Source organism: Hyaena hyaena, unplaced genomic scaffold (assembly GCF_003009895.1).
Source record: "Hyaena hyaena isolate Hyena2069 unplaced genomic scaffold, ASM300989v1 scaffold_383, whole genome shotgun sequence".
Classification (NCBI taxonomy): Eukaryota; Metazoa; Chordata; class Mammalia; order Carnivora; family Hyaenidae; genus Hyaena; species Hyaena hyaena.
In genome coordinates, this window is record NW_024081014.1 from 1225407 (window position 1) to 1281158 (window position 55752).

The 55752-nt window shown below is 42.2% G+C and overlaps 2 protein-coding genes across 3 annotated transcripts; both read right to left on the bottom strand.

Annotated features, from left to right (window-relative positions):
• Positions 1 to 7772: 7772 nt before the first annotated feature.
• On the bottom strand, positions 7773 to 26852 carry UTP14A (UTP14A small subunit processome component). 2 transcript variants are annotated; one of them, XM_039250794.1, is made up of 15 exons: positions 26766 to 26852; positions 25638 to 25713; positions 24351 to 24421; positions 23339 to 23403; positions 21856 to 21998; positions 21406 to 21561; positions 16183 to 16302; positions 15990 to 16084; positions 15285 to 15408; positions 15125 to 15202; positions 14253 to 14643; positions 11633 to 12036; positions 10685 to 10878; positions 10456 to 10555; positions 7773 to 8210 (listed from the first exon to the last, which is right to left on the bottom strand). In XM_039250794.1, exons 1-15 carry the CDS (start codon positions 26789 to 26791, stop codon positions 7938 to 7940), a joined length of 2316 nt encoding a protein of 771 aa, XP_039106725.1. In that variant the 5' UTR covers positions 26792 to 26852; the 3' UTR covers positions 7773 to 7937. The 2 variants fall into 2 exon arrangements, with proteins under 2 accessions (XP_039106725.1, XP_039106726.1); XM_039250795.1 differs by lacking the exon at positions 7773 to 8210 and having other exon boundaries at positions 10459 to 10555; positions 10777 to 10878.
• A 24051-nt stretch (positions 26853 to 50903) lies between these two features.
• Positions 50904 to 51659, bottom strand: LOC120244351 (coiled-coil domain-containing protein 169-like). The gene has a single exon (XM_039250802.1). The coding sequence runs from the start codon at positions 51622 to 51624 to the stop codon at positions 50980 to 50982; it is 645 nt and encodes a 214-aa protein (XP_039106733.1). The 5' UTR covers positions 51625 to 51659; the 3' UTR covers positions 50904 to 50979.
• Positions 51660 to 55752: the final 4093 nt, after the last annotated feature.

The window sequence follows — 55752 nt, forward strand, 5'->3', positions numbered from 1 at the left end:
ACCCTTTGAGGCAGGCTGCATGGCACAGTTAGAATGGCACATCGTGGCCAGATAGGCACAGGACTTGGATTCAAATCCCAGCTCTGTCACTGCCCATTTGGGGGACGCTTCACCTCTCTGAGCCTCATTTCCTTGTCTGTAAAATGGGGATAGCAGTACCTCCCCCCTAAGGTGGTGGAAAGGGTGAAATGAGATAAACGGTACAGCACCTGGCTCATAATGGGTACTGGAGGATGGACAGCTTTTTATATTCGTTGCCCACTCCCCCAGTCCATGTCATCCCCAAGAGCAGGCCCTGCAAGCCTGAATCTCCATCTCTCTACACGTCCCAGCTCCTTTGATGAAAGTGCTGTTCAAGGCAGTGCTAGGCACTGTTTGGATGGGAGGGGGACACAGACATGAAGCAGAAACAAATGTAGCAAAAGCTTCACAGCTGTGGAATCCAGGTGATGGGGTTCATTGGAGGACCCATTTCTTCCTGTAGTCTGAAATCCAAATAAACTATTAAAGGCAGAAGAAATACTTCTTGTCTACGAGAATGTTACATTTATCTCATAGGAGAGAAGCAAGCCAGCACCTAATTTTTAGGTCAGACAGAATGTGCAAGGAGGCCCTCAAAGAGCACTCCGAAATGCCATAAACCCAGTCTGGAGGGAAAGGTGACCTCACCTGCAGCACTGTGGGCCATTTCCTGGAGGCAGGGGCAGTGCAGCCGGTACTCTGAGACAGAGAACTGGATTTGCTGAGAACAGGGTGGGGGCCTGGTTACAGTGGTCCAGGCTCAGAGAACAGTTGCCAATAGCACAGACTCTGGAACAGAACGGGACTCGCGTGCTTTGAGAAATGCGGTCCAGTTGGGTGTGGCAGAGGGAGAACACGTTTAACCCCTTAGTTAAATAAGCAGTTGTGGAGAGGGCTTAACTGATCAAGTTAACCTGCTCTTTGCTAGTTAAGTGGAGAGCAGGGAAGGGGACTCTATCGGGGCTCAGCTGGGAGTTGTGGATGATGGAGCATGGAGCTGGAAAACTAACCTTGTTACTGGGGTTGGGGGAGGGTGCTCCGGGTGTAGAACTGGGGAGGAGAGTACCTGGTGGGGTCTGGCTAGTCTGCTCAGTGTCCTGAGTTCAAGGTATAACATAACAAGCAGGCGGGGGGGGAAGGGGGTGCCGGGGGGGGTAGCTCAGTCAGGTAAGTGTCAGACTCTTGATTTCTGCTAGCCATGGTCACAAAGGTTTGTGGGTTCAAGCCCCACATCGGGCTCTGCACTGACAGCGCAAAGCCTGCTTGGGATTCTCTGTATCCCTCTCTGTCTACCCCTCCCTTGCTGAGGCAAGTGGTCTCTCAAAAATAAATAAACGTAAAAAAATAAAATTTAAATTTAAAAAATCTTAAAAAAAAAAAAAGACCATACAAGCAGGCAAAACAGCATGATGGACAATGAAGGGTGAAAGTTTTCTCCTGCCCATTCTACCTCAGCCTGTTGAAGGCCTAGAAATCCCCTGTGATCTGTTTTCATTTTGTCTAGGCACCTTGAGGACTTTTTTTTTTTTTTAAGTTAAAGAGGCCACTATGTAACTCCAGGACCTGGGAAGGAGGTGGCATGTTAGGCATGTTAAGTCACTGTTAGCTTAACTCTTTACCTGTGCAGAGAGAATTACCTAAACTAGTACTTAACCAATCTTTCAGATGGAGAGCAAGACTTTCTGAAAGAAAGAAACTGTAAGGGATGAGGGAAGAGGGGAGCATCAGTGAAGAGGAAAACTCCACTTAGCTGAGCACAGACCTTCTTGGCAGATGACAGGGAAGACAATGGATTTCAAAAGCAGAGGGAGGGGCAAGGAAGCAATACCAACATCTTTTCTAGGTCACAGTTATTTCTCTTGGTGATCCTCTGTACCCCTTTCCACCCTCCTTCCTCCTCACTCTGGCCCCTGTCAATTCTGTGATTCCCACCTGTCCCCACACGCAACAGGAAAGAGACAAGCAAGAACAATCAAGAATACTCTTTACAGGACAGGTCTGGCTGGCTGGGGAAGGATGCCCAGGATGCTGCCAAGGTGGTCTTCACCTGCAAGGGCCAGCCTAAGTCAGGCTTCTTAGACAGATGTCAGGAGAGAAGGTCCCAGAATCCAGCAACCCTGGGAGAAGACACTGATCCTTAAGGCTGAGGCTAATTCCAGGTTAAAGGGATGGCCTTGAAAGTTGGAATTAACCAACCAAAAGCAGCATCCCTTTGCCAGTTATGTTTGGGAGAGTGTGGGGACAGACACCAGGGTTCCCACAGGAGATCCTCATTCGCCTTTTATGGCTAATATCTAGCGACCGTAAGTCATTTCTTTTTCATCTTTATTGCTGACATTTGTTTTGAATGTCTACCATTTGCTAGGTACTTTATTATTATCAATAATAGCTAACAGGTATTGGACACTTACAATGTGGCAGGCTCAGTACCAAGAACTTAGATTGTTAGTATCTCAGTTCATCCCCACAACAGCCCTATGATGTAGGTACTTCTATGGTCCCCACTGTACAGAATAAGAAACAAAAGGCCACAGAGCTAACAACTGGTGGAGGCAGGATTCAAACTCGGGTCTCATTGGCTCAAAAAGCCACATGCTGTGTGTTTCAGCTGCCCACTCCACAGTCTCCAGCATGCTTTGCTGCCTCACTCCTCACTAGCTCACAATTAGTAGATTAGTCATGTGTTGACACTTCTAGGCTCAGTCTAATGGCTTGTTTATTTAACTGATGGATGCTGCTCCCCATTTGAGGCCATTAGCATTTAAACAAAACAAAACAAAACAAAACTGTTGAGCCTGGCAAAGTGACACTGTGTTTACTGTTTTTTTCCCCAGTGTTAATTGTGAGCATTTTCCAAATATGTATTTTGATGTGCTAACGGTCCCTAAAGAGAGCCACAGAGATTCTAGTAATCTTCTCAGGCAGCTCCAGTCCCACTCCCCTTAATCTCTTTGGTGAGGGGGACAAATGACCCAGGGAGCCAGCCTTGGCTAGGATGAGGAAGAGCAATGGTGACAGTCCTATTCTGAATAATTAGGAGGCAGAGAGGCCGGGCTGGGGCCATCAACTCTGTTCTTGGGGACTAAGCCCTGGAGCATCCCCCTTTCCACACTTGGGGAGGGAATTTCCTATTTCTTTACAGGACAATAAGAACATCTGTGCCAAGGCAGAGGAGGAGGCTGGGCGCTCAGAGGCATCTCTGCCGGAGTCTCTTGACACTGTCCAATTGTTACTGTTTTGGTTTCTGCTTGGATCACTGACCATGTCCATTCAGGGCAGGCTGGCTTGGATGAAGACAGTGTAGGGCTGAGGAAAGAGAGGACCTGTCCCGCTGGGGACAGGGTGTGAGGTGGACAGGGAGCTGTACTGACTGAAGTGACCAGGTTACAAATGAGTCACTGCAAAGTACAGGCTGGATCTTGCATCTATAAATGGGAGGAAGGAGCGCTTCCACTGTCCATCTTCCCCTGCGGTGAACTGCTGTTGATCATGTCCAGTTGTTTGTAGCCTTCTTCTAGCAGATTGGGATACAGCTTGACCTTGGGGTAAATGGATGAAGAGGTACAGGTTTGATCCTTATATGAAACAGCTTCACCCTGAGAAAAAAAACTGGCTACTTCCTTCCTCCCAGATCCAGTGGCAAACTGATGGGAGTTAAAGTGGAGACTTTATGGCTCCCTGCAAACCCATTCGTAGTACTGGAAAGTCACATCACCTAGCGTGTTCTGATGGTGAGTGCAACCCGATCTGGCCCCAGCAAATCAGTCTCAGACTGGGAAAGAGTTAAGGAAGTTCCTTAGTTTCTTCCCCACTCAGGACATCCAGCTCTGGAACTGGGAGTTCTGGGGACCAGGAGCAAGTAAGCATCTGCCTCCTGTATAATTAGCTCCATCAGTCAAAAAGCATTCATGACCCAAAAAACATTCATGACCCATCTCTTTGGGCATCATGCTGTGCCTGGCACGAGCTAGTAATCCCTACCCCGTCCTGGCCCTCCCAAGTTTACAACCTTAAGAAACACAATAATGACACAGATCCCAAAGGCGGGAGGGTTAACAAATACATACACTTGTGCGCTACTCACAAGGGATCGATTGATTGAGCCACAGCCACTAACAGGGCCCCCTTCAAAGAGCTTCTAGTCTGGTGGGTAAATAGGTAAGAATGTGAGGGCTTGGGAGAAGAAGTTCAGGAGAGGAAACATGGTCAACTAGGGCATCATCGAACAGACATTTTTAAAAAGTGCCTATCGGCATAAGGCTGGGTTTTCTGTGCACTTGAGCCGTGTCCCCGACCCCGGATTGAGGGTTTATTCCAGTCTTCCACGCACAGGTCAGTACAAAGGGCCACAGGCAACCTTGCTCTGTGCGTCGTGGTGGGGAAATCCGGACCAGGGGGCGAGGGCCGAGGCGCTCAGCCTGGGCTCGCCCTTTCTGCGTGGGTGGCCGGGCGTGTCACTGGCCCTTGCCCTGCCGGGCCTCACAGCCCACAGCTTGGATACCTCGTGGAATTTTCGGGGTGGCTCCCCCACCTCCGTCTCTTTAGCCTCAAGTCCCAGGTGCGCGCGCGGCGTGTGCGTGACACAGGTTTGGGGAAGGAGCCGGGAGCAGGCTCAGGTAAGGCCATCCCAGGCGGTCCAGAGGCGGTGTCGCCCCGGGCTCTCTAGCCAGGCTTGGGCTGCGGGAGGCGCAGCGGCCCGCACGTTGCCCGAACACTTCCGACGGGCGCCTGCGTTCCGGGCGGCTTCTGAGGGCTGGGTTTGGCAGGGGCGACCCGGCCCGGGTCCGCACTCCCGGGTCGTGCGCCCGCCCTTGAGGTGCTCCTGGCCCTGAGACGCCGAGGCTCCCTCGAGGGCGGGCTGCGTGCAGCTCCGGGCCGGGGCCGCTTCAGGGCCTGGGCGGGCGAGCGAGCGAAAGAGTGAGCAAGGCGGGGCGGGGCGGAGGGAGCGCGTGTGCGGGGGTGGGGGGGGGAGCGCGCGGGAGCGCGAGCCGCCGGCCGGGAAGGGTGGGTCGGGGAGCGGCGGCGGCGGCGGGAGGAGCGAGCCGGGAACCCAGGCCGGGCAGGCGGGCCGGAGCCGCGGGGGGGAGGGCGGAGCACGGAGGGCGGAGATGGGGCCGCGGGAGGGAGGTGGCCGGCGGGGCGCGGCCAGGGGGCGGGGCTCTGGGACCTGGGGAAGATAAGAGCGTGCTCGCGGGGAGCGAGGGCGGGAGTGAGGGAGGGGCGGGGGACTTAGAGACCAAAGAGGAGACAAAAGGACGGGGTGGGTGGGAGGGGCATAGACTAGCGGGGATAGGGGAGGGGCGCCGGGGGGACGCCTCGCAGGGAGGGGTACGAGTGGGGGGGCATGGTGTGGGAGGGACTTAGGGACGTGAAGGGACAACATAAGAAGGGAGTGCAGGGGTACGGAGAATGGGGGGTGGGCCGGGAGTGCTCCACCACGCTGGTCACGAAGGGGAGGGAAGCCACGAACGAGAGGGGAGGCCACGAAAGGGAGGCCGTTGGGAGGAACGGCCACACACATGGAGGGGGATCCTGGGGATGGACAGTCCTCGAGGAAGGGGGGCCAGGGCTTCGGCAGGCTTGGGAGGGGAAGGGTGAGCAAACGCGGGGAAACGGAGTGCTGGAGGCGGATGGGCGTGTGTGGAGCGCAGAGGGCAGGGATTTAACGCTGTTGATTGGGATGACCAAAAGACTGTGGTGGGGGCCCGCACAGACGGGACGGGGCTCCCACGGCAGGACGAAAACTGCCCAGGGTAAAGCGGGACCTACGAGGGCAGAAGAAGGGTGGCGGGGGCGGCCTCGGGCTCGGCAGGAAGGCGCCACCACCGCCCTCTGCCCGTCCCCAGCGTGCCCCGCCCCGTCCGGGGGCCCTAAGGGCAGCGGCCTGGGCCGCGGGGGAGCCGAGCCAGGGCGGTACCATTCGGAACAGAGAGGGGGGCTTGGAGGGGGAGGGAGGAGCCAGGGGTCAGAACCCTGTTGGGGGCGGGGGGGGGCGCCACACCCTGGGAAAAAGGCTTGGGCACATCCAGAACGGACCAATCAGCGAACAAGGCCAGGGTGGCGTCAAGGGGCAGCTTTGGCCAATGGGAAGGGAGAACACTTCGGAGGTTCGGAGGAAGAAAAGAAAAAAAAAAGCCCCACGAAACAACAATCGAATCCGTTTGGGGGCTTCAAAGGCTGGAAGTGGGCGTCGTTTGTAGCACGTTCCAGCGCCTGCCGTCCCCTTTCAAGGATGGGGTCGCTTGCATCACTCCCGGGCCGCGGGCAGCACACGGAGCTGAGGAGGGTCCCGGGAAAGTAGATGAGGATTGGCCGTTTACCGGGGGCACTTGATTGGGCGCTTCAATTTGGGGGGTGGGGGTGGGACAGAGGTGGTAGCTTTGTGTGCAAAAGAGTGAACGTAGCGTTATGGTCTTGTAAACGGTGGCAGGAATGGGCACTTGTCCCTCATCCCCTCCCACTGGCTACCTGTCAACCAGCAAGTGGATCACAAATAATCTCAAATCAATGGATAACTTAAAAAATACCCCCTGGGCTCTAAACCTGATCGACTTATTCATTTCCCTTCCCAGCCCCAGGCTGGCTCTTGAGGGGATAAGCAATGATAGTGAGGGCCCACAGTTACACCTGGAAATTTCATAGAAATGTATGGTGTGGCTTTTGGCTTCAAAGTTAGTCTAGATTCCTACTGTCTACTTAGTCATTAATGTGAAACATTGGATATTCTGCATTCTTTCACACTATAAAATAAAGGAATTGGGATTAGTTACCTTTGAGGTCTAAACATTTTGGAACTGATCTGGAGAGTTGTGTGCTTGGACAACAGGGTCGTGTCAGTTTGCGGGAGGACTTTAAAGAAAATTTGTGCAGTTGCAGAGCTATTGGCCCAGGGATTCCAAATGTCTGTAAAGTCCCTCAGACTGTAGGTAAAGTGGTATATGTGTTTGTGCATACTTCTGAGGAGGGTTCATAACTCCTATCAAATTCTCGGAGGGGTCTGTAGACATGCAAAAATTAACCCCCATCTTGGTCTAAAAGAGCTGGGAGACCAACATCCAAGTAGTAGGTGTAGCGCAGTAGGGGCTATATCCTTTTGGAATCAGAGAAACACTTTCTCCAATTCCTTGTTAGCAAGCTCACTTGCAGGGGCTCTTGCCATCTATATTTTTGTCAACCAAAGACAGGCAGCTTCCTCAGAGCTCAGAAGCCTGTGTGAATTGCCTTGTAGCACTTGCAGTGACAGATTGGCCTTAGGAAATGAAAAGAGTAGAGCTTTACTTCTGGAAGTTCATCTACCTCATCTGTAAGGTAAAAGTAAAAACTCACCATCTTAAGAATTGGAAAATAGTACCAACTACTTTAGACAGCAACTCCTACAAGCCTGGAGGCTCTCTCATGGAAAGAAAACAATAGTAGTGACTAAAGTTGAAGACAGCTTCAGCACCACTCTAGGGCCAGTCCAGGGCGCGATCCTATCCCACGGTTTATTCATGCTGGTTTTAGGTTCAGAAGTTAAGAGTATGCAGTAACTACCATACCTGACTCTTCTAATTGGTTATTTATAGTGGATCGTGTCTGATATATATTTAAGATCATAGGCTATGGTAACTTCTCTCCACTTTGTTTTAGGACTAACTACGTAATTCTTTGTGAGAAAATGAGGCTTCCTTGATATGTGTGACTGGACAAATGCAATGGAACGCATCCAAATGTGTTTTGTCTGACTTGTGACAACATAGAATACACTCCAGTTAAATAGATAAAAATGCATTTATTTTTAAAATGAGGCTCAACTACACTCACAGTGTGCTAAGCCAGTCTTAGAATTGATCCTGCAGCTTCGAGTAAAAGTGGGTTAATGGAGAAGCAGTTGGGGCTCCTAGCTCTGGGCACCAAGACATCATTCCTCCGGGAACTCAATCTACAGAGTTTTTCTTCAGCTGCTTTTTGTGACGTATGGAGAGTTGTTTTGGATTCCTCTGTACAACAGAGAGGTCCGACCTTGAGGAAGACCGGTAGCCCACATCCTCTGGTTTTATAGGCTTAATGATGTGCCCTGGCTTGGTGACAATCTTGGGTGTAGTCAGCTTTTGAAAGGCCCTCTGGGTGTTCCATGTAGATCCTATAGGGGTCTGGATGGTCCTTTCAAATTGCTGATGGTGGGTAAATGGATATGGAAGCACCCGCACCTGGAAAGGAAGGAAGAGTGACTTGTCACAAGCCAGACCTGGGGTGCAGTTGGTAAACTATAATAATAGCAGGTAGTTTGGCATACAGGCCACAGTTCTACATGGCTTCAGTGAGTGAGGCTCCTGAGATGTCAAGGCATCCCAATGCCCCCAATTTAACCTTAGAAGTCCCAATCTGCTTGAGGACATCTGGGAGTCGAGGGGACTAATCGCGATTAGATACCCCCCAAGGCTTACACAATAATATAGGAATTAAATAACTGCCCTGACCCCTTCCCTGTAGCATAGGAACACTGCACTAGCTCTAGGGCTACTGTTCCTAAGTGGGCTTTCTTACACAATGCTGACTGCAAGAAACATCTGGGCATCTGTGGGTCCCTGGGAATGTTGTTGCCCTCCTACCCTCTTTAAGCTCTCAATCCCTTTCTTCCTTCTCCTTGATACACAGGATTGATGTTTTAAGGTTTACTATGAATCCTGAACCATACCAGGCTGTGATGCTTAGTTGGCTTCATCCTCTTTTGGCATCACAGAACGTCAGAGCTGGAAGGCCCTACATAATGGCAAAGGTCATTTAGTCCCAGAATTTGGCTTAGAGAGGGGAAGTGATGTACCTAAGTAAATTATGAGCAGTGAAGGAGAACAGAACCCAGGGTTCCTTTCCTTGCCTAGTACTATCCTCCATTCCAAACAGTAATACTTTAGACATTTAAATAATCTTTAAACACTACCTCTGAGGGTGAGAGAAGAGGAAAAAAAAAAAACAGAAGCAGAAAAATCAGGAAGTTACAATCAGTAGTCTCTGGAGATATTCAGTGGAACACTCAGGAGAAATTGAGTACTGCCAGGGGGTCCTGATGGTAGTGAAGGACACAGATGGTCTCTAGGTTAACGGAATGTCTTATTGAGGTGGATGGCTAGATCTGTGCATGCCATGTAAATCAAGAGAAAAAAACACCTGGGCAAAATATTCAGTTTTGGGAGGCTTTTCTTTTTTCCTTCAGCTTGAAGCACACTTTATTCTACTGCATGTTGGGACCTGCATTCTATAGCTTATTCAAAAGATGGGGAAAATCAGAGAGATTCTTGGAAAACTGTCAGTTTGCTGTGAGTGTATTTTTGTTTTTAAAGGCAAGGCTCCTGGAAGGGAAGGGTGATTTTACTGAGGTCCGCACTGCCCTTCCTGGCCTGGTGAAGCACCCTTTTTCCTCTCTCTTTTATCCCATAATTGCCTGTTCATTGCCTATTTTCTGCTTATGGATCTTCAATGGGATTACAGCAGTTACAATTCCATTTCTGCAGGGATTGGTTCACAAAACAAGATCAGCAGAGTATTACTGAAATGATAATTTCTTACCTCTCTTTTGTACTTATTAGACAGTTCCCCCTCTTTCTCAGAAGAAAAACTACAACTCATTTCAAGATTATCCTGGCTGGGACAGATCTCAGGGTCAAAGACTTTCAGAATTGAAGGAAACATAAAAGTCCTGGAGTCTGGTCGCATTCCTGAGTCCTTCTACATATGCTTATATCCCCAGAGCAACCCATTCTCCCTCTGGACCAGCAGAAAGTTTTTTCCTTTTTTTCAAAGTAGGTTTCTCACCCAACATGGGGCTCAAACTCACGACCCTGAGATCAAGAGCTGCATGCTCTACTGACTGAGCCAGCCAGGCGCCCCAGACAGTTTCTCCTTGAACCGAACTCACTGCTTTTCCTCTAACTGCTACCTTATGTGACTGCACTCCACATGACAGCCTTCAATGTACTTGCAGACCATGATCATGCTCAAATTTCCTTCTCTCTTCAGTAAATATCCCTGGTTTGTCATAGGACACAATTTTAATTCCACTCACTGTCCTGAACAAGTACCAGTTTGTCTTCTTTTTCTTAAGATACAGCTCAAACCTATAGCTTCTCAGCATTATCCTGACTATAAAGTGTCAAAAGCAGTAATTCTTAGTTTGGTGAGACCCGCCTGCATCAGAATTATCTGGGGTACTAGCTGAAAACTGTGATTTGGGGGCCTCACCATTGCTGCAAAGATTACCCTTTAAGCCTCAACCTCTTCCCAGTCAGAAATTAAAACAGCAGAAATCGATATGGAATTATTCATCTTGGAGCCAGTCAGTGAAAAAGAGAACAGCTTTGATTCTGTGGTCAAGATCACATATCGCTCACCACAGAGCACTAGAATATTCCTCCCAAGCAAGAGAGCAAGGCAGCAAAGAGTTTCTCTCTCCCTCACCTGATGAGCTGCTGCATGAACATTTCGTTTCTCATTGATAATCACATTTGGCAAATTCTTGTCTTTTCTTGGAGGACCCTCAGGGGTTTTAATGAGAAACCTGGAAAGCAGAACAGCGGGATGTCTGACTAAGAGCATTAAGGACTTAGTCAAAAGGGCAGGGAGGACGCAGGAGGGTGAAGTAGGAGAACCTGGTGCACTTCTGACAGGCTTTCTTCCCTGTTCTTACCGGCGTTTCTTCTTGGTACTGGGCTTCAGGCCCATACCACCCCACTCGCCCCAGCCAGGCAGAGTCAGGTCCACGTCCTTTGGCTTACTCGCCTCCACAGCTTCCCTCTTCTCTTTTAAGAAGTCTCTGATGACATCATCCCCAGCAAAAGCTTCCTTTATCATCTGCTTTTGATCTCTCTCCTCTTCATCTTCCTGGGAAGAAACAAGAATGAGAGCTATAGCTTGCCTGAAGAGCCGTGGTTCGTGGCAAGAACGCTTGAATTTTGGGTTGTGAAATTCTAGCGCCCCCTAGGGGAAAAGTGATGAACAATGATGGTCTTGCAATATAAGTGAAATGGTAGCCAATCATACTTTGATCTTCTCTCTAGGAAAAATCTCCCTAACTCATTATCATAGGATATAATTTTAAACTTACAGTAAGGAAGCTGCAGCGTGGAGGAAGGAATGGGCTGTGTTAGGAGGAGGAGCTCTGAGTGGCCTGGCCAGAACATGGGTGTCCTCCAGCTCACATCCCTGAAAAGATGACACCAGGGACCAGGACTCCTCATTCAAGCGGTTTCAATTACTTAACGGGGAGTCCTGGGCCATTCCAGACCCCAATGAATAAGAGCAAAACCTTGGCAATAGCTCAACGACTCTACCTTTGAGTCGTCCTGCCTGGGATCTGGTCAGAGCTTTGAGTGCCTGAAGGCAGTTTTATAGTCACGCCAATGAGGGTTTGGTGGCTCAGGATTTAAGAAGTCTCAGGAGTCTCAGCAGCACTCACATATTTGCATCTATTAAACTGTCACTGGGACCAGCCTGGTCCTACACTATTCTGGACCTTTCAACTACTGAAATGTGCCACTAGCACAACACAACTTCACTGATTCTAGTCCTCGTACAAGGACACTTCCTGCTACAGCGCTGATCCCCCACAATGGCCCACACCCCTGGCTCTGCTCACCAGCTCCTCTACTGTTGTGGGCACTGCCAAAGACTTCACAGAAGGAGATTTTGTGGTTAGGAGGTTCTGTAGATCAATCATTTGCTCCTTCTTTTTCTTTTCCTTGGGAGCACCAGGCTGATTATTTGGGTTCCTTTCCAGCTGCTGCCCTTCTAACATAGACCTGGGAACCTCCTTATTTGGAAAACACCCTTCTTTGCCCAGCTCTTCTAGCTCTTCCACAGTCTGTGCTCTCTCTGGCCTCTGCAGCAACAGGGGCTCCTCTTCTTCCTCAGTAGGGTCCTTTCTCTGGACTGCCGAAACTGTCCTCGCTGAACTCAGTTTCTGCTTCCCCGACTGGTTTTCCTTGCTGAGTTTCTGAGACAGTGCCCTCAATTCAGACAGCACTTCCTGGCTGCTAGAATCTGAGGGAAGAAATGAAAGCTGTTAGAAAAGGAGGCTGGAAGTTGCCTTGTCAATGAGCATTTAGGTGCCCCCATTCATGGGGCTACACATGATTCACTAGATCTCTTCACTAATCATTGCCTGTCAAGTAGCAGGCAATAGAGTTTAGTAGTTAAAGGTGGCACGTTGGGAAGCGTATGTCCTGGGTCCTATTCCCAGCTATGCCAGTGACTCACTGCATAACTGGAAATGTGGCTCCATTTCCCCACACAGTAAACCCTGCTTGGAGAGACGGCACCCAAGTTCGAAATTTTAAAAAAGCCATTTTAACAGGTAGCCTTGGAAAGCAACTTCATTGTAATTTTTAAAATGTGATGATTTACTATTTGTAATTTACACTGCCATTTCCTATTTGTAAAAGCAAATCCAGCATTGTTTTATCTTTTCTTTTTTTACTTTAGAGAAAGAGATAGTGAGCACAGGAGTGGAGGGAAAGGGGCAGAAGAGAAAGAATCCCAAGCAGGCTCCACACTCAGTGCAGAGCCCAACGTGGGGCTCGATCTAACAACCATGAGATCATGATCTGAGCTGAAACCGAGTCAGACCTTTAACTGACTAAGCCACCCAGGCGGCCCCAGCATTGTTTATCTTAAAGCAGCATTTTACAATCTGCTGTGGCCAAGTCAAGTCGCTCGGCATTTTCTAGTCACAAGCAACATGTAAGCAAATACCACTAGTCTCTGAGAGCCCTGAGGGAAATATGGCAGTGATACACTTCTAAACTCTTTTTTGCACTGACTTAAGTTACTTCAGTTCCCAAGTTCATCATGCTCTGTAGCTTTGGCTTAAAGCCACTCTAAGAAACTACTTAAATACGGGGTGCCTGGGTGGCTCAGTCAGTTAAGGTCATGATCTCATATCTTGTGAGTTTGAGCCCCGCATTGGGCTCTGTGCTGACAGCTCAGAGTCTGGAGCCTGCTTCAGATTCTGTGTCTGCCTCTCAAATATAAATAAATATTAAGCTTAAAAAAGAAGCTACTTAAATATGGCCTTTGGACACACGTATGTTTATTCCTCAAGGAGCAAGTGTCCTTGCTCATTTTATTTGGGGTCCACAACTTCCTACTATTTTAGGACACGGTTTCCCTGAACCTGAAGGTTTGGGAACGTTCTATTTATCTATCATCCAAGGAAACCGAAATCCACCTTTCATACCACAAACAAGCACTCTATACATTTAGCTAGATGACCAGCTTTTGAGGCTCAGGACAACACAGCTGGTGTTCTGTGGTCTGATGAGGACTGCCCCCACAATGTTAGCCTGCAGTGTGGTCTTCCAAAGTCCTCTTGGAAGTGACTGCTTGCCACTATTAATCCCAGAACTCTCCAGCCAAGAACCCAAAGTAAAGGGCCTGCAATATACTCTAAATGACAGCTCTTTAAAAACAATTTTTTTTCATGGAAAAACATTCTTGCCATCATCTGAATGCATTATTCTTACAGGAAATAAAATCAGACTCAATAATCTGTCCAGAAAGCAAGTGATTTCTGAATGCAGTTTCCTAAGCAGACTTTCTCCCCAAGATGGGAGCTTTCTGACCTGTCTCAAGGGTGTTAAGATTGTTAATATAAAATCTCCTTAAGATAACAGAAAATACACAAACAGAATCTCAGCATTGGGGGACAATTCTAATTTACCATGTATCTTGTGGAGTCATTTGTTCTTGTCAAGAAAGTCTCACTCCATATCGGCACATACCAACCAACATTTGAGGTGCTAAAAATGACGCTCCTACTTTACAAAGAAAACAGAAAACTGTGGCAGTAATTTGAAGAAATTTCATAATGCCTCAAAATCCGCCTGTGTCTGTGGGAACGAACGGTCTCTCAGACTTGCCACCCCACGACAGGCAGCACGGGTTTGCAGCACCAGCAATTTTAACTCCTGCCCTTCAAGGATGGGGTAGTTCTGTCTTTCTGATGACTGGAGGCTCTCAAGAGCAGAGAACGTGTCCGAACACACATTGTACAGCCATGCAGATGACCATGTGTTAGATGCCTTTGAAGAAAAAGAGTTACTACGTATTTATCTTCTCTTCAGGGACCCATGGCATTCTCTGGAAAGTACCCATAGCCTAATCACTGTGTAGCATGTGTGCGTGGACACTTTTCTTCTCGCAGCCCGCCCATGGCACTGGCACTGGGCAGTTCTCCATTCTAGTCCATCACAACTCACCTTTTGGCTCTTGTCTGCTCATGGGCTCGGCGTCCTGGTTGAGCCCAGAATTTTTCCTAAGTGATCGCCTTTCCTCAAATTCATTTAGCAAAATTTCTTCCTCTGCCCCTGGTCTTTCTTCTTCCTCACTTTCAGGAGTCTCGTGGGCCACAGGCTCTGGAAGTTGCTCAGGGTCCTGGATTTCAGCCTCTTTTGTGCTGGTGGAGTGATTCCTCAGCATCCAGGGGTTCGGTCCATCTGCATCCATCTGGATCTCATTCACTGAATCAGGGACAAGGAGTTCACCCTCTTCCTCCACACCTCCCTCCTCTTCCTCACTCTCAGAGGCTGCCTGGAGTTTCTGCGTCAGTTCTTTGTTCCTGGCCAATTGTTCCTGCATAGCCTGGCGAGCCTGGAGGAAGGAGTCACAGCACGAGCGCCTTGTCATTAGTGACTGGAACAACACCTCTCCTGGTCCATTTCTTAAAGCTGCCTCTTCTCAATTTGACTGAAGTGTTTCTTACCGATGCCTACTGTTTAAACTGCACATATACCACTGTGTTAATGGCTATGGAATCAAATGGGAGACAAATTCTTTGTCCTCAAGGAAATCAACATGTGAAACAAGGTTAAAGAAAAAAAACAAAAAGCTTCTCTCCCCCTTTAACTGGACTTGCCTTCAATGCTGTTTCCCTTTCATCTCTCCTTTTCCACCTTGTTTCTGGTTCTTTTCCTCTCTGCCTTAGAGATTTTCTGATGCTTTTTTAGAATCCTGGTTTTCCATTCTTCCTTTGGGCTCTTCCCCAACTCTGCTTCTGCTAGCATCCTTATGGACTGATTTTCCTTTCTGTCCTCCAATTCCATCTCTTCTTTTCACCCTGATGGTCTCTTACCTCCAGGTCATATTTGGCCATAATTGCCTTTGATTTTGCCCATTTCCCACTGTTCTGGTGCTTAAGGCTCATTCGCTCCTGGAAAGAAAGGGCAGAGTGAGATCCTAACCACTTTTTGTGGAAAGCTGGTTCAAGGGGTGGGGGCGAGAAGCAGCCTCACCATCATTCTGGCCTTCTCGATTTTTTCCAGTTCTTCCAGTGCTGCAGTAGGATTGTCCTTCTGCAGCTTCTCAAATTCTTTTAGGGCTTTCTTGGCCTTTCCTTTCTTTAGAACCTTATGATACCTATAGGGTAAAAGGGCAGAGAATCAGCTGAAACACTGATGCAACACACAAAGGTGTCCCCGCTCCCCAAGGAGTTTCCCTATGCAGGGGCTAGAATGGACATCACAGAGCTGGCTGACTGTAGGGAACCAGTTTGGGACCTGAGAGGACTGGCAAGCCTCTCAGTCCCTGCAGCCCCCAGGGGCACACCTCTGCAGAGCAAAGAGTCCCCTCTGCTTCTAGAGTGCAAGGCAAGAGTAGAAGAAGTTCCAAAGAGGCAAAAAGGCAGGAAGGAAGCCCTACTGGCCTCAACAGCTGTAGAATTCAGAGCTCATTCTGCAGAACCACTCCGTGATGTCCTGGAAGGGAGAGAAAGTAATTGAACAGTCCTCTTTTTAGCAAAACCAAGACTGAAAGGCAAAGCCAGAGGAGAGGGCACTACCAAAGCAGGCAAAACTAGGAGGTTCGACTGAGAAAAAACAAAACAAAACTCTTCTACATGATCCCAGTTACTAGGTCAAAGGTTCTTTCCAGAGGACTCATGATTGGCCACTTTACTTTTTCCAGGGAATCCACGGCCAGTTCAATAGGGGCCTCCTTACTTTTTGCTCTTGATTTTCTTTTCTCTTCGAGCCCTGGCCTCATAGTAGGACTGCAGGGCCCGGGCCCTCTGAAGCTCTGCTCGGCGCATCTTAGCCTATAATGAATGACATTTACAGTGACTCCTGAGCTTGAGGGCAAATGCTGGAAGGAACAAAGCATGTCTGGGCATGTACTAGGGCCTATGACACTTACCTCTTCCAGGCTCATAGCTTTGAGAGAGGCCTTTTCCACGGGAGTCAGTAAAGGGTCTGTCACTGGCTGCTTGTTCTTATGGAGGAGGTTAAAAATTTCCTGCTCCAGGGGAGTTCTTGCCTTAAGGAGGTAACAGAACATTCGAAGTCTTAAACCATGATCCTAGTCTCTCTGTTTACAATCTTACAACCATCCCACAAGCCAACACATTAATATAATGGGAATCACTAACTGGAAAGCACTGGCTGTTACAGCAAGAGAAGGGGTTCCAGTCTCACTGTTCAGCTGTGTAGGATAAAGTCTTGTTTTCTTCCAATTTAAGACAACTTCAGCAACTGAATTCTGAGGCTACTCTATATTACTGAGGGGATCACTCTGTTCAGATTACCAAAATACGGAAAACAGAATACCATTCTCTTAAGCATCAAAGCAGGATGCCCTTAAAGTAAATGCTGGTAGGACAGAGGAACAGCAGTACCAAATTGTCAGTTTTGATAGTGGCAAAACAAAGTGGTCCCTGTATTATGTATATTTGAAGCATGTGCACAGATTACTAAATAGTTAGGAATTTAATACTCCAATAAGCCTCCCTTAAAGAATATTTCTAGAAAAAAGGGGAGGTTAGGTCTTAACTTCCGGACAGTTCAAATTTAACTCTAGCCATTTTCTAACTTTGGTTTTAATTCCTTAGTTTATGGTTAACTTTGCATGCTAGGTAGTCTCTACATATGAATGAATGGACTCTAAACCAGTTACTCCACATGTCAACAAAAGACGTTGTTTACTGCTTGACTGATACCATGTAGGTGGCTAAAATAATCAGGCCAACTGTGCCTTGGTCCACTTTGGCAAGGCATAAAGATAGCCATAGGCAACAGAGCCAGTTTCGAACCTCACGCATATATTATATGTGGTTTTCTTCAATAGCCATATGCATCATGGTCAGCATTAAACTTACAAATTTCTGGACAAATGCATAAACACACATCATCACACGTTACACAGCACTATTGATTTAACCATAAACCTATTCTACTGAATAGTAAAGGTGCATGTTCTTCCATTTTTAGTATTTGCCAGTAGTGATCAATCACAGGCTACAAAGTGATTTATATTACAATGTTGTAATCTCCCCCCAATTCAATTTATAAACATTTATTGACTGCAGCTACATCCCGGGCACTTGTACAGGGTGCTAGGAATACATAAATAAGATTGTTCCTGTCCTCATAGAGCTCACAGCCTTTCAGAGGGAAGAGAGGCATGTACCACTAGCAATGTAATGAGTTACATATTAGTTCACAGGAGTAATCACAAAGGAAGTGAACAATTTATTTTGATTAGGTGGGTTAGGCTTGGGGAAAGACTTTTTGAATTAGGCTTTGAGGCATTAAGTACAACTCTGTAAGGGTGGGGGGACCAAACATAGATGAAGGTAAATAAAAACAGATCTATGGAAAGGAGAGATATGTAAGGGAAAATGTGTAGTCCAGGGAAGCCAAGATGCTAGGTGCTTCTGTCTTGTTCTATGAGTGGAGAGCCTTTTGAAGGACTTTAAGTGGGAAAGTGACAATCAGTTTTGTGTTTCGGAAAGAAAATCCTGGTGACTGTGTAAGGGGTTATGTGTGAAGTGCCCAATGATGGGCGAAAATGAAAATCAGAGGAGGAACCAGGGGTCTGAGAGCCACTGTGGACAGAGTTTGCAGGAACAGCACACCATGTGGGCTGGGGAGGGGCAGCAGTTAAGGGGAGGAGGAGGAGGAATCAAACAGCTGAGGTTTCCAACCCAAGGCACTGGAGTTATGCCACTGACTGACTTACAGAATGAAGGTCGTGGCTCAGGGTTTGGGAGTCTGGGGAAGGAAAATGCCAAGATGACTTTGTTGTGTGTGAAGTTTAAGGTGCATATGGGAGACCCAGGAAAGGGCTACTGGTCACATGGACTATGGGACTGGAGCTCAGAAGGTGTTGAAAGTGACCTGTAGCATACACAGGTGACAGCCAAAAACCATGGAATTTACAGAGCAATAATAAGAACTTAAGAAGAGTTAGATACATAAAAAATAATCAGGAGTATGTCACCACAGAAGCCAAGGGGAAGAGAGGTTTTTTTGTTTTTTTGTTTTTTTTTTTGCCAATGTGATGTGTCAACAGTGTCAGATAAGCTCAAGACTCAGAGGGCTTGGGATCTGGTGGTTCGGAGGCCTCTCACTAATGCCCGCTGAGAGAAGAATCAGTAGGGCAGTAGGGAAAAAGGTGAGAGAACGGAGGAAGCAGTAGAGACCAGCTCTTCCCAAAGCATGTTCCTCACCAGCTAACAAGATTCACTTTATTTTTTTTAAGGTGTAAAATGAAATTTATTTGATTTTTGTTTGTACACTCTGGACTAGAGTAGGTCAGAGAGGTTTCTTTAGTGTCTTCTCATAGCCTTTAAAAGGCTAGTGGAGGGCCACCTGGGTGGCTCAGTCGGTTAAGTGTCTGACTTTGGTTCAGGTCATGATCTCACGGTTCGTGGGTTCGAGCCCCGTGTGGCTCTGTGCTGACAGCTAGCTCAGAGCCTGGAGCCTGTTTCAGATTCTGTGTCTCCCTCTCTCTGACCCTCCCCTGCTTACGCTGTCTCTCTCACTCTCTCTCAGAAATAAATAAAACCATTAAAAAAAAAAAAGGCTAGTGTATATTATGAACTGCCAATCTCCAGCAGGGGCATGCAACATTTTCTAGCAATGGAACCCCACCTTTTTGAGGGCATATTGAAAAACTAAGGTTTTGAGAATACTTTGGGTAATGCTATTATAGACTGCTAGAGGGTGGGAAGTAACCTTACATCATTTCTAGCACTTCACAGTTTACAAATGCTTTCCCATGCATGATCCCATTTAAATCTTCTTGGAGTAAAATGATATTTTAGGAAGCTGGGCCAAAATGACAGTGCAGACTTTTTGGATTTTTAATCCACAGTTCTTGGTACTCTGCACTCTAAGATGTAAGAAGAGAACTCAGCTGCTAGCTAGAAAGTACCCCCTGACCGAAGCGTTTCCTTATTGCTCTGTGCCATTCTGGCCTAATTTCTCCAAAGTGAATCTTCCAATAAATGGTATAGTAGATTTATGTACAGCATCTGGGGGCGCTCCACTCAGCCTTGCACAAGGAGTTTCTGCAGAGCAAAGGCTGTACCATTCTTAGTGCAAGCTACTCCTCCACCATCTCATATTTAATAAGCAGCTAGGCATTGTCCAGCTATCTCCAAGATCACACTGTCATTGTCATTTGCAGAACAATGCATAGTAGCGCACTACTACTTTTGTGATTAAAACAAAAATAATAAGGTGGGGCGCGTGGGTGGCTCAGTTGGTTAAGTGTCTGACTTCATTTCAACTCAGGTCATGATCTCGTGGTTCATGGGACTGAGCCCTGCATCGGGCTCTGTGCTGACAGTGTGGAGCCTGCTTGGGATCCTCTCTCTCTGCCCCTCCCCTGCTTACACATGTGCTCCCTCTCAAAACAAATTTAACATTAAAATATATACATATTTCATATATATGTAAAAAAATATTATATATATATATATATATATATATCTTAAAAAACAAGGTAAATACGAATATAGAAAACTCTCAGGTTAATAACAACAAGAAACTTTCTCCCTTCTATCCCACAACCACACTATAAACCTGATCTCTTTTTCACGTGGAGAAGGAATCATCCAAGAAAGAGAATAGTAGTGACTTCAACAACAATATGAGACACAGAGCTTATCCCCGTAATAAGCAATGACTTGTTCAATGCTGAGCTATGGCAGCTAGCCATGTTTACTTTGATTAGCTTTAATTAGCTCAACATGCCGACACGTAGAACACTATTATTTCTGGATTCTTAGAAAGCAGAGAAGAAACATAAACAGGGCATCTATCCATAGTTTGGGCACTGCTATTTGCTTTTGACTATTCCTATGTAAGACAGAAATATCCATATTATAGACTCCATAACCAATAGTGTATTGGAAAAGAAAGTCCAATTGTTCTGAAGTTGTGCACAGACTAAAACTTGAGACTTTGGGGACCAACATAGGATAAGCAACAAGGCCATAACTACTGTTACTTCCACCCCCAGTCCCATCATTTACTACTGCCATCATTTCATAAAAGAAAAGCTATTTCAACACTATTAAAATGGAAAGGATAAGCTCATAATAAAGAAGAGCTGCTAACCTTATATCCGCTATACTATTATCCTTTTGCTTCAGACAGATAAAAACACTTCCCAGGGATCAGTGTTTGGACAACCCGGCTCTAAGATATCTTTTTTTTTATTTTCTGCAGCTCAGTCATAATGAGTTATTTGCTAAGATTTTTGTCATTATTCACAATATGTTATATTTTAATGTGGGATTCCTTTACAAGCAAACTTTGGTTCTACTCCTCATATATAGTCCTACCAAGGCTTATTAATACTGCTGAGTTCCTGATTTTTCCCAGATCAGAATGTGGCTTTAAAAGCTTTCGAGGAGGGGTGCCTGGGTGGCTCACTCAGTTAAGCGTCTGACTTCGGCTCAGGTCATGATCTTATGGTCTGTGGGTTTGAGCCCCACGTCGGGCTCTGTGCTGACAGCCTGGAACCTGTCTTTGGATTCTGTGTCTCCCTCTCTCTCTGACCTTCCCCTGCTCATGCTGTCTCTCTCTCTCTCAAAAATAAATAAAACATAAAAAAAAAAGCTTTCTAGGGGCACCTGGGTGGCTCAGTTGGTTAAACATCTGTCTCTTGATCTTGGCTCAGGTCATGGTCTCATGGTTCACGAGTTCAAGCCCCGCATCAGGCTCTGCACTGACAGTGTAGAGCCTGCTTGGGATTCTCGCTCTCCCCCCCTCTCTGCCCCTCCCATGCATGTGTGCTTGCTCTCCCTAATTCTCTCTCTCAGAATAAATAAATAAACTTAAAAGCTTTTTAAAAACTGGGGTGTTAAAAAGAAAACATGTTCTCTCTCTACTGGCAATCATGTTTTCACACAAAAACACAAAAATAACCATGTGCTGTGTGCTACAAATGGCTGTAGGGCAACTCCAGAGCTAGTGTGGCAATTGCATAACTAACAGTGAGTCTTGCTACCCCCTATCCCCTTCCTTGCGTGCTACAAGAAAAGACCTCAGCTGGGATTTTGGCCCAGTCACATTGATGGCAAGCACTGCACCCTCACCCACCCAGGTGCAATTCTTTGTGTGCACTCACCTTCCAGCTGCTGAGCACATGTTCGATGGGAGCGAAGGCTGACTGCTCTTTCTTCAGGGGAAAAACCAGCTGCTCTGCTTGCCGGTTCTTCAGAACGATGGGATCCCATTTGGAGAGGGCTTGGGAGGTTTTATTGAATGCCACTTCTCTGTGGATCTGAAGCGGGCAAAGTAAATGAAAGGAAAGAGCCACGAAATTAAACGCTGAACTCAAAGGACCAGCAGGGAGTTAGGGGACAATGTTTTTTAGCCTAAGAAATAGTCAGCATGCTAGAGAGTAGCTCTTGCTTACTTCTCAGGATGCATTTTCCCCTGAGATCTTTTCTGTGGCAATCACAATTTGCTCTCCCCCCGCCATTTGTCAGGGTTTCCCTCTCCTTCCCTTCTTACCCTATTTTTCCTTGTCAGTCCGATTTCTTCCCCTTAATGGACCACTTTCTCTATAACTCACCCGTTCAACCTCTTCTTTGTTAAGGGGTAACTCCACAGTCTTCTTTGATTTGACTCTATTCAGTTGTTTTTTCACAGCAGCCAATGAGGATGAAGTTTTAACAGGCCCAAGTAGATCTGAAAGGACTAGCTTTTCTCCTGATCCTGTAGAAAGGCCAAACTTTCTGGTCAGACCAAGAAAGGAAGCAAAATCTCAATATAACATAGGGAGATGCCTCTGTAGAAAACGTTGGTAGGCAGGCAGATGTGCAGGAAGAATTCTCTTTAACTGCCAGCCGTAGTGACACCATCACTCTCCTACATTCCCAAACATGTTAGAGGATGGAAGAGAGGAGAAAATGATTTAAAGCCATTTGCTTTTCTCTTGGTCATTCTGCTTCCACTTCTGCCTCACTGCACTTCATTCTTCACACAGCAGCCAGTTAGATTTTCAAACTGTAAATCATGGCAGGTCAGGATCCTTCTGAAAATCCTCCAGTAGCTCCCCTCGATATTTGGAATTACATCATTCTAAATGACACAGCCCAGCCAAACTAAAGCAGCCAGTCAGTCATGTCACAGTCTCCCCACTTGCTCTCCCCCTAGCATGGTAAAACCCCGTGAAGCGGGTCTCCTGTCTTATTCTTCATAGTAGCCCCAGTATCTATACTGTCTTGAAACTAATACATAGTAGAAATATAATAAGATTGAAGAATACATTGTTATTTGTTCTGACAGGTTACATTAATGATTACTAGAAGCACACAACTCATTAGAGCTGCCTAAACTGTGGATACAGTGATAAGGCATCTAGACTTGGTATCCTGTTAAAATCCCAACTCCGCAATTTATCAGATCACTCATTCCCATTAGTGGCAGCATCACTCACCCACTCAAGGGATGAAAACTGGTTCTGGTAGCAGGGGAGTGGTGAAAAAAATCTTAGATATTTGCAAGGTTTGTATTCCTCCGAAGCTCAACACTACTCACCAAAATCTTACTCTTTAGTATTTTATTTCCTGGCTGTGGGGGTGGGGGTGGGAGTGGGAGTGGGGAGGGAGGAAGGGAGACAATGAAAAACAAATGTCCAAAAAGGCTTCTCAGGGAACAATAAAGGAAATGGGTTGAGAAACACTGCAGTAGATGAAGGCCCTTGAGTAAGTGATTTGACTTCTCTGAGCTCCAGCAGATTATCTGTCTGTCCCAACTCAAAGTGCTGTAAGAACTGAAATGAAAACAAAACCATGAGGCAGCTGTCTTCATTCATGTCCCTGTTCCCTAGAAGTAGCTCATCAGTGGGAGACCTTGACTGTGGCCTTTAGGGCTTTCTTCTAGAAATGCAAGAAACTCAAGGGCATCTGACTACCTTTCTTCACCCACTCACAGGTAAGTATTTATGGTATGATCCATTAACCACACCAAACAGTTCTAGGAGTGGGGGTGAAGTGACCATGATGCTTTTATAACTCTACAAGCTCTATACACAGATTACTTCGTTAACTTACCTTCAGAAGTGACATTGAACTCTGAAACCTTCAGACTAGCCTCAGATCTCTCAGCCAATTTCCACCTGAAATTAGACAAAGCAGAATATAGTAGAAATGGACATATTTTTCTGGAAAACAAATACGTCTCTTTTCAAAGAAAGCTTTGTTTTCATGTATTTCTCTTCTAGAATCAGGTTTTGTCATAAAGACACCAGGAAATCTGTTCCTAACCTGGGCTACGTAGTCTAGCCACCTGTTTTTAAGTAGGCTCCACGCCGAATGTGGGGCTTGAACTCATGACCCTGGGATCAAAATTCAGATGCTCTACTGACTGAGCCAGCCAGGTGCCCCTAGCCATCTCTTAAGGTAGACTCAGCCCCTCAAAAACACAAGGCAATGAGATAGGCATAATGGAAAAGGTACTGGACTTGGAGTCAAACATACCTGGATCTGAATCCTGGACCTGTCACTTATGATGAGAGTGACTCTGTGGCAATTCAATTAACTTCTCTAATGGGGATAAGTAGTGCCTAGTCAATGCTTCAAAAGACTCTAAGTATGGATTAAGAATTCAAATGCACCAAGGCCTAACACAATGACTGCTAATAATTACATCATGCTTACTATATGCTGGGCATTGGCTTAAGATCTTTACATTTATTAACCCATTTAAATGTCATGGTGACCCTCTGATGTATTATTAATCTTATTTTCTAGTTGAAGTTGAGGTGTAGAGAGGATAAAAATTTGCCTACACAGTCTGTCTCCAAAGTACGTGCTCTTAATAATGACACTTACACTTGTATCTTTATTGTCTTAGGCACTCAATGAATGTTTTTTTAAGGTTTTATTTTTTAAGTAATCTCTATGCCCAACCAACATGGGGCTCAAACCTACAGCCTTGAGATCAAGATTCACATGCTCTACCGACTGAGCCAGCGAGGCACCTCAGCACACAATAAATGTTAGTTGCAGATCTATCTCATGGAATTAGCTAGTTATAACCTGTCCAAACAGATGAGAATGTTACCTATTTTTTCCATCAAGGGAACTGATTGCTTCCAGAAGCTTTTGATGCTTTCTCTCTCCATCAATGTCCCCCTAGACACAGGAAAGGAAAAACCATTAGAACAATAAGGGAAAGGAAGAGACAGCATGGAATTTGAGGACCATGTAAAAATCTCTTGCTATTTTGGTCAGTGGAAACTGGGGAATCAGCTGAGATCTAGTGTGCAAGCATTCAAACTCAAACAAAGAACTGCTTCAAAAGCCAGACTGCCTCATTATGAGGACTACGGTGCCTAGTGATCTGTAGCTACTGTCATGCCTCTGTCTTAATCAGTCTTGAGAAGAAAAGTGCTATGAGAATGTTTCTGCACATAATATATAGTATGATCTGCACAGAAACATTGATGTCAAAAACCCCACAATGTAAGTAGTCTGGTCAAGAGAATAGAGTTGGAATGCCTATAGCATCTATTGGAGAGTCAGCTTAATTATGTATATTTCAGTCAGAAACAAGACAGTCTGTTACTTATGATGGTTTGAACTATGATTTTTTTACTTTATGATGGTGAGAAAATGACACACATTCATTTGAAACTCTATTTCAAACTTAAATTTTGATCTTTTCCCAGGCTAGCAATATGGGATATGATTCTTGTGATGCTGGCCAGTGGCAGTGAGCTGCAGTTCCTGGTCAACTACATAATCATACAGGTAAATAACTAATACACTTAGAACCATTCTGTACCCATACAAGCATTCTTTTTATTTTCAGTAGTCAAAAAATTACATAAGATATTCCAAACTTTATTATAAAATAGACTGTGTTAGAAGATTTTGCCCAATTGTAGGCTAATGTAAGAGTTCAGAACAAGTTTAAGGTAGACTAAACTAAGCAATGATGTTCAGTAGTTAGGTGCATTAAATGCATTTTTCACTTAATGATATTTTCAATTTATGATGGGTTTATCAGGATATAATCCCATTTTAAGTTGAGAAAGATTTGTAATTATGTAACTCTATAAAAATCCAACCTTGGGAAATAGGGAAACCATATACGGGAGACCATGTGTTTTTTTCTTATATACTTAGCTACATGTAGGCAACTTGGAAACAATATATCTTATGGTCCTCAAATTTCCATAGCACTTAATACAGTATCTCATACATGAGACAATATATAACTCTTTGTAATTTATTTGTAACACCAGAACAAATATAAACAATGTTGCCACAATTTTTCTTTCCAGGAATGTGCTCTCCTAAGGCTGAAAGGGGAACCAGAGAAGGCAGTATAGCAGTTGTCACCCACCTCATCTTCACTAGGGCTCAAGGGGTAGTCTTTGGGCAAATCCTCTAGTTCTTCCTGTTGGCTTAAAGCCAGAAGGCTGTTAAAGGAGACAAAAGAGAAATTATCAATTGAAATAACTTGTATTAAAACAATCTCCAAAACTTAACTCCAGTTTTTAAGCACAGAATAGCCCTATCCCCTGGAAGAGGCACAAACCAAGCAGCATGGGCATCTTTGGAAATTTGCCAAGACATTAAATTTAGACTGAAGTCAAGCTTCAACCCCAAGGGGTGAGTGCTGGGTGGTGATACCCCTATAGAACTGCATGAAATGAAAGAGAGCTAACCCTCTTCAGTGACTGGCACTGCATTGTCCACGGGGACATCCATGAGGCTGTAAAAATGTCAGACTCTAGGTAAGGTGACAGAAGCCACTGTTGCTGGCCCTTGAGGCAAGGCAGTTTCACCATTAATATTTCTAAGCATCCTCCACACGGAAGACACCTTTATAGGTACAGCTTATTCAAAAGTGACATGTTGATCACTTGTTCCCACAAATGGGGAAAGAGGGAATTGGACAAAAGCAGCCAGATAAGCTATTTTTCCTGGGGCTTGCTTCCTCGGCAAAGTAGGTGCTTAACTAAGGAGATTTGTACCCTGAAGCAAATTACAGATTGTATTACTACCTATGTATCAATCTTTACAAGGCAACCTTTACTAAACGGATTATACTTAGTTACACTATGGGTGAGGGGGGGGAATGAAACATCAGAGAAGAAAATGTCACGAATGACTCCTATCAGCAAAGGTTTCCAGAATAAGGGGTATTTATAACACAGGCACTACCCGCGTCCCGGCAGCGGCAGGAAAAGGAGTCACGTGACGAGGAAACTCACAAATTACTCTACAGGGACAGGCCCCATCAGGACCAACAGAGATAAGGCTAAAAAGCTGGGGAGCGGAGGGAGCGAATGAAATTAAATTAAAATGACTTTTCAAGGATGTTATCACAGAAATCGTAATGAATGGTGGTGAGGTCTTGGAAGAGGTACAACTGTGGTCTGTTAGAAGACAGCTTCCACTTCGCAAAAGCCGGGGAACCAGGCCCCGAACGAGACCCACACCCCCCGCTCCGGTCTTCACCCCTCACCTTTGCGCGGCCCGGGCCGCAGTCATCACGGCAGCCTGTGTCTCTCACATGGGCAAGGAGCGGAAGCCGAAAGGAAAGCAATTTCCGTGCCGGCCGCAAAGCAATTTCTGCTTCCGCCAATCACGCGCTGCACGGTGCGTCACTTCCGCTCCGCCCCATGGCGTGCGAGGAACCGGAGATGCTTCGGGAGGAGCCTGCGGGAACCGGGGAGGCTGGAGAGCAGAGCTTGTCAGCGGGCGGAGCTTTGCTTCCCCCCTTCCCGCCCCCGCTTACCGTCCTCTCTGGGTAGAGGCGGTGTCCGCGTTCCGGTTCCTGCTTCCCGCGCGTCCAAGGTGGATGAGCGTAGGGCGAGGGCGCTGCGATGCCGGGGACCCGCTGAGCCGTGGCTGTCGCTGCCTGATCCGAAAGGAAAGGCTCCACCGCCCATCCGTGTTCCGCAGCGTCCCGCGAGGCCGCCGCCGGCCAGTTCGAGGCTTTATCGAGGGCCCGTGAGGTGGCCAGCACGTGCTAGGCCCCGGAGATTCAGTGGTGGACGGAGCAAGATTCCTCCCCTCCTAGGGAAAAACCCCCTTTCGTCTTGTTCCCCGTTGTAATCGCAGCTCCAGGTTCCTCCCGCCCGGCGGAACAAAGGTTCGTCCAAGAATGGGCTGGACCGGTGGCTGCAACTTCCTCATCTCCTGCCAACTATTAAGAATGTTTTTAAATTAAAAAGTAGAGAAGTTGTATACAAAACCATTCTTGACGTCAATGTAAAGCCACTTCCATTTTCCTTTCGCCCCACCAGTCCACTGAAACTGCTCTGAACAAAACCATCGCACCCTAGGTTGCTGAATAAAATGGTGACTTCTAAGTCTTTGTCTTCCCAGAACTTTGTGTGGTATTGGATACTGTAGGTTTGTTTTCTTATCCATATTCAGTTCATGTTTTTGACCACGTACTATGTGCCAGGTCTCTAGGCATGAGAGTACGTTGGTGCACAAAACAGACATGTTCCAGGGCTTCACAGGACTGACTTTCTAGAGTGGGATTAAAGATAAATTTGTCGTCGTTGACATTTCTTCCTGGGCTTGCACGACACCACTCTCTCCTAGCATCTTAGCTTCATGGCCACTCCCTCAGTCTTCTCTGCAGGATACTTTTTCTGTACTCATTACCTAAATGATGATGTTCCCCAGGCTCTATTCTCAGCCTGTTAATCTATTCGACATGCTCTCCTTAAGCCTTTAACACTTGTATACGAACTCCAAAATCTCTATCTCTAGCTAAGACCTTGTTCTTGAACTTCAGACTAGTATCTCTGATTGCTTCCTGGCAGCCTTTTGTCCCACAGGCACATCAAACATGAAGTGTCCAATAATTCTATCTTTTCCACCAGAGTTCCATATTTGGCACCATCAACTACAGGTAAAGTCAGAAGTTAGAGTCATCTTCCATTCCTTTCTACCTTCTACTTCACAACTGCTCCTCACATTGTTGGATTTATATTCCAAATCTCTCTCTCGAATATCTCCCCACCTTTCCATCATCATCCATTAGACCCTTGCAATTTCAAGCCCGTGGTACTGCTGTAAACTGTTAAAGGGGAGCATTATAGCATATTGATGAAGAGCATGAGCTATGAACTGGACTCTCTGGGTTTTCTTCTTTTTTAAGTTTGTTTGAGAGAGACACAGCATGAATGGGGAAGGGAGAGAGAGAGAGAGAGATTCCCAAGCAGAATCCCAAGCAGATTCTGTGCTGCCAGTACAGAGCTCAATCCCAGGAACCACAAGACCATGACCTGAGTCAAAACCAAGAGCCAGATGCCTAACTGACTGAGCCATCTAGGTGTCCTTGGACTCTCTGGGTTTTAATCTTATCTCTACCACTTACTAACGTTATAATCCTTAATTGAGTCACTTAATTTCTCTGTGGCTTTGTTTCCTCATCTTTAAAGTGGGTATGACAGTACATTGGATAGTTGTGAGGACTAAATGAATTAATATACATAAAGCACTAGAATAATGGAAAGCCCTTAGAATAATATCCGTCTCACATTAAATATTCAATAAGTGTTAGCTATAAAAATTATTTTGTATTGACTTTTCAGTCTTTAGTTTCTCCTCATCTAATCCTATAAGTCTGATCATGTCAACAGCCCTACTGAAAAGATGCAGATAGACCCTCATCACCTCAAAGATAAAATTTTAAAAATCTCTAGTCCTTGTCTACCTCTCCAGTCTCTTTGGAATTGTTTGCCGCTTCCCTCAAGGCACTCCAAATTATATATAATTATAATATAATATATATAATTCATAAATATATAAATATAAATGTATATATATTTAATGTATATTTATTTTTGAGAGAGACAGAGAGCAATTGGGGAGGGGCAGAGAGAGGGAGACACAGAATCTGAAGCAGGCTCCAGGTTCTGAGCTGTCAGCACAGAGCCTGACATGGGGCTTACTCACAAACCATGGGATCATGACCTGACCTGAAGTCAGACACTTAACTGACTGAGCCACCCAGGTGCCCCTCCAAATTATAATTTTATGGACAGATGATGTTCTCTTAATCTTATAAAAAGTATGAATAAGAGCATTTTAAGAAAACATTGACTTTTTTTATTGATCTATACTTAATCTAAGTAAAGACAGTGTGTTTGCTATGCAAATGCAGCTTTGAGGCAAGTTCCCTAGGTATTCCCCTTCTCCAGCTCTAACCAGATTGCTGCCCCCTTTCCCTCTTAGGTAGAATTATGAATCAACAGTACAATGTTTCAGCTGAGGAGGAGAAGGAGCCAGCACTTCCCAAGAAACTGGGAAGAGTATTCTGGTCAATGGAAACAATGTATACTCAGGCCCTTTGGGCCGGGAAGAGTTTGTTAAATTTTAGCAATTGAAAGGCGAGTGTGGCTGAACGGTGGTGAACAAGAAGGTAAAATAATAACAGAGAAGGATGGAAAGACGGACAGGATTCACGTTTTGTAGGGTCTCATAGGCCATGGTAGAATGTGGATTTTACTCCACATAAAATGGGCCACGATGTATTTGCTGTGTACAGGTTATGTAGGAGAGTGATGTAATGTAAATTTTACTAAAATCATTTTGTCCATTGTTCAGGGAATGGATTGGTGGGGATAGGGAGTGGGCACAAGTGGAAGCAGAGAAATCAGTAGGGAAGCTATTGTGTAGTTCAGCAGGAGCTGGTGATGACTTGCAAGAGGGTGGGCTTTGGAGATGGATAGAGTCATTGATGGACTCACCGGAAGAATGTGGGAGGTAAGGGAAAGAGAAAAATTATGCTCATATTACTGACTTGAACAAGGAAAGTAGATTATTTATTCAGATGTAGAACGTTAATAATGGAGGAAGCAAATTTGGGGAGACCAAAAGTTCAGTTTAGTACTTTTGAAGTTTGAAAGCAAGGTACCTAAGTGGAGATATCAAGTATGTAGTTAGCTATAGGAGTTGTGAAAGAGAATTAGTTAAGAGCCTTTGATCTCAATTACAGCTATTAGTGATTATCAGTAAATAAAAATATGTTTTCTCCCCACAAATATGTTTATTTATCAACTGACTTACATTTCACAAAAAAGACCCAAGCTCAGGCAAAACTTGCAACATGGCAACAATTGTGATTTTACCATAAATTCATGATGTTGTATGCCTTGTAGCATCTAACCTAGTCCTTGAACAATAATAAGGGACTCAATAAGTATTTTTATTTTGTATTTTATTTTTTTAATGTTTTATTTATTTCTGAGAGAGAGAGTGCGCGTGAGCAGGGGAGGGTCAGAAAGAGAGGGAGACACAGAATCCGAAACAGGCCCCAGGCTCTGAGCTAGCTGTCAGCACAGAGCCTGACGCAGAGCTTGAACCCAAGAACCGTGAGATCATGACCTGAGCTGAAGTCAGACGCTTAACCGACTGAGCCACCCAGGCGCTCCTCAATAAGTATTTTTAAAATTAATGATTGAATAAAGCCATAATAGTTCCATGTTATTTATTCTCATCAGAGATGCTTGGTAATAATTATTTGTACAGGTAGAGATATTGCAGGTTCAGTTCTTGACTACTGCAGTAAGGTGAATATTGCAATAAAGTGAGTCAAATAATTTTTTTGGTTTCTCAGTGCATATAAGAGTTAGGTTTACCCTATTAAGTGTACAAATAGCATTATGCCTAAAAATGTAAATACCTTAATTAAAAAACACTTTCTGCTAAAACATGCTAACCAGCATGTGAGCTTTCAGTGAGTCATAATCTTTTTGCTGGTGGAGGGTCTTGCCTCAATGTTGATGGTTGCTGACTGATCAGGGTGGCAGTTGCTGAAGGTTGTGGTGGCTATGGCAGTTTCTCAGAATAAGACAGCAATGAAGTTTGCTGCATGGATTGACTTTTTCACAGATGATTTCTCTAGCATTTGATGTTGTTTGATAGCATTTTACCTACAGCAGAACTTTCAAAATTGGAATCCATCCCCTCAAACCCTGCCCCTGCTTCATCAACTAAGTTGATGTGATATTCTAAATCATTGGTTGTCATATCAACAATCTTCACAGCATCTTCACCAGGAATAGTTTCTAGCTCAAGAAACTATTGATCACTGACACCATAATAAATATAAATTAAAAAGTTTGAAATATTGCAAGAATTACCAAAATGTGACACAGAGATACCAAGTGAGCAACTGCTAGTGGGAAAAAAAAGCGCCGATGGACTTGCTCAACACAGGGCTGCCTGGACCTTTCAGTTTGTGAAAAACACAATATTTACCAAGCACAACAAAGTGAAGTGCAATGAAATAAAGTATGCCTGTGCCTAGTTTTAGAATTTGGAGGGTACTTGCTATGGTTTGAATTCATATGTTGAAATTCTAATCCCCACGGTGGTGGTATTAGGAGGTGGCCATTTTGGAGGTAATTAGGTCATGAGGGTGGAGCTTTCATGCCTTTAGAAAAGAGACCTCAGAGAGTTCCCTTGCCCCTCCTGCAAGAAGGCACCTGCTGCGCATCAGGAAGTGGGCTCTCACTCAGCCAGGCTGGCATCTTGATCTTGGACTATCAGCCTCCAGAACTGTGAGAAATAAAATTTCTGTTGTTTATAAGCTATCCTGTCTGTGTGGTATTTTGTTATAGTGGCCTGAATGGACTAAGTGTTTTTACATCTCCTGCGCACTTTAATTAAACATTTAATTAAACTTTTTATTTTGAGGTGATTGTAGATTCACATACAAATTGTAAGAAAAAATACAGAGATGCTGTGGATATTTTACCTAGTTAACCCTAATGGTAACATCTTGTAAAACTTCTTGTAACATCTTGTAAAACTCTAATTCAATATTACAACCAGGATATTGATTTTTTTATTTAAAAAATTTTAACAGTCATTTATTTTTGAGAGGTGGGGGAGAGTCAGAGAGAGGGAGACAGAGGATCCAAAGGAGGCTCTGCACTGACAGCAGAGAACCTGATTCAGGGCTCGAACTCACATGATCACAAGATCATGACCTGAGCTGAAGTCGGACGCCCAACTGACTGAGCTACCCAGGTAGCCTCAGGATATTGATTTTGAGATATAGTCAAGATACAGAAAAATTCTGACTGGGCAAGGATCAGTCATGTTGCCCTTTTATAGTGCACCCACTCACACCACTGCATCCTTAACTCCTGGAAACCACTAATCTCTCCATTTCCATAATTCTGTCATTTCAAGGATGATCTATAAATAGAATCATACAGATGCAACTTCTTAGGATGGGATTTTCTCACTGGAGATTCATTCAGACTATTGTGTATATAGGTAGCTTCTTCTTTTTTGTTTTCTTAAACATTTTTTTAATGTTTTATTTATTTCTAGGAGAGAGAGAGAGAGAGAGAGACAGCGTGAGCAGGGGAGGGTCAGAGAGAGAGGGAGTCACAGACTGAAACAGGCTCCAGGCTCTGAGCTGGCAGTCAGCACAGAGCCCGACGCGGGGCTCGAACCCACGAACCGCGAGATCATGACCTAAGCGAAAGTCGGACGCTTAACCGACTAAGCCACCCAGGCGCCCCTCTTTTTTGTTTTCTAAGTGTACAATTGCTTTTAGTATATTCACACAGTTGTGCCACCACCACAATACATTTTGGAAGGTTTCCTTACCCCAAGAACAAACCTTGTACCCTCTTTAGCCATCACCCCCTGTGATAGAATAGGAAATATATTTAGTCTTTGTCCCTGGGTCCTGGAAATAAGCTCCCAACACCCTCGGAATTTTCTTTCTTTCTTTCTTTTTTTCTTAAATAGACCCAAAAGAGTGATTTGCAACCCTCGGAATTTTCTCAGTGATAGGAGTGACTTTCATCATTCTTAAGGAGCCCTTTTCATCACACCTGAGTTTATATTAATGAGGTGACTTCTGGAAAGCCTCTAAGTACCCTAAGGGAGGGGGCTAGTTGCCAGGGAACCAACCATGATTAATAGCTTGCAAGTCTCAGGCCCCTGCCCCCACCTCTAGGGAGGAGAGAGGGGCTTGAGATCTGAGTCCACTGATTGGAAATCTTTCTTCTTTTCTAATATGGACATTTAGTGCTATAAATCCCCTTCAAGTGCTGCTTTCTCAACATCTCACAAATTTTCATATATGGTTTTTAAATTTTCTTTCAGTTAAAAAATTTTTTTAATAATTTTCCATTTGATTTCTTCTTTGATTTCATGGGTTATTTAGCAACGTGTTATTTGGTTTCCAAATAGTCTTTCTGTTATTGACTTCTAATTTAATTTTGATTAGAGAACATACTTCTTATAATGTAAATCCTTTACAGTACATTGATTTTGTTTTATGGCTCAAAATATGGTATACACAGGTAAATGTTCTATGTGTGTTTGAAATATACATGTATTCTGCCATTGTTGGTTGGAGTGTTCTTTAAATGTCAATTTGGTTGAATTTGATAGGTCAAATTGGTATGGCCCTCAGTCAACCAGCAACAGGGAAATAAATCCCAAAGTCACAAAGACTTTTTTCTGTGTTTACTTCTGAAAGTTTTTATAGTTTTGGCTTTTACTTTAGCTCTGATCCATTTCGAGTTCATTTTTTTAAATTTTATTTATTTGTTTGCTTGTTTACTATTTATTTATTATTAAAATTTTTTTAATGTTTTATTTATTTCTGAGAGAGAGAGCATGAACAGGGGAGAGTCAGAGAGAGAGAGGGAGATACAGAATCTGAAACAGGCTCCAGGCTTTGAGCTAGCTGTCAGTACAGAGCCCGATGTGGGGCTCGAACCCATGAACCATGAGATCATGACCTGAGCTGAAGTCGGATGCCCAACCGACTGAGCCACCCAGGCGCCCCTATTTATTTGTGTGTGTGTGACAGAGAGCTTGAGCAGGGGAGAGGGACAGAGGGAGAGAGAGAGAAAATCTTAAGCAGGCTCTGTGCTCAGTGTGGAGCTTGACATTGGGCTCGATCTCCCAAACCTGGAATCATGACCTGAGCCCAAATCAAGAGTCAGACACTCAACTGACTGCACTAGGTGCTCTTCAAGTTCATTTTTTTGTGTATGGTGTGAGATAAAGGTCTAAATGTATCATTTTGCTTACGGATATTCAATTGCCCTAGCACTACTTATTGAAAGAACTGTCATTTCAACATTGAATTGGCTTGGCACCTTGTCAGAATTCCATTGACCATGATATAATGGTTTACTTTGGACTCTCCATTCTGTTCCATTGATCTATATTTCTCTCTTCATGTTAGTATCACACTGTCTCGATAACTGACTTTATATTAAGTTTTGAAATATGGAAGCAAAAATTCTATGGACTCTCTTTCAAAGTGATGTCTGTTTTTCTGGGTCCTTTGAATTTTCATAATATATTTGGGATCAGCTTGTTAATTTATGCAAAAAAACCTGCTGGAAATTTTATAGGGATGTCATTCAATTTACAAATAATTTGGTGAGAGTTGCCATCTTAACCATACCAAGTCTTTCAATTCATGATATGGACTTTCTCTCAATTATGTAGATCTTTAATTTCCCTCACAATGTTTTTATTGTTTTTGTGTGTATTTTATACTTTTTTTGCTAAATTTATTTTTAAGTATTTTATTCTCTTTGATGCTATTGTGAATAGAATTATCTTCATTTTCACATTTTTCATTGCTAGTTTATAGAAATAGAATTCATTTTCCTATTTATCTTTTATCTCACATTCTTGCTAAACTCACTTATTAGTCTAGTAGCTTTTTTGTGGGTTTCATTTGACTATATTGACGATTGTTATCTGTCACAAAAGCCACTTTTACTTCCTCCTTCCAATCTGGATGTTTTTCATTTCTTTTCCTTTCCTGGTTGCACTGGCTTAGTAATCTCCAGTATGGTGTTTAGTTCAAGTGGAAGAGTGAACATCGTTGACCTGTTCCCAAAGTGGGAGAACTTCACTCTTTCACCACTGATACTATGATGATGTGAGGTAGAGACTTTTCTCATGTCCATTATCAGTTTGAGAAATTTACCTTTTATTATGACTTTGCTTAGAATTTTTTAATTGTAGTAAAATACACATAATGTAAATTTTACCCTTTTAACCACTTTTAAGTGTACATTTCAGTGGCATAAATTACATTTAAATTGTTGTGCAATCATTACCACCATCTATCTCCAGAGCCTTTTCATCTTCCCAAACTGAAACTCTGTACCCATTAAACAGTAATCCCTGCTTTCCTTCCTCCCAACCCCAAACAACCACTATTGTAGTTGCTGTCTCTATGACTTTGACTCGTCTAGGTACCTCATATAAGAGGAATCATATATTGTCCTTTCACGACTGGCTTGTTTCCACTTAGCCTAATGTCTTCAAGGTTATTCCATATTGTGGCATGTGTCAGAATTTCTTTCTTTAGGGGCACCTGAGTGGCTCAGTTGGTTAAGCATCTGACTTCAGCTCAGGTCATGATCTCATGGTTCATTGGTTTGAGCCCCGCATCAGGCTCAGAGTCTGGAGCCCATTTCGGATTCTGTGTCTCCCTTTCTCTCTCTGCTCCTCTACTACTCACACTCTGTTTGTCTCTCTCTCTCAAAAATAAACATTAAAAAATTAAAAAAAAAAAGAATTTCCTTCTTTATAACACTGAATAAAAATGGCCCTAACATTCAAAGGGAAACCTATCCAAGTGGTTACAGACCTATCTACTGAAACTTGGAAGGCCAGAAAAGAATGGCAGGAAATCTTCAATGTGATGAACAGAAAAGATATGCAGCCAAGAATCCTCTATCCAGCAAGCCTGTCATTCAGAATAGAAGGAGAGATAAAAGTCTTTCCAAATAAACAAAAATTGAAAGAATTCGTCACCACTAAACCAGCCCTACAAGAAATCCTGAGGGGGACTCTATGAGGGAAATGTTGCAAGGAACGCAAGATACTAGAGACACCACCACAAGCATGCATCCCACAAAGGACATAATGACTCTAAACCCATATATTTCAATAATAGCACTGAATGTAAATGGGCTGAATGCTCAAATCAAAAGACATAGGGTAGCAGAATGGATTAAAAAAAAACCATCTATTTTCTGTCTACAAGAAACTCATTTTAGACTGGAGGACACCTTCAGATTGAAAGTAAGGGGATGGAGAAATATATATCATGCTACTGGAAGTCAAAGGAAAGCTGGAGTAGCTATACTTATATCAGACAAACTGGACTTTAAATTAAAAATAGTAACAAGGGATGAAGAGAGCATTATATAATAATTACAGGGTCTATCCATCAGGAAGAACTAACAATTATTAATGTCTGCTCACCCAATATGGAAGCACCTAAATATATAAAGCAATCAGGAACAGAAACAATCTTATGGATAAGAATGTGCTAATAGCAGGGGACTTTAATACTCCACTTACAGCAATGAATAGATCAACTAGACAGAGCATCACTAAAGAAACAATGGACTTGAATGACACATTGGACCAGATGGATCTGACGGATTTATTTAGAACTTTACATCCTGAGGCCAGGGAATTTACTTTCTTCTCAAGTGCGCATGGCACATTCTCCAAGATAGATCACATACTGGGTCATAAAGGAGAGCTCAGTAAATATAAAAGAATTGAGATCATACCATGCACACTTTCAGATCACGATTCTATGAAACTTGAATTCAATCACAGGAAGAAGTCTGGAAAACCTCTAAAAACATGAGGTTAAAGAACACCCTACTGAAGAATGAATGGGCCAATCAGGCAATTAGAGAAGAAATTAAAAAATATATGGAAACAAAAGAAAAAGAAAATACAAAAAACCAAACTCTATGGGATGAAGCAAAGGCAGTCCTAAGAGGAAAGTACATTGCACTCCAGGCCTATTTCAAGAAATTAGAGAAAGCGCAAGTGCAAAATCTAACAGCGCACCTAAAGGAACTAGACGGAGAGCAACAGGAGCACCCCAAACCCAGTAGGAGAAGAGAAATAATAAAAATCAGGGCAGAAATAAACAGTATAGAAACCAAAAGAGCAGTTGAACAGATCAATGAAACAAAGAGTTGGTTTTTGAAAAAATAAACAAAATTGACAAACCTCTAGCTAGGCTTCTCAAAAAGAAAAGAGAGAGCACTCAGACAAAATCATGAATGAAAAATGACTTATTACAACCAACCCCTCAGAAATACAAGCAATTATCAGGGAATACCATTAAAAATTATATGCCAACAAACTAGACAACTTAGAAGAAATGGACAAATTTCCTGAACACACACTCACTACCAAAATTCACATGGGAAGAGATAGAAAGTCTGAACAGACCCATAACTAGTGAAGAAATCGAATCAGTTATCAAAAATCTCCCAACAAATAAGAGCCCTGGGCCAGATGGCTTCCCTGGGGAATTCTACCAGACATTTAAAACAGAATTAATACCCATTTTTCTCAAGCTATTCCAAAAAATAGAAATCGGAGGAAAACTTCCAGACTCATTTTACAAAGCCCACATCACTTTGATTCCCAAGCCAGACAGAGACCCAGCAAAAAAAGAGAACTACAGGCCAATATCTTTGATGAATGCAGATGCGAAAATCTTCAACAAGACACTAGCAAATCGAATTCAACAACACATAAAAAGAATTATCCACCATGATCAAGTGGGAGTCTTTCCTGGGTTATTGGGCTGGCTCAATATTCGCAAATCAATCAATATGATACATCACATTAACAAAAGAAAAAATAAAAACCCTATGATCCTGTCGATAGATGCAGAAAAAGCATTAAACAAGATACAGCATCCCTTCTTAATAAAGACCCTCGAGAAAGTCGGGATAGAAGGAACTTACCTAAATATCATAAAAGCCATCTAGGAGAAGCCCTCAGCTAACATGATCCTCAACGGGGAAAAATGGAGAGCTTTTCCCCTGAGATCAGGAACACGACAGGGATGGCCACTCTCACCACTGTTGTTAAACATACTGCTGGAAGTTCTACCATCAGCCATCAGACAACAAAAGGAAATCAAAGGCATCAGAATTGGCAAAGAAGTCAAATTTTCACTTTTCGCAGACAACATGATACTCTACATAGAAAACCCGACAGACTCCACCAGAAGCCTACTAGAACCGATCCATGAATTCAGCAAAGTTGCAGGGTACAAAATCAACGTACAGAAATCGGTTGCATTTTTATACACCAACAATGAAGCAACAGAAAGAGAAATCAAGAAACTGATCCCATTCACAGTTGCACAAAAAACCATAAAATACCTAGGAATAAACTTAACCAAAGATATAGGAGATCCGTATGATGAAAACTATAGAAAACTTAGGAAGGAAATTGAAGAAAACACAAAGAAATGGAAAAACATTCCATGCTCATGGGTCAGAAGAATAAATATTGTTAAAATGTCATTACTACCCAAAGCAATCTACACATTCAATGCAATCCCAATCAAAATGGCACCAGCACACTTCTCAAAACCAGAACAAACTATCCTAAAATTTGTATGGAACCACAAAAGACCCCGAATAGCCAAAGTAATATTGAAGAAGAAAACCAAAATGGGAGGCATCTTCATCCCAGACTTTAGCCTCTACTACAAAGCCATAATCATCAAGACAGTATGGTATTGGCACAAAAACAGATACATAGACCAATGGAATAGAATAGAGTACTCAAAATTGGACCCACAAATGTATGGCCAACTAATCTTTGGCAAAGCGGGGAAGAGCATCCAATGGAAAAAAAGACAGCCACTTTAAGAGATGGTGCTGGGAGAACTGGACAGCAACATGCAGAAGAATGAAACTAGATCATTTTCTCACACCATACACAAAAATAAGCTCAAAATGGATAAAGGACTTGAATGTAAGACAGGAAACCATCAAAATCCTAGAAGAGAAAGCAGGAAAAAAATTCCTTGACCTCAACCGCAGCAATTTCTTACTTAACACATCCCCAATGGCAAGGGAATCAAGAGCGAAAATGAACTACAGGGACCTCATCAAGATAAAAAGCTTCTGCACAGCAAAGGAAACAATCCATAAAACTAATAGGCAACCAACAAAATGGGAAAAGATAGTTGCAAATGACGTATCAGATAAAGGGTTAATACCCAAAATCTATAAGGAACTCACCAAACTCCACACCCAAAAAACAAACAATCCAGTGAAGAAATGGGCAGAAGATATGAACAGACACTTCTCCAAAGAGGACACCCAGATGGCCCACAGACACATGAAATGATGCTCAGCGTCCCTCATCATCAGAGAAATACAAATCAAAACCACACTGAGATACCACCTCACACCAGTCAGAGTGGCTAAAACGAACAAATCAGGAAACTCTAGATGCTGGTGAGGTTATAGAGAAACGGGCACCCTCCTACACTGCTGGTGGGAATGTAAGCTGGTGCAACCCCTCTGGAAAACAGTATGGAGATTCCTCAAAAAATTAACAGTAGAACTCCCCTAGGACCCAGCAATAGCACTGCTAGGAATTTACCCATGGGATATAGGAGTGCTGATGCATAGGGGCACATGTACCCCAATATTCAGAGCAGCACTTTCAACAATAGCCAAAACATGGAAAGAGCCTAAGTGTCCATCAACTGACGAATGGATCAAGAAGATGTGGTTTATCTATACAATGGAATACTACATGGCAATGAGGAAGAATGAAATCTAGTCATTTGTAGCAACATGGATGGACCTTGAGGGTGTTATGCTGGGCGAAATAAGTCAGGCAGAGAAGGACAGATACCATATATTTGCACGTATAGGAGGATTAGGAGGCACTTAACGGAGGACCAAGGGGGAGAAGAAGGGGAGAAATAGTGGGGGAGAGGGAGAGAGGCAAACCATGAAAGACTCTTGAATGCTGAGAACAAACTGAGGGCTGAGGGGAGGGGTGGGGTGATGGGCATGGAGGGGGGCACTTGTTGGGATGAGCACTGGGTGTTATATGTAAACCAACTTTACAATAAACTATAAAAAAAAGTAACACAGGAATAGCTGTAACAAAATACTCCAAGCTGAATTCAATATCCGCAAACATTTGGGCATACAAGAAATCATCTTGAATCAAAAATTCAAATTTGTAACTGTGTTATCGAAATGGACAGAATTAAACTTATCGTGATACATTTCCCAATTAAAAAAAATAAAGGATCAGATTTCAAATTGCAAAAAAAAATTTAAAAAAGAATTTGCCTCTTTATAAGACTGAATAATATTCCATGGCATATAATATTTCGTTTATCCATTCATCTATCATTGGGCTCTTGGGTTGCCTGCCACGTGTCTTAGTCCATTTGTGCTACCACAGACTAGGTAGCCTATAAACAATAGAAATTTATTTCTCACATTTCTACAGGCTAGAAATCCAAGATCAAGATACCAGTGTGGTCAAATGAAAGCCTTCCTCCTGGTTCATAACCAATGCCTTTTCTCTGTTCTCACAAGGTGGAAGAGGTTAGGGAGCACTGTGGGATCAGTTTTATAGAAACACTGATCCCATTCATGAGGGCTCTACCTTCATAAACTAATCATCTCCCAAAGACCCCACTTACTAACAGAAAGGTGGGGCTTATCACCTTTGGGAATTTGGATTTCCACATATGGATTTTGGGGGACATAAACATTCAGACCATGACACCACTTTTGGCTATTTTGAATAAAGCTGCCTTGAATATAGGTGTATAAATATCTGTTTGAGTCTCTGCTTTTGATTGTTTTTGGTCTATATACAGAAGTGGAATTACTGGATTATACAGTAACTCTGTTTAATTTTAAATATTTTCAGGAATTCCATATCATTTTCTTTTTAAAAATGTTTATTTTTTTTGACAGAGGGAGAGAGCATGAGAGCAAGGCAGGGACAGAGAGAGGGGGGCACAGAGGATCGAGGGAGGGCTCAAACTCATGAACCATGAGATCATGACCTGGGCCAAGGTCGGACTCTCAACCAACTGAGCCACCCAGGTGTCCAGTATCATTTTCTACAGTAGCTGCACCAGTTTACATTCTCAGCAGAATGCATTCCAATTTCTCCACATCTTTGTTAATACTCCTTGTTTTCTCTTTTTCTTCCTTCCTTCCTTTCCTTCCTTCCTTCCTTCCTTCCTTCCTTCCTTCCTTCCTTCCTTCCTTCCTTTCTTTCTTTCTTTCTTTCTTTCTTTCTTTCTTTCTTTCTTTCTTTCTTTCTTTCTTTCAATGACCATCCTAATGGGTGTGAAACTGTTCTGTCACTGGGTCTTAATTTATAAAGGTGACTGAGTGGCAATTTGGAGAGATCAATACATTGAAAGAAAAGTTTAATGTTATTTACACCCCCTCTAGAAACAAGAGGCAATATTCCTCTGCCTTAATCATTTCAGGGCCAGGTACCAGGCAACTAGAAACCGCCCTTGTAGTTTAGAGCCTGCCAAAAGTATTCAAACTAGCTACTCATAAACCATTTACCTTGCCCCGTCTCGTCTTTCTGACAGAAATGCCAATTAAGGCAGTGGCCTAAACCTATCCTTCCTTTATCACACAGTCACTCTTATAAATTAAGACCTGGGCATAGAACAATTGGCACAGTGAATATGGTGACTCAGTGTTTAATGGAGGGGGCTTGCTTCTAGACTGCTCTCGGCTTACTGACTGGCTTTACGAAACAGCGAGTGTTACCAGGAAAGGGATGGCTGGCTGTTGGTATGCTGGCATTCTGGATGCCACTGCTTCATGATGTCTCTGCTGAATACTGATGTGGTTTTTAAACTAAATCAAGGAGGACCTCAAAGGCATGAGCCTTCATGGCTCTCCTCATTTAGTGTCAGGTGCTAAAGTCTTGTGTGGAAGTTGCCCCAATTCACTAGTTATCAACTTACCTTGGACAGCTTGGTCCACCAGGCCAAACCTAATTTCCCTGACACACCTGGGTTCTAAAAGAAAAAAAAGGGTGGGGGGTAAGAAGGTTAGCTACCTAGAAATACAGACCATTTTAGAAGAAAAAAAAAGCTTAATGGGGATAGGGATGATCCCAGTGAAACGTTGTTAAGAGGCATGCAGTCCCTTTTCTCTCCCCTCTTTCCTTCTTATCAGCTGGAGACAAAAACTAAAGACTACGGCTTCAGGTGGCTACAAACCTAATATAGAGAAAAAAAATCCTGCTGTTTCAGGCAGATACAAGGCCAACTGGGGGAAAAAAAGGGAATTTTAAACCTTATGTACTGAGCAAATGCCAGTTGTAAGAAACATAATCCTAGCCCTAAATTACTTATTGATTTTTAAAACAAGCTTCTAGATACAGGGTGAGAAAATAAAACATAATTAAGTAATAATGTATACATGTGTAATATTTTAATATAAAATATACAATAGATGAATTGTATATATATGCATATATGTAGTGTATATATAAATTAAAACAAAACCACAAATTTGATCCAGCTGGAAATCCAAAATTTATATACCAAGGGATTTATATAATTAAATGATAAAAATACTACTGATTGGCTATTATGCCTCTACAACCTTTTTTCTAAACTTTAACATTTGCTGAAATACATTAATTGATAAGACCTTTACGGACTTAATCAAGTTCAAATTATAGTTGTTTCTGGGAATCCTAGTAAACCTAAGCATTGTGTTTCATAGAATTTTAAGAAGATAACTAAATATAAAGTGAAGAAAAAAAACTAGGCTTGCCTCACTCTAATTATAGCCTTGCCTAAATTTCCAAAATTGTAATACCCATCGACCTAAAATATTCCATTTAGACATACATGCTCTGACACAATAAATGATAAATTAAAATTAAAGTAGATCTTTGACATTTACAAACTGGCTTAATGAAATGGAACCCCATAGACCCCCAGATAAAATAGTTAACCTGGCCCAATATAAGTTAAAACGGGGGGATCAAGGATTAAAACTCACTATATATAAAACCTAATTAATAAAGGGGTGATTATCTTCACCACTTCTCCATTTGACAAGCCCAATTTTCCCTGTTCTTAAATCTAAAGAAAAGACAAAAGTTGTGTGTGGGAAGGTATTCCTCATAGTGGATTACTACAATCTTTGTGTTGTGGTCCCATCCAACAAGGCCCTCACACCAGACATTCAATATTATTAAAATTACTGTTTCTAGGGGTGCCTGGGTGGCTCAGTTGGTTAAGCCTCCGACTTCAGCTCAGGTCATGACTCATGGTTCGTGGGTTTGAGCCCTGCGTCGGGCTCTGTGCTGACAGCTAGCTCAGAGCCTGGAGCCTGCTTCAGATTCTGTGTCTCCCTCTCTCTCTGACACTCCCCTGCTCACACTGTCTCTCTCTCTCTCAGAAATAAATAAAACATTTAAAAATTTAAAAAATTACTGATTCTATTAAATGAACAACTGGTAAATACATTTTCTCTTAAAGATTTGGCTATCATTTTCTGTTCAGAATCTATTTCAACAGCCTCTAAACTGTAGTTTGCTTTTACCCCTGAAGGGACACAATACACCTCCAGCCTACCCATGGTGCACCTCAACAGATGTGCCATCACACACAATCTTTACAGACAAGATTTTAACTACATCCACCTTCCTATAGGAGCACAGGTATGATATTACACTAATAACCCTCCTCCAAAGAGATTCATTAGGCACACTCATTAAGGACATATGAATCCAACATCTTTTAATCCATCTTCAGTTCTTTTTTTTTATTTTATTTTATTATTTTTTTTTACAAATAGTTTATTGTCAAATTAGTTTCTACATAACACTCAGTGCTCATCCCCAAAGTGCCCTCCTTCATGCCCATCCCCCCCTCCCCCCCACATCCATCAGTCCTCAGTTTTTGTCAGCATTCAAGAGTCTCTCATGGTTTGCCTCTCTCCCTTTCCCCCACCATTTCCGCCCTTCTTCTCCCCCTTGGTCCTCCGTCAAGTTCCTCCTAATCCTCCTATACGTGCAAACATATGGTATTTGTCCTTCTCTGCCTGACTTATTTCGCTCAGCATAACACCCTCAAGGTCCATCCATGTTGCTACACATGGCCAGATTTCATTGTTTCTCATTGCCATGTAGTATTCCATGGTATAGATAAACCACATCTTCTTGATCCATTCGTCTGTTGATGGACACAATCCATCTTCAGTTCTGATGACAACATATTCATTTACAAATTAAAAATTTTTTATGTTTATTTATTTTTGAGTGAGAGAGACAGAGAGTGTTAGTGGGGGAGCATCAGAGAGAATACAAAGAATCTGAAGCAGGCTCCAGGCTCTGAGCTATCAGCAAAGAGTCTGACGCAGGGCTCGAACTTACAAACGGTGAGATCAGAACTGAGCCAAAGTTGGACGCTTAATGGTCTGTGCCACCCAGGCGCCTCTCATTTACAAATTTTATTCCCAAATTAAAATCAACAGGCACTCTTGTTAGTTCACCCCTGCCCCCGCCGACACCAAGCTCCTTCACCAAAGACACTATGGAGCCTGCTTGGATTCTTTTTTTCCCTCTCTCTTTGCCCCTCCCCCACTCGCTCTCACCCTATCTCTAAAATAAATAAATAAACTTAAAAAAATAAAAATTAAAAGTAATGGAGATTATTGTTTTCCTCAGGTGACACTTGCTTCATATCAGTCAACCCCTTGACCTCTTGGGGAGAGGACCACCCACTCCCCAGTGCCTCTTACTACTCTTCTCCAGCTATCCATCACTATCTCCTGCCTTGCATCTCTGACCATGACCACCACAACTTCTTTTTCCCTTTAATTACACACAAATACCACATATCTTTACAGAGACTTATCAGTTCATACCCTCCAATAACATAACTGCCAGACCTGCCAACTTAACGTGAGCATATTTCTAACACATTACAGTTCCACCAAGATATTGTTTTAGAGTCCTCCAAAGTTTCAAATCCACTTTCTTAATAAGAAATTATTAAGAAACCTAGTTCTTAATAAGAAACCTAGTTATGGTTTGACCTACAGGGATTCATACCTTTACTTGTGTTCCTCCTTTCTTACTCCTATAATAAAATGTCTATGCTGTTTGGGACAACTTAAACCCTACTACTGAAAACCTCTATTATCAGCACCCCAAAGTTTTCTTAATATGATTTCAAAACATAAAAGGGCCAACTGTATTAGTCATGTTTAAAAGTTGTTTTTGTGTATTATGATGTTTTGACATTTAAAAAATTTTTTCCTGGCTGTGGAGCGACTGCCCCTCCCAGGGCTAGCTAATTCTTAGAGATAGCAAAAAACTCAGCCTTTGATCTGCAAACCAACCAATCCAGAGCTGTACCTCCTCCATCTGGCCAGTGCACCCCAAGAGACAATATTCCTCTGCCTTAGTCCCATGGCCAGTACTAGGCAACTAAAGACCACCCCTTAAGATTTTGGATGTTAAACCAATTGTGCATTCCTGGGGTGGGGGGAATCCTATTTAGTCGTGGTGTATAATATTTTTATACGTTGCTGGATTCAGTTGTTAATTTTTTATTGTTTATTTATTTAAAAGTTATTATTGAAGTATAATTAACATTCTGTCTCTCCTTCTCTCTGCCCCTCCACTGCTTGTGTGCGCGCCTGCACATTCTCTCTCTCTCTCTCAAAATAAATAAACTTAAAAAAATTCTAAAGTGTGCCTGGGAGTGCCTGGGGACACCTGGGTGATTTTGGCTCAGATCATGGTCTCATGGTTCATGGGATCAAGCACCACATCGTGCTCCATGCTGACACTGTGAGGCTTGCTTGGAATTCTCTCTTTTCCTCTCTCTCTACTCCCCAAAATAAAAAAATAAACATTAAGAAAATAAAAATAAAGTGTGCCTGTTCTAGACAGCATACAGTTAGATCACATTTTCAAAAAATGTTTATTTATTTTTGAGAGAGAGAGAGTGTGCAAGCAGGGGAGGGGCAGAGAGAGAGAGAGGGAGACACAGAATCAGAAGCAGGCTCCAGGCCCTGAGCTGTCAGCCCAGAGCCTGACGCAGGGCTCGAACCTATGAAACATGAGATCATGACCTGAGCTGAAGTTGGACGCCCAACCGAGTCACCAAAGCACTAATGAGTTAGATCTCATTTTTAAATCTAATCTGGTCAACTGTTTTTATTTTAATGCTTATTTCATTTACATTTAATGTAATTATTGATTATAATATAAATGTAATTATTTATAACTGCCTTTTTGCTATTTTCTATGTCTTATGTATTTTTTGTCCTCTATTTCTTCTTTATTGCCTACTTTTGCACTAAATAGATATTTTCTAGTGTGCCATTTTAATTTCCTTTATTTACTCTATTTGTTGAATTACTTTCTTAGTGGTAGGTCTGGGGATTACAATATACATCTTAACTGAAAACAATATACTTCACATATATCCTAACTTATTTCTGGTAGTGTACAAAAACTGCTCTCATATTACTCCCTTTCCTCTCCCCTCCTTTGTGCTATTATCATCTGCATTACATCTTTATGTATTCTAAATCTACCAATGTTTTAATAATATTGTTTTATGTAGATGCCCTTTAAATCAGTAGGGAGAAGGAAAGAAAAATATGTTTACATTGTATTTTATGTTTTCCTATGTAATTACCTTTACTGGTGCTCTATTTCTTTGTGTGGATTTGAGTTACAATTTCTCTTCAGCCTGACAAACTTCGTTTTCTTCATTTCTTATAAGGCGGGTCTGATAGCAATTAGTTCTCCTAAGCTTTTTTTCCCCTTGAGAATGTCTTTTTTTGTGGAGCCTTCATTTTTTTAAGGGTTATTTTGCTAGGTATAAGATTATTTTTCAATAACAGTATTATTGAGATATAAATCATATAACATATGATTAACTCATTTAGTGTTCAGCAGTTTTTAGTGTTTTCAGAGTTGTGCAACCATCACCGCTATCAATTTTAGAACATTTTCATTGCCCCCAAAAGAAACCCTGTACCCTTTGCAGTCACTCGCCATCACCCACCCTCCCTCTGGCCCCACCAGCCTCAGGCAACTACTAATCTATTTTATGTCTCTATGGATTTGCCTGTTCTGGACATTTTATATAAATAAAGTTATGCCATAGGTGCTATTTAGTGACTGCTTTCTTTCACTTATTATGTTCAAGATTCATCCACATTGTAGCATGTATCAGTACTTCATTTCTTTTTATTGCTGAATAACATTCCTTGTTTGGATATACTATGCTTTGTTTATCCATTTATCAGTTGATGAGCATTTGGGTTGTTTCTACTTTTAGGCTAGAATAATAGTGTTATAATGAGTCAGGTACAAGTTTTTATGTTGACACAGACTTTCACTTCTCTTGGGTATATATGTAGGAGTGGAATTGCTGAGTCATATGATAACTTTTTTAGGAACTGCCAAGCTGTTTTCCAAAGCGGATGCACCATTGTACATCCCCACCAGCAGTGTATGAGGGTTCCTATTTCTCCACATCCTCACCAATACTTGTTATTATATGTCTTTTTTTAATTATAGCAACAGCCATGTTTATAAATGGTATTTCTTGATATTTTGTAATACATTTAGACATTTAAAAACTTGAAATATACTATTGTTTTACTGATTTTTGTTTTCTGAATTCTGAACTTAAAAAATACTGATATTAATACATATTCCAGTAAAACAAAGAAGGATCCCAAATTCTTTTTGCTCTGATTATTGCAATAAATAATTGCAGTTTCTTATAAGACCTCACATGACAAATTATCTTCAGAGGTTAGAACTAGGGAACTAAGTAAAACTTTTTCACTACTTGTGTTATTCTGTCCACAAAAATAATGAGAGCTGTGTAATTCCCTCCTTCTTTGTACTGACTGTTGGAAAGATGAAAGCCAGAGTTTTTCTTAGTCATGAACTCTTGCAAAACTGTTTAACTTTTATTTTCACCTTGTATTTTGTGGATGTTGCTGTTTTGCCTGTAAATTTAGTTGCACCCTTTCAAAAGGAAATAAGGTATAAAAACAGTATATAGATAAATGTTTAGTTAAGTACCCTTGATCTGCACAGCAATCCCAAGGCAGTAGTTAGGGTAAATATTTCCAACCCTATACATAATGAAAGTGAGGCAACGAAAAGTGATTTACTTATAGTCAGAAGTTTAGAAGTGGCAGAGCTAATGTCAGAACACTGACCTTCGAAAGTCTCCCATTTCAGTTCCTTACACTATACCATCAACATTCCATCACTGTGGGTTTTTCAAATGTTTATTTATTTATTTTTTTAATTTTTTTTTTAGTGTTTTTATTTATTTTTAGGAGAGAGAGAGAGACAGCGTGAGCAGGGGAGGGTCAGAGAGAGAGGGAGGCACAGACTGAAACAGGCTCCAGGCTCTGAGCTGTCAGTCAGCACAGAGCCCGACGCGGGGCCCGAACCCACGAACCGCGAGATCATGACCTAAGCGAAAGTCGGACACTTAACCGACTAAGCCACCCAGGCGCCCCAAATGTTTATTTATTTTTGAGAGAGAGAGAGAGAGGGAGTGTGAGGGGGCAGAGGGAGAGGGGGACAAAGAATCTGAAGCAGGCTCTGGGCCGACACCCCAGTGCAGGGCTGGAACTCAAGAACCGAACCGTGAGATCATGACCTGAGCTGAAGTTGGACGCCCAACCGACTGAGCCACCAAGGTGCCCCTCCATCACTGTGTTTAAGAGACACTTTCAGACATTTGGAAAGTATTCCAAAGAAGCTCCTGCAGAATTAACAATTAAATGTGATGGATACCCATGATAAGATGTCCAACTAATATACCATCACAATGATTGAGATAATTTTAAATGTTCCTGAATTCAATCCCTACAATGGCCTTCCTCTTTATGATAGAAAAAACTTTTTAATCATTTAGTGATGATTTATGATTATATTTATTACCAAATTGAGATGGTTAATTTGTTGCTAATGTTAAGAGAAAGATAGTGTAAAATATAAAAATCTAGTATTTGTTTTAAAATATGGGTCATGGTATCTGATATCTGTAGTTAGCTTTATTAAGAACAGGGGAAAATATTTCCAAACAGCTCCAATGTAGAGTAATTTATAGACAGTTACTTTATATTTCACTGCATTATATTTTATAGTCATATAAAAGAATTATTTGGCTCTATGAAATTTATGCGTTCTTAAGGAAAGAAAATGAATAATTACAGAGATAATAGAAATGTATTTGGTATTCATTGCTGGTAATATTGACTAGAATTTAAGTTTTAGTGTCAGATACAAGGTGAGAACACCATTAGCTAAAAATTATACTGATCATTGGGTGATTTCTGGAAATTTAAATTCATTAAGTTGAGCAAATAAATTGTACGTGTATTCCAGACCTATGTGACAGTTACAAAAACAGTCTAACCATGAATAGAGGAATATAATAAATTTTCTAAATGCTTTAAAAGAACTTTCTCCCATCCTCACTCTGTCTCCACTTCTAGGCTTAAATATTGTGGACACTTGCCAAGTTTGGTCCAAAAAATAAGGTCATCACTATGAATTAATAAGCATCACAAAAATGACTGAATTTTCCATCTGCTACATGGCAGGATCCTGTAGTTAAATAAGTGTTGGTTTTCTAGAATGGTAAGAAACCTTAGAAGTTGTAGAGTTTGCCTTAGTCTTTTTCAGGTGCAAGAAATAAAGATGAGGCAAAGGGACTTTCCCCAAATCTCATAAGTTCATGGCAGAGTGGGGACTATACCAAGCTGATTCTTGATTGACGGCTATTTCCACAATACCATGATACTTCAAGGCAAAGTTTAAAATGTGCTTGATTTGCAACTTTGTTTAAACTTTGGGCTAAAAAAGTGAGCATTATGTAACCTAAAATAGCAAAAAGTTTTGGTGAACTCACATTATTAGATTATAGCTGACTAGAAATGCAATACAATAACAATGCTACCATCAAAGCATATTATGGACAGATTATTAAAAGCAAGTGTAATGATGACCATCTTCAGGTTCCCTAGGATTTTTTTTAAGAATCACAGTGCTGCTCACTCTCCACAATAGCTAAAACATGGAAAGAGCCTAAGTGTCCATCAACAGATGAATGGATCAAGAAGATGTGGTTTATCTATACCATGGAATACTACATGGCAATGAGAAACAATGAAATCTGGCCATGTGTAGCAACATGGATGGACCTTGAGGGTGTTATGCTGAGCGAAATAAGTCAGGCAGAGAAGGACAAATATCATATGTTTGCACGTATAGGAGGATTAGGAGGAACTTGACGGAGGAACAAGGGGGAGAAGAAGGGCAGAAATGGTGGGGGAAAGGGAGAGAGGCAAACCATGAGAGACTCTTGAATGCTGACAAAAACTGAGGACTGATGGATGTGGGGGGGAGGGGGGGATGGGCATGGAGGAGGGCACTTTGGGGATGAGCACTGAGTGTTATGTAGAAACTAATTTGACAATAAACTATTTGTAAAAAAAAAAAAAAAAAGTTAACCTGCCCTTTACAGAGTTAAAAAAAAAGAATTATAAATAAATTCCAAGACTGAAAAAAAAAAAAAAAGAATCACAGAGCTGCTGTTACATATAGTAGTGTCACTAAAATTAATTTCCAGAGGAATTTTTGAAACTAAACTAAATTACTAAGAAAATTACTTTCCTGCAGAGAAAGAACAAACGTCTGGAAGAGGAACAAAAGAGGTTTAATGGCTCTTTTTAAAAAAATTATTTCATTCCCCCCCAAAATTTGCTGAGCATTAACTTCACAAGTTGAATATTACAGATGAAGAAAGGAAAGATGTAGAAATCCACCTAGTTTTGGAATCATGGATTGAGTTTTGGAAGATTGTTTGATCTTGTAATCTTTTTCGCTGGCCCTTTCTTGGCATTTACTATCTTCTGACTGGTTGGATTACATCTTCCTGTTTTCACATGATTCTCTTTCATTCTATGAAGTTGATCCATCTGTTGCCTTTTAGAAACTTGGTGTGAGCCAGAGATCTGAGACATTTCAGCTAGGTATGTACGGCATTCATCACTGGTCTTGTGGTAAGCCTTTGACTCTTGTTCCAATCTAAGTGCACAATTTTTCACTTGAATTTCAAGACTCCTTTTTTCTTTTTCTAACTGTTTAAGTAATGCATTTAAGGATTCCACTGACATTCGCTCATAGACACGAATAGAAGATAGTCTATCTGAAGGATTTCCACGGAGTTTTTCCATTTTCTCTTTGAGAGTAACAATTTGCTTTTCTAGATGATCATTCAGTTCAAGTTGGGCTTCATAACGTGTTTTCCATTCACCACCTTCATTGTCAGTATTGAGTTTGGCTTCTAGGTCCACTATCTCCTGTCTTAATTCAAGTATCGAGAGCTGTACTAAGTCTCTCATATGTATTTCTTCCATTAACTCCAGTTTAAGGCAGTCAATGTCCATACTTTCGAAGTTATCATCTCTTCCGTCCCCCATGGTGTGAGATCGGAGACCTCCCACACCCTTCCCCTCAGAACAGTTTATAGCAGAAGACCTGAAGGGACGCCCAGAAGCTGGGGAGAAGAAAGTGTTGTTATGAGCTGTTGCCATGGTGAGTTGACTCCTAGAATTCTTAGTTGACAGTCTTCTCCCCCAGCACTTTGAATATGTCATAACACCACCGGCTTATCTCCATTGTTTCTGATGAGAAATCAGCTGTTAATCTCATTGTGGTTCCTTTGTATATCATATGTAATTTTCCTCTTGCTGTTTTCATATTTTTCTCTTTGGCTTTGACTTTCAACAGTTTGACAATGATCTTTCTAGCTATAAATACCTTTCAATTTGTTCTACTCAGAATTCATTGAATGTGGATGTAGATTAGAAACAGATAGTTAACTTGGATGTGTGGATTAATGTTTTTCATCACATTTGCGAAGCTTTCACTAATTTTTTCTCCTTTTCTCTTCTGGAACTCCCATTATGCATATATGGTGTGTTTGGTGGTATCTCACACGCCTTCAAGTTTCTTCAGTTTTCTTAATGCTTTTTACATTTTGTTCTTTTGACTGGATAATGTCTATTCATCTAACTTTGAGTTCGCTTATTCTTCTATCAGCTCAAATCTGCTATTGAGCTCCTTGAGTGAATTTTTCATTTCAGTTGTACATTTTAACTCTAGAATTTTTATTCCTTTCTTTTTATAATTCATATCTCATTATTTTAAAAAAGTATTTATTTATTTATTGAGAGAGAGAGGGAGGGACAGAGTGAGAGGGAGAGAGAAAATCTCAAGCAGCTGACAGCACAGAGCCCGATGCAGGGCTTGATCTCACAAACCGTGAGACCAAACAACAGTTGGATGCTCAAATGACTGAGTCACCAAGGTGTCCCTCATATCTCCTTATTATTAGACAGGCACTTTAACCAGCTAAGCCACGGCACAGGCTCATATCCCCTTATTAATGTTCCTGATGTGATTAGTTGTTGTCATCATACATTCCTTTAATTCTTTAAACATAATTTTCTTTGAGTTCTTTGATGAACATATTAAAATAGCTTATTTGAAGTCTTTATGTACTAAATCTATCATGGAGGCCCTCCTGCAGACAGTTTATATAAGCTGGGTTTTTTTTTTTTCCTGTTTGGGCTACATCTTGTTTCTTTGTTCTTTTATTTTTATTTTTTATAACGCACTATGTTTCTTTGGTTTTGTTCAGTGTTGTGCTTGGACTAATTATGTAGTGTCTATTTCCCCTGAAGTGTGTGACAACTGGAATCTTTGCTCAGTTTTTTTTTCTTCTTAAAATTCTTGTTCTTACTTTTAAAACTGGCCACCTAGGTTTCACCCTTGTGTCATCATAGCTTAGTGATCAGTCGATTATTTACCAAATATTTTTCTTAAACACTTTGAGCCAACACAGTTTCCACTCTTTTCCTAGGGTATCTGTGCATGTAGTGGTACACTCATTCTAAGTTCAGGCAGTTTAGGCCTGAACTTGCCTAAGTTCAGGCAAATCTTGTCTGATTTTTCCTTTCTTCTTGTATAGGGCCAAAGGTCAGCCATCTCTGATCTCCCCTGAGCATGTGTGCAGCCCTTTGTATGCACACAGTCTTCCAGACCCTCCAGAATATAAAGTCAATTCTGTCTAATATTCATATAGCTATCCTGACATATTTTTGTTATTGCTTGCATGATGTGTTGTTTTGCCATATTTAAAAAAAAATTTTAACCATTTTGTATCCTTACATTTAAAATGTGTCTCTTGAAAGCAGAGTATGGCTGATTTTTTTTATATAGCTGGACTGTTTCTTTTTTTTTTTTTTAAAGTAAGTTATATGCCCAATGCAGGGTTTAAACTCACAACCCAGAGATCAAGAGTCACGTGTTCTAATGCCTTAGTCAGCCAAGCGCCCCTGGACTGTTTCTTTAATTGGAACATTAATAATATTTAATGTAATTATTGACATATTTAGGTTTATATCTGGCATCTTTCTGTATGTATCCTATTTGTTATATCTGCTCTTTGTTTTCCTTTTTTCCCCTTTCTTGTCTATTTTTGGATTTATGAAGTTTAAGTAAACTTTTTATTTTGGAATACTTATAATTTACATAAAATTTGCATCGATAACACAGAAAGTTCCTGTAAACCCCTCACCTAGTTTCCATTTCCTCTATTTTCAATTTTTGCCTAATGTTATCTTTTGTTGCAATTAGGAAACTAACAGTTCACATCATTATTAACTAAAGTTCATATTTTATTTGGATTTCAATAGTCCAAATAGTCTGTTTCAGGATCCAATCTACAATACCACATTGCATTTACCTGTCATGTCTCTTTAGTCTGTTCTGAGTTGTGACAGTTTCTTAGTCTTTGTTTTTCATGACCTTAACAGTTTTGAACAGATTTTGTCAGGTATTTTGTAGAATGTCCTTCAATTTGGGTTTTTCTGATGTTTTCTCATTATTAGATTAGGTTATTGGATTTTGAGAGAGTGTACCATGGAGATGAAGTGCTTTTTCATCACATCATATCAGAGGGTACATGCTAACAACATGACTTCTCACTGGTCATGTTAACCTTGATTAAGATGGTGTCTGCCAAGTTACTTCACTGTAAAGTTACTATGTTTTCCTCTTCCCATAATCTATCCTTTGCAAGTCAGCCACTAAGTATGATGTGTCTTTTTATCCTATTTTTCATCTTCTAGTTTACTAGTAAAACATTCTTTTATTATTCTTTTAGTTGTTGGCTTAAAAATTACAACATGTATTTTTGACTAGAACTTACCTGCAAATACCACTTTAACTACTGCTTCATGTAAGGACCCTTCAATTCTCCAACTCAATTTATTCTTTTATAAGTTGAGCTATTTTTGTGTGCTGTAATGTCATGAATTTTAATTCATCATGTTTTTTAAAAACCTAATAGGACAATAAAAATATTTTGAAATACACCTACAGGTAAGCTTTAAGTACAGTACAAAGAACACTTTTGCCTGAACCTTTTATGAGTAAGTAACACATGATGCCTATTATTTCAAAAATATTTCCATGTGTATTGCCTAAAAAACAAAGGGCATTTTCTTTTTTCCCCAGTCTTAGCTTTTATTTTTTAAACCTTTATTAAAAATAATTTTTAACGTTTTACTTATTTGAGAGAGAGCGAGAGAGAGAGCGAGAGAGAGCGAGCATGAGCAGGGGAGGGTCAAAGAGAGAGGGAGATACAGAATCTGAAACAGGCTCCAGGCTCTGAGCTGGCTGACAGCACAGAACCCGACGCGGGGCTCGAACCCACGAACCGTGAGATCATGACCTGAGCCGAAGTCAGACGCTTAACCAACTAAGCCACCCAGGCACCCCTTTTTTCTTAAATAGTTATTGTCAAGTTGGTTTACATATAACACCCAGTGCTCATCTCAACAGGTGCCCTCCCCACTGCCCATCACCCCCTTCCACCACCCCCATCAGCCCTCAGTTTGTTCTCAGCATTCAAGAGTCTCTCATGGTTTGCCTCCCTCCCTCTCCTCAACTATTTTCCCCCCTCTCCTCCCCCTTGGTCCTCCATTAAGTTCCTTGTAATCCACCTATATGTGCAAACATATGGTATCTGTCCTTCTATGCCTGACTTATTTCGCTCAGCAAAACACCCACGAGTTCCATCCATGTTGCTACACATGGCCAGATTTCATTCTTTCTCATTGCCATGTAGTATTCCGTGTATAGATAAACCACATCTTTTTTATTTTTATATTTTTAAATTTTTTTTTATTTTTTTAGAAATAGTTTATTGTCAAGTTGGTTTCCATATAACACCTAGTGCTCATCCCCTCAAGTGCCCTCCTCCATGCCGATCCCCCCTCCTCCCCACCCATGAGTCCTCAGTTTGTTCTCAGCATTCAAGAGTCTCTTATGGTTTGCATCTCTCCCTTTCCCCCACAATTTCCCCTTTCTTCTCCCCCATGGTCCTCCGTTAAGTTCCTCGTAATCCTCCTATACGTGCAAACATATGATATTTGTCCTTCTCTGCCTGACTTATTTCGCTCAGCATAACACCCTCAAGGTCCATCCATGTTGCTACACATGGCCAGATTTCATTCTTTCTCATTGCCATGTAGTATTCC

Bases quoted from the DNA above. Each gene is read 5' to 3' on its own strand.
- UTP14A (XM_039250794.1), bottom strand. From the start codon at position 26,791: ATGACTGCGGCCCGGGCCGCGCAAAG. The intron at 24,422-25,637 runs GTGGGTGACAAC...TCCTGTGTCTAG, and splicing joins TGAGCCCTAGTGAAGATGAG to GGGGACATTGATGGAGAGAG. The intron at 16,303-21,405 runs GTGAGTGCACAC...TACCTCCTTAAG, and splicing joins ATGTGCTCAGCAGCTGGAAG to GCAAGAACTCCCCTGGAGCA.
- LOC120244351 (XM_039250802.1), bottom strand. From the start codon at position 51,624: ATGGGGGACGGAAGAGATGATAACTTCGAAAGTATGGACATTGACTGC.